Source organism: Zosterops lateralis (assembly GCF_965231275.1).
Source record: "Zosterops lateralis genome assembly, chromosome: 19".
NCBI classification, from domain to species: domain Eukaryota; kingdom Metazoa; phylum Chordata; class Aves; order Passeriformes; family Zosteropidae; genus Zosterops; species Zosterops lateralis.
This window is the reverse complement of record NC_139779.1, coordinates 11,278,264-11,349,943: the sequence shown is the minus strand read 5'-3', so window position 1 is coordinate 11,349,943 and position 71,680 is coordinate 11,278,264. Positions and strand designations below refer to the sequence as shown.

General features: G+C 43.6%; 2 protein-coding genes across 3 annotated transcripts in view; both read right to left on the bottom strand.

The window, feature by feature from the left end:
• Positions 1–31,210, bottom strand: part of ANKFY1 (ankyrin repeat and FYVE domain containing 1) — a 35,241-nt gene extending 4,031 nt beyond the window's left edge. The window contains exons 1-19 of one of the 2 annotated variants that reach the window (XM_083875011.1): positions 31,166–31,210; positions 26,256–26,448; positions 24,552–24,670; positions 22,108–22,243; positions 20,545–20,668; positions 19,210–19,359; positions 18,562–18,727; positions 16,332–16,536; positions 15,545–15,613; positions 14,549–14,748; positions 14,043–14,140; positions 13,447–13,672; positions 12,429–12,527; positions 11,905–12,058; positions 10,825–10,993; positions 9,542–9,660; positions 9,028–9,184; positions 1,629–1,829; positions 1–60 (exon numbers count right to left, since the gene is read on the bottom strand). The exon at positions 1–60 is cut by the window's left edge and continues 117 nt beyond it. In XM_083875011.1, coding sequence (XP_083731137.1) covers positions 1–60; positions 1,629–1,829; positions 9,028–9,184; positions 9,542–9,660; positions 10,825–10,993; positions 11,905–12,058; positions 12,429–12,527; positions 13,447–13,672; positions 14,043–14,140; positions 14,549–14,748; positions 15,545–15,613; positions 16,332–16,536; positions 18,562–18,727; positions 19,210–19,359; positions 20,545–20,668; positions 22,108–22,243; positions 24,552–24,670; positions 26,256–26,448; positions 31,166–31,175 — 2,655 coding nt within the window. In that variant the 5' untranslated portion in view covers positions 31,176–31,210. Of the gene's footprint in view, positions 61–1,628; positions 1,830–9,027; positions 9,185–9,541; positions 9,661–10,824; positions 10,994–11,904; positions 12,059–12,428; positions 12,528–13,446; positions 13,673–14,042; positions 14,141–14,548; positions 14,749–15,544; positions 15,614–16,331; positions 16,537–18,561; positions 18,728–19,209; positions 19,360–20,544; positions 20,669–22,107; positions 22,244–24,551; positions 24,671–26,255; positions 26,449–31,148 lie in introns of both variants that reach the window. The other variant, XM_083875012.1, reaches the window with a different exon arrangement.
• Positions 31,211–34,563: 3,353 nt separating this feature from the next.
• UBE2G1 (ubiquitin conjugating enzyme E2 G1) lies at positions 34,564–59,811 on the bottom strand. The gene is made up of 6 exons (XM_083875409.1): positions 59,531–59,811; positions 45,286–45,388; positions 42,465–42,562; positions 41,216–41,394; positions 37,917–38,040; positions 34,564–35,824 (listed from the first exon to the last, which is right to left on the bottom strand). Exons 1-5 carry the CDS (start codon positions 59,574–59,576, stop codon positions 37,954–37,956), a joined length of 513 nt encoding a protein of 170 aa, XP_083731535.1. The 5' UTR covers positions 59,577–59,811; the 3' UTR covers positions 34,564–35,824; positions 37,917–37,953.
• Positions 59,812–71,680: the final 11,869 nt, after the last annotated feature.

Sequence of the window (71,680 nt, the reverse complement as noted above, 5' to 3'; positions counted from 1 at the left end):
GCTCTCGATGTCCGAGTTCTGGACCGCCACATGCAGGAAATTCCTGCCTTTGTTATCAACCTGCGGCAGAAAGGGCACCTGGGATTAATTTATTATTCCTCTAGAACAAATTTTCTTTCTAGAATATTCCTCTAGGACAAGTTTTCACCAAGAGACTGTGGGCCTGATGTTTCTGGGTCTGAGAGATTTTAGCCTGCTAGCAGCTGCTAACTTTCTCCCAAGGAAAAATTTCTCAAGAAACCTTTTCAAAACAATCCTGGCAAACAACTCTCTCAGAACAATCTTTCTGCAGGTTTTGCTGTTTCTCTAGTTTAACCAATGGTATTAGATAGGTGTTATTCCTATTCACCCATCATGTTAAGTCTGTATCACAACACCTTATAAAAGGCGGCAAGAATTAGACAACAAAGCCTTTTTTCTATGCTCTTTGCCTTCTGAAATATTTGGAGTCTCTTATCTTTCTTTCATGTCCTACAATGACAGACACTTGCTCCCTCTGCTTGAACTGTAGAATCTTTTTCCTTTCACTGCTTGACATTAGAGACTTACCTGATAGAAGTGACTATCAAATAACCAAACTGAGAAATTAACTGCTCAGTCCAGTCTGCCTCACACTACTTCATTTGAGTTTTATAATTTTTTCATTTCTTGACCACACACTGGAGAGTATTGTTAGACAGACAAAAGGTTAACAGCTGTTGTGGTTAAGTACTGAGCAGCAGTTAATGAAAAACTCAGTTAAATGAAACAAGCTTGAGTCTATCCAGCAATTAATCCAGGAGAAGGAAGCACCATGGAATCTTTCCACACTGATGTGAAGTGTATCCACAGAACCATAAAATGGTTTGGGCTGGAAAGGACCTTCTAAGGTGGTCCAGTCTCACCTCCTGCCATGGACAGGGACACCTTCCACTGTCCCAGATTGCTCCAATCCACCATCCAACGTGGCCTTTGCCACTTCCAGGGATGGGGCAGCCACGGCTGCTCTGGGCAACCTGAGAATTCATGGTTTTGGTTTAATACCAAGTACATGTTGTTCAACTTTCCCTTCCAACTGATGTTAAAGCATATTTAAACTGGCTGTATTTGTAACCATGTTTTACAAGAGCTCGCTAAGGACTCAAATATTTTACTAGTAATTAAATTTACAAAGGATAGGAAGAATCTCCTCAACAGCTGCCTGAAGTGTCATACCAGAAGCCTGAAGATACAGTTGGAGGTTTTACAATTCAGCAGAGCAGCATAGCATTTATTATTCAGTTATTTTCGGTCAGGTTTTCTGTTTTGGATAGATTTAGGATAGCTGGGTAATAGACTATTTCTGTACTAGTCCAGCACAAGTCAAGACTAGAGTGAGAAATTTCTCCTTGTACACAGATATGCCTGTTTCTCAGTTTAGTATTGACAATAAAAGATTTGACAAGACACTAACCCTTAATGTTCTCACTCACATATATCACATACACACTTACAGTTTCCTAATAAATCCTGTTTAAGAGAATTGGCATCTGGCAAATGGATTGCATGTAAAGCCACAAAAGGATAAAACAAAACTGGCTTGTGGCACAGCTGTTACCAGAAACTAGTACAGTAACAAAACCAGCATGGTTTGAACACTCCCACCTTACCTGTTCTGCAGCTCCTGGTTCCCTCTTCAAAATTGCTTCAGCTGCTTTATTATTTTTATACGTCATAGCACAAGCAAAGGGAGTCATTCCTTGCCTGTCACGGACATTCAGCTTAATATCTGGATGTGAAATCATCAGCTGAATGATAACATTATGTTGGTTGCTAATGGCAACATGGATTGGAGTTCTTCCTTCTGCATCCTAGAAGAAAACCAGGAAGTTCGTTATATACAGACTCAGTAGCACACCAATCCTTCCCTAATTCTGAATGGTCAGGGAAACTTAGTTTAGTCCTGTCACCAACCCAGCTCCCTTCAGCACGGACACCAAACAGCTGCAGGGCAAGATCAAACCCACAGTGTAAGAAAAGCAAATTGAGATTTGTTTCTCCCCAGACGTTGACCTCAATCCTGTGCTATACAGCCTTTTAAATAGCTCATCATAACAGCTCCCATTTAGTCATGCATTTTGGGGGCAGAGATGAGCATTCAAATTTAATAGCAAAGTCAGCTGAGGTGTTTAAATATTTGATTTGTTTCAAGCAGCAGATTACAGCAAAGGCTGCTTTGTGACTGTGTTTTGTGATTTGTTTAATGTCACTTTCAACAGCATCAGGACCTAAAAAGGTTATCCATTCATTTATTTTGTTGTCATTTATAAAGCTTCTGTTTAAGGATTACTGCATAATCAAAGATGAACTGTAACTCATACTTCCATGACCTCAGTTTAGTCAGTAACAGAAGACATTTCCCAAACATACTAACAAAGAGTATTCTGGAGTTTTACACTGTAGTTGATTTAATGATTAATTGCAGCCCTGCTCCTGCCTTTAATTCACACTAGGGGCAGAAGACACTGAATCCCACCGTTACATGAGAAAGTAACTAGCTTTTCTGGGTTGCAGTGTAAGATGTACACAAAGTATTTATTCTATCACCATCTTCATGAACTGTTGAAACCAGGTGGGCTAGTGTTTTCCCAAGCCCCTGCCTTTGGGGTGTCTTCTGCTAATGGCCCATTAACGCCTGGCCCATGACTCACAGGTAACTCCCTCCAGGAGTTATCTGTGTTTAATGGGCCATCAAGGACCCACTTCACACTCCTCATCCCACTGTGAGATGCTCTGCCCAGGGGAAGGAGCCAAGCATTCTCACCTGGATATAAGCTGGTATGTGGGACAGTGCAAGGGGCACTTACCCACTGGATTCCCAGAGGACCAGAGCTCCCAGACTTTTCTACAGGATCACTGCTTCAGGAAGAGCACCTCACCTGGACTGCTTCCACCATCCTGCTCAGGTTGTATTCTGACTCTGTCAGTGATCCTTTGTGTTATTGCATTTATTTTATTTTACTTTTACCTTTTTACCTTTCTTCTTATTAAATTATATCTCTGACTTGGAGCCTCTCATTCGTTTTGCTTTCAAACCACAACATTTCTTGGTGCCCAACGTGGGGCAGAGGCACTGAGAAAAGTCAGAACTACAGTTTTGTATTGAAGAAGACACCTATTTGCTATGATGCTCAACATGCTTACATGTGTCTTATACCTATCTCTCTATATTTTTCCACACATGGGGCACTATCTGCCGGTCTTAATGCTCCTGCATAGACCAGGGTATGGTACTAAAATTGCCTTATTGGTCTATTATGTCCATTGCTTGATAAACTCCGAGGCAATGAACAGCATTCAGAATATATACCCAGTTTTGGATTCGTTTTCTGGTCTAGGATGCTACATCTGGGGCCTCAACAAACTTACCCAGCCCCTGTGGGGAGGAGTAAAGAATGATTTTTTTCCAGCTTTTCAGGCATAACACAGCAGTTTTTGAAAATACTGAGTACCCTCTTGATACCAAGGACAGTATGATGATGCTGTTAGTCCTGCTTTGTCTTCTCTGCACAGCCCGTACCATGCTTAGGATCAAAAGACTGCCTGGTGTGACACAGCGTGCTCTTAAGGAAGAGGAAGAGGGAAAGAGAAGCAAAACAACAGCATCAGCATCTACACAGACCGTCACAAAGAAGAAGAGAACCAAAGGCAAGACAACAGTGTCCTCATCTACACAGACCATCGGAGAGGAGAAAGAAGCCAAGAGTGAATCAACAGTGTCCACATCTACAAAGACTGTCACAGAGGAAAAAGGAACCAAAGGTGGCGTCAGCATCTCCACACAAACCGTCACTGAACTGGAATCACCTAAACCAGTAGCAGTTGTCACCACTCAGAAGAAGACGTCAAAGAGCAAATCAGTCTGCGTAGTGACTGACGAGAATGCAGCAGGACCTTTGCAGCCAGCAGAAGAGACAGAGATAGAGATCATCACTTGCTCTCTATCCCTGGGTGAGCTGCATGACCTGTGAAGAGAATTCATCCGCCAGACCGAGTCCATCCTGACCTGGCTACTCCGCATCTGGGACGCTGCAGCCAATGACACCATTCTGGATGGAATTGAGGCCAGGCAACTGGGATTGCTGTCCCGGGATGTGGTCATTGACCAGGGAATTGGGAAAACCCAAGAACCTCTCAGCCTCTGGCAGCGACTGCTAACAAGTGTGAAAGACAGATACCTTTGTAAAGAAGACCTCCAAGTGCACCAAGGAAAATGGAGCACAATAGAACAAGGTATCCAACGCCTGAGGGAATTGGCTGTGCTAGAGATCATTTTTTTCAGAAGACGAGAGATTTCCTAAAAGCCCAGACGATGTCCAGTGCACATCACGGATGTGGTTGAGATTTGCACGGCTTGGACCAGAGATGCACTCACGTTACCTGGCAACACTGCAATGGAGGGAAGGTGAGGACAAGGTGGGAGTCTTGGCTAATAAATTAAGAATTTACAAGGACACTGTCACCGCCCCAGTTTGTACCTATGTCTCGTCTGTGGAAACAAGACTGGCTGAACAAGTCCGGAGCTTGATTGAAGAAGGCCATCAGAAATTGAAAGAACTTAAGGAAGAAATTTACCATATCTCACCAGAGCCGACGAGAGTCTCTGCCATTAGGAGCAGGTGTCCCCCAGCCAGGGAGAGAGGATACACACCATGGGGTAACCTCTGGTCTTTTCTTCGAGAGCATGGAGAAGACAGGAAGAAGTGGGATGGAAAACCCACTTCCGCCTTAGCAGCCCGGGTACATGAACTGAAAAGAGGAACACCTACCACAAGAAGCCCATCTAGAATCAAGGTTGCCCCAGTCTCTCAGAACTCCAGACGGTACAGGAATGATGATATGACTGATCCTCTGGAAGGGACCTCAGAAACATACGTACAGGAGGAGAACAATGTATGCCATGACCAGGAATAGGGGTGCCCTGCCTCTAGCCAGGAAGAGGAAAGGGACAATCGGATCTACTGAACTGTGTGGATCCGATGGCCTGGCACATCTGACCCACAAGAATATACGGCGTTGGTTGACACTGGGGCCCAATGTACCATGATGCCATCAAGGTATGTAGGAACAGAATCCATCTCTATTTCTGGGGTGACAGGAGGGTCCCAGGAACGGACTGTATTAGAGGCTGAAGTGAGTTTAACCGGGAACGAGTGTCAGAAACACCCCATTGCGACTGGTCCAGAGGCCCCATGCATTCTCGGCATAGACTATCTCAGGAATGGATATTTCAAAGACCTGAAAGGATATCGTTGGGCTTTTGGGATAGCCGCAGTTGAGAAAGAAAACATCAGACAGTTGAATACTTTGCCTGGTCTCTCAGATGACCCCTCTGCTGTGGGACTGCTGAGAGTCGAAGAACAACAGGTACCAACTGCCACAACAACAGTACACCGCCGCCAATACCGCACTGACAGAGAGTCTGTGATTCCCATACATGAGATGATCCGTAAACTGGAGAGCCAAGGGACGGTCAGTAAGACTCATTCACCTTTCAACAGCCCAATATAGCCTGTGCGTAAGTCCAGTGGAGAATGGAGACTGACGGTGGATTACCGTGCTTTGAATGAAGTCACGCCACCACTGAGTGCTGCTGTGCCAGACATGTTAGAGCTTCAGTACGAGCTGGAGTCCAAGGCAGCAAAGTGGTATGCGACCATTGATATTGCCAATGCCTTCTTCTCCATTCCTTTGGCAGCACAGTGCAGGCCCCAGTTTGCTTTCACCTGGAGGGGTGTGCAGTACACCTGGGACCGACTGCCCCAGGGGTGGAAACACAGCCCCACCATCTGCCATGGGCTGATCCAGGCTGCACTGGAGAATGGTGAGGCTCCGGAACATCTGCAGTACATTGACGATATCATCATATGTGGAAACACCCCAGGTGAGGTCTTTGAGAAAGGAGAGAAGATTATCCAAATGCTGTTGAAAGCTGGTTTTGCCATTAAACAAAGAAGGGTTAAGGGATCGGCTCAAGAAATCCAGTTCCTGGGAGTCAAGTGGCAAGATGAAAGTCGCCAAATTCCCACAGAGATAATAAACAAGATCACTGCCATGTCCCCACCTACCAACAAGAAGGAAACACAAGCTTTTCTAGGTGCCATAGGCTTCTGGAGGAGGCACATTCCTGAGTACAGTCAGATCGTGAGCCCTCTCTATCTGGTTGCCTGCAAGAAGAACGATTTCAACTGGGGCCCTGAACAGCAACAAGCCTTTGTTCAGATCAAACAAGAGATTGCTCACGCAGTAGCCCTTGGCCTGGTCAGGACAGGACCAGATGTGAAGAATGTGCTTTACTCTGTAGCCGGGAACAACAGTCTGTCCTGGAGCCTGTGGCAGAAGGTGCCTGGGGAGACTCGAGGCCGACCATTAGGATTCTGGAGCCGAAGTTACAGAGGCTCCGAAGCCAACTACACTCCCACAGAGAAGGAGAATATTGGCCGCCTATGAAGGAGTTCAAGCTGCCTCAGAAGTGATTGGTACTGAAACACAGCTGCTTCTGGCACCTCGATTACCAGTGCTGGGGTGGATGTTTAAGGGAAAGGTTCCCTCCACACATCACGCCACTGACATCACATGGAGCAAATGGATTGCTCTCAGCACACAGCGCGCCCGTATTGGAAACCCAAATCGCCCTGGGATTCTGGAAGTTATAACAAACTGGCCAGAAGGTGAGAATTTTGGATTATCATCTGAAGAAGAAGAAAAGCAAGTAACATGTGCCAAGGAAGCCCCACCATATAATGAGCTACCGGAGACTAAAAGACAATACGCTCTCTTCACTAATGGCTCCTGCCGAATTGTAGGCACTAACCGGAAATGGAAGGCTGCAGTTTGGAGCCCCACACGACAAGTTGCACAGGCTACCGAGGGACAAGGTGGGTCGAGTCAGGTTGCACAGCTTAAAGCTGTCCAGCTGGCTTTGGATATTGCTGAACGAGAGAAATGGCCGAGGCTCTATCTCTACACTGACTCCTGGATGGTAGCTAATGCTCTGTGGGGATGGCTGAATCGCTGGAAAAAGGCCAACTGGCAGCGCAGAGGAAAACCCATCTGGGCCGCTGACATTTGGCAGGACATCGCTGCCCAAGTAGAGAGACTGACCATGAAGGTTCGACACGTGGACGCACACGTACCCAAGAGCCGGGCTAATGAGGAGCATTGCAACAATGAGCAGGTGGACAAAGCTGCCAAGGTGAAAGTATCACAGGTGGATGAAGACTGGCAGCACAAGGGAGAACTGTTCTTAGCTCGTTGGGCCCATGATGCCTCTGGTCATCAAGGAAGAGATGTGACATACCGATGGGCCCGTGACCGAGGGGTGGACCTTACTATGGACAGCATCTCCCAGGTCATCCACAACTGTGAGACCTGCGCTGCAATCAAACAGGCCAAGCGAGTGAAGTCTCTGTGGTATGGTGGACGATGGCTGAAGTACAGGTATGGGGGAAGCCTGGCAAATTGACTACATCACCCTTCCCCAAACCCACCAAGGAAAGCGCTACGTGCTGACCATGGTGGAAGCCACCACTGGATGGCTGGAAACCTACCCTGTGCCTCATGCCACTGCCCGGAACACCATCCTGGGCCTGGAAAAAAAAGTCCTGTGGAGACACGGCACCCCTGAGAGAATTGAGTTGGACAATGGGACCCATTTCAAAAACAGCCTTATAAACACCTGGGCTAGAGAACATGGTATTGAATGGATATATCACATTCCTTATCACGCACCAGCTGCCGGAAAAGTTGAACGGTGCAATGGACTACTAAAAACTGCCCTGAAGGCACTTGGCGGGGGGACCTTCAAGAACTGGGAAATGAACTTAGCCAAAGCTACCTGGATGGTCAACACCCGAGGGTCTATCAATCGAGGTGGTCCTGCCCAGTCTGAACCCTTGCACACAGTGGATGGAGATAAAGTCCCTGCAGTACATATGAAAGGCATTTTAGGGAAGACTGTTTGGATTAATCCCGCCTCAGGAAAAGGCAGACCCATCCGTGGGATTGTCTTTGCTCAAGGACCTGGTCACACTTGGTGGATAATGCAGAAAGATGGGGGAACCCATTGTGTACCACAGGGAGACTTAGTTTTAAGTGAGAACAGTGTGTAACATTTTATTCTCTATGTGTATGCATATCTTTGTAAGAATGTATTGATTTGGATATGATGTAGATGGTAATAGAATAAGGGGTGGATTATGTCCTGGGTTGCAGTGTAGGATGTACACAAAGTATTTATTCTATCACTATCTTCATGAACTGTTGAAACCAGGTGGGCTAGTGTTTTCCCAAGCCCCTGCCTTTGGGGTGTCTTCTGCTAATGGCCCATTAACGCCTGGCCCATGACTCACAGGTAACTCCCTCTAGGGGTTATCTCTGTTAATGGGCCATCAAGGACCCACTTCACACTCCTCATCCCATTGTGAGATGCTCTGCCCAGGGGGAGGAGCCAAGCATTCTCACCTGGATATAATCTGGTATGTGGGACAGTGCAAGCAGCACTTAACCCACTGGATTCCCAGAGGACCAGAGCTACCAGACCTTTCTACAGGATCACTGCTTCAGGAAGAGCACCTCACCTGGACTGCTTCCACCATCCTGCTCAGGTTGTATTCTGACTCTGTCAGTGATCCTTTGTGTTACTGCATTTATTTTATTTTACTTTTACCTTTTTACCTTTCTTCTTATTAAATTATATCTCTGAGTTGGAGCTTCTCATTCGTTTTGCTTTCAAACCACAACACTAGCATTGCAGGAAGTTTTCTGTATCATTTTCTTTCAGCATAGCTTCCTGAATTAACCACCATATGGGCAGATAAGCACCAGGTCTGGTAAAAAGGGACAGGAGAGAAAGCAGAGCTGCATCCAGTCATTGCACTGGCTCAGCTCTAAGAGCAAGATTTTCTTTTCTCTATCAGGCAAAATACACAGCTGAGAGGAAAGTCTGTTTTCAGTATATTGGAGGCAAACAATCTACTTAAAAAAATTGTGCATGATTTGTCCACATACCTGAGCATTGACATTGGCACCAAACTCCAGAAGGCACTGGATCACCTCCTCTAGTCCCCAGCAGGCTGCCAAGTGTAGGGGGGTCTGTCCATCATGGGCTTCCTCCTCTCCTTCTCCATTCAGGCCTGGCTTTCTGGGACTATTCACATCACACCCACTAAAACAAACACAGTGCAGGCATTTGATTATGTTTAATCCAGATTTAAACCTAAAAAAAGGTCAGAGAAAAGATTACAAGAGCTGATCTAGGAACTGCTGACACACTCTACAAAAGCAAAGTTCCTGGTTTTGGTCTGACTGTCGTCATCAAGAATATTTAGATAGAGATATCTAATGACATTATAGATAACAGAATGTGTCTTTAGGATTGATCAGAATTCCCTAAGTGTCACCCACCCAGCAAAAGCCTAAGGAAGCATATAGTTGTTACTGATTTAAGATAGCATTCATTTAATTGTGCCAGGGAGATGCATGTTAGAAGGTTTGTATTTTGAAAGGAAGGGGTCTCTCTGACCTGCGGATGAGGAAGCAGGCAATCTGTTCACTGTTCTCATCAATAGCTCTGTGGAGAAGGGTTTGTGAGCAGCCACTTGGTCCTGGCCCCCAACATGTTGCATCACAGCCATGCCTAACCTGGAAGGAGAAGCCCAAGGACACAGTGAAGGGGTTTTTCAACAGGCTCCTACTACAGTCCCCGACTAATGCTTCTGGAACATTCTCCCCTAGAGGTAATGCCTTGTCTATTCCTGTGACAGTCCTGAATTTCAGGAAGCTACTTTAAAGTCTTTCAGACCAATACTTTATTGGTTTACTGTGTAATCCTTAATTAGGTGGTATTTATTAACAATATCAAATACTTTGATAGACAGAGCTAAAGCAGGTTGGACTAGTTACTTCACTTTCAGCAATGACAAGCACCAACAGTAAATCAAGCAGCATCAGCAGAAGTTGTCTTTGAAGGTCTGGCCCATTTACCTCCTTTCTTAGACATTCAGCTAAACAGAAAGAGCTTTTTTCCAGGAATTGTATTGCTAATATTTATATTCTTCATCTAGAGAACTACATACTTGAGCAATGTGGCACTTAAAACTTGTTCTACTCCACTTTACAAACTGTTGACAAGGTTTAAACATAAGTAGTTAAGAGTGTTGACTCATAAATGTTCTTATCCAATACCAGCACTGTCAAGAACAGTTACAAGTATTTCTCAGGTCACGAGCAGAGTTTTTAAATAGTTGTCTCTAGCAGACAACTGGAAAAAGCTTTCAAATAACTTCCTTATGAAAAAGACACAAGGAAGTCTACCTGTGTCTCCTAGGAAATCTCCTGCCATATCAGCCATGACTGAAAGTAAACAGTCTTTAAAGTAAATACAAGCCTTTAAAGGCCTTCTTGGTTCAATTTATAATGCAATACAAAGCAGCACATACACTAAAGCATAAAATGAGTTTTATTCAGAAAGCTGATTATTACACAAGTTGTGTATGCTACAGACTGATCTAAGCAGATCCTTACTCCTTCCAGATCAAGAATCCAGACAGCAGAATATATATATATATATATATATAGAATATATACTTTTATTAAAGTGCCTGCAAGGTATTTGCTTACATAGACTACAGTATTTATAAGATTCCTGCAGCAGAGAGGAATTTCTGGTGAAGAAAAGACCTCCAGAAATTAGTAATATAGGACAAGACTGTTCTCTTCATGCATTTGAGTTTGCTTTTGCTGATGAAGCCTTTTGTTGCTAGCAAGATGAACAAAAGAGAGACTAAAGCTAGCTGACAGTCTTACCAGGGTTGATGCAATATCTTCCAGGTTGTTTTCCAAGGCAAGCCATAAGGGAGGGTTTCCTTTCTCATCTGGCACAGACATGTCTGCTCCCCTGGTACAAATGGCATCCACCACCAGTGGGAGCTGGTTTTGGATGGCCAGCTGTAGGGCTGTCTCTCCATCCTGGGTCCTGCAGCAGGGACACTTCCAAGTGTTACAGATGCATTACAAAGCTCAGTGACAGCACTTCACTGGCAAAGCCAAGAATTAACTCCTCTCATATGTATTTTTGCTGTAGTAAGACCATCACAAACACCCCATGTATTTCATCACAGCTCTGTAATCTACCTTTCTTCCCCCCTTCACTTGGTAAAAAAGTGATTGATTTCTCAAGTTGGAAAAACAAGTTAGTGTTCTCAGCTCAGAGACATTCAATTCCTTCAGTGCAGCCATTATTTGAACAGAGTTCCTTCTGAGCCAGCCTGCTGCCACAGAAGCAACAGCTCTGTCTCCAACGTGGCAACACTTCAAGCAACAGTCAAATACCAACTGTTAACAAGTTGAAGTTAGAACAGCAGCACTAGGCAGTTCGTACCCGTGACATTCATTACAGTACAGCTTGCCAAATTTAACAGACAGCCTGTCAGTCATGTACGCAGACAAATGTTCTGTTAAGTCTAATGTAAGTTGTCTAGGAGATACTGAGGAGGCAAGTTTATCAGACTCCTGTTGCTGGATTCATATCTAATTATTTTAGATGGTAGCAAACATGCAGTTCTAACAAGCTGGCAAATGGATGAGACAATAGAAGTTCAGTGCCTCTAGGCTTGTCTCTAGGACTTCAGTCTGCTACAGAGGATGCTGTTTTACCTAGAATTAAGTGGCACCTCCTTCTGCAGCCTCGAGGTACTGACCAATGGGGCAATACATATGTCCAAGTTAACATATGTAATCCCTCAGCCGTAACTACCACCACAAAACAGTGCCAAACAAATAACTGTAAATCACCATCTGAAACAGATCTCGAGCCATTATACAAAGGCAGTCACATCTGCTCCCAGATACACAGCCAGATGAGAGCTGTATCAGTTAGGACCTTACCTGACATTTATATCTGCCTGGTGTTCCAGCAGGAAGAGGGCACTCTTGCTGTCCTGTCTCTGGATTGCCATGTGCAGGAGTGTCTGTCCATCTGACATGGTGTCATTGATGGAGGCCCCAGATCCCAGCAGCTGAGCTGCTATGGTGTGCATGCCTGAACAGTTCAAGCTCATTAGTATTTTACCTTCAGCTCTATACAATAGACACACTGATAGAACAGAGTTTATGTGCACAGACAACACAGTGATCTGATATGAAAACTACCAGGGAGTTCACAGAGGAAGAATTCCACTGAACTGCAAGTACAGTTCAGGACAGAAGCTGTAGGATTAGAAATCTTTCACTAAGTCATATGTGAAGACTAATTTTAAAATATGAAGAAGCATCTAAAGCTCTCCTTGACAACTCCTCCCCAGCAGCACAAGCCAGAACACGAACACACACCAGCTGTTTTATCTTTAAGAAAATCTTGTTCACATCATAGCTTCCCTATCATTGTCAATTCTCATCCTGAAGGCACATACCTGTCCAAAGAGCCAATCCCAGGACAGTCTGGTCTCTCGAGTCCTTTAGACTAAAGTCAGGAATAATTTGCAAGTTGTTGGTAGCATGAAGAGCATTAGCTGCAAGAAAGCAAAAGGAATTAGGCATTCTTGTACCTAATCTACAGTCAGACACTGAAAGCTGTGGCAGCAATGTCACATTTTGCAGTAGGCTGTTCCTTCAGCAGTTTGTAAGATCTGAGCCAAGTACCCTCAGCTTCCCTGATGTGACACTGTCTAGGATCCAGACCATATTGCCACTACTGCCCATTCTTAATACATACACTAAGAAAAAAAATCAATTTTCTAGCTAAGAGGCTTAACCTGTCCCTTTCCAGCTGCAATTCCAAATAGAGTGGCACATACAAAACTCTGAGAATGAAGAGTGGAGGCTCAACAATATGGTGGCAGCATCCCTCCTTCTCCATTCCCTGGGATCGACAATATTTACCCCAGTTCACCTACTTCCTTCTAAATCCCACTTACGGTAGGAGACAAAAAACTGGCCCTGCTTTGGCTGCCAAATTCCCTTCCTGCTGCTAGAAAGAAGCTGACTAGTGGTATTTAATGAACTCATCTGCTGGTATTTGAGCACTCAAGTCTCATATTATAACACCAGCATTGCCCTGTATAAAGTCCTCTTACTAAGGAGTTGAGGGAGGCAGAAGTCTCACCACAGAAAGATGCCTTTATCCAAAATTGATTCCAGCATTCACCTGAAGCAAATGCTTTGAAGCAATCTCAGTTGTACAGGTGGAATAGAACCCAAGACTAACTGTTCAAGTCCATTATCTACAGTGGAGAATTTACAAACAGAGATAAAATAATTTTATTGTTTTAACAAGCAGATGATTTGAGTTTAAGACTAGTTAGCCAGTCTTATTAATTGCTATACTTAAACACTGTTGACAGGAAGAAATGCTTTCTTAGTCTGCTGAAACAGCTTGGATGCCATCCTGACACACCAATTCACTGCAGCATCAACAGTCTGCACACCCACCTTTTTGTTCTAGGATGACTGACACCACATCTGGGTGGTTGTAAGCAATAGCCATGTGAAGAGGGGTTTGCAGATGAACATTCTCTGCTGATGGAGGAGCAGATCCATCCTTCTGCCCAGGCACTGCTTCTGCTGTCTGGATGTTGGGATTGGCTCCTTGCTGCAGGAGTTCTGCTGTCAGGTTTGCTAGGCCATGCCTGCAGGCTGTGTGCAGTGGGGTTTCTCCCTTTAATAAACAGAGTGTTGGGTTAACAGCTTTGACATGAAGAGAAGCAGCTTTTAAACTATTAAAACTGCAAGAGCTGGTATGAAGAGTTTCACTCCTAGTAGCTGAAGCTTGTTAGGAGTTCCAAACTACATGAGTTAGCTTTTACTAAGGATTTTATTACACCAGGCACTAAAAGCAAGTTAACAACTGGTGATTCTGCAAGGACAGTGCCACAAGAATGCAAGTGGTCACTAGTAAATACCTGAAAATATGCAAAGGTTCACAGAGTGCTCCAACTTGCTTTAAGATATGGTTTAGCTATAAGAGACCTCTGCTATCTCATTTCTGAGAGAAGTAGGAAACTTTCAGACTAAGTTTTTGCTTTTACCCATTTGTTTTGGTGGTTGACTTTTGCTCCATGAGTTGCTAGGAAGAGAGAAGCTGCCTCATTTCCTGTACCAGCTGCTCTCTGAAGCAAGCAGTTTCCTAAAGAAAAACCATGAACACTGTTATTCCAACCACACTTTGATATTAACAAGTGTGCTAACACCTTCCCCACTACCTTACAGCATTACACTTTGAAGTCAACAAGGAAAACCCTTGGTACTTGGGTTACCCAGTTACCTTTCCAACACTGGACTCTCACATGCACTTCCATTTAGTGATTACACATCTTGAAATTATAAAGAGGATATTAGAACCTGGCAATGAGTCCAGATTTTCTGTCACTTCCTGCAAATCCACCTCAGCCTGTTAGTGCCTCAGCTCTGGGTAAAGCAACTACCACAATAGCATTTATTATGGACCCTCATGCAGCTCCTGCAAGTGCAGTCAGCATGAAGCAATTAACACACAAGCCTTCTGCCTACAATGAAATACAAACCTCTGGTTTACCTGTTACTGTGTCTGGAGCATCTGTATTGCTGCCTCGCTGGATCAACCTTGCTGCAAAACTGTTCTCATCAAATGAGGTTCCATTCACAACAGGGGCATCCTCAAAAGGGTTCACAGACTGATCAGATGACACAGTGATATACTGGACTGCAAGCCACAGAGCTGTGCTTCCTTCATGATCCTTCAGCTCCAAGTCTAGTCTAAAAATAAGAGTTAGTGTCCCCCAATTTATACCTTAAAAAGTGGTTCCAGCTCCAAGTCTAGTCTAAAAATAAGAGTTAGTGTCCCCCAATTTATACCTTAAAAAGTGGTTCCCAAACAGAGCTACCGAGTATCCAAACAGCTGCACTAGTTCATCAATATCTCTCTGACATTTGCTTGCAAAGAAACCTGCTGTAGCTCCAGTTAATTCAGATAATTTGTGAATAGTCTGAAACAAGCACAGCACCTTCTAGTGACTACTAGATTCAAGCTCATTGCTCCTAGGGAAGTGTAGAATCCCTGGTAGATTTGGGCTCCCACTAAGTGTAACAAAGAGGCAAACCCCCTTGAGTAAGCCATGTACAAGAACTGCAAATTCAGCTGCAATGAAACTGAGTCAAATGAAGTGTTCTGCTTCACCACCCTAAGAAGTGACCTCTAAGGAGAATCCAAGTTGAACTCAAGACTATACTGAGATATTTCAAGAGTGTTATTACTCCTTTTAGTTCCACTACAAATCAAGCTTCCTACATTGCTTCACCTCTAGAATCATTTCAGCCTCTTTGAAAAACATAGAGATGCAGTTCACTGTTTCTTTACAGTAGGGCAAAAACTTACACAGCTTCTCATATGGTTTTAGCATCTTCACTTACGCAAAGCCTTTACACTTTTGTATCCCAAGTTATTAGTAGTCTTATTAGAAGGCAGAAAGGCACAGAAGAGTTGTTAAACTAGTTTTCCTGTCTTCACTGTACAAGGTAATCCCAGTGTGTTTTAAATTCAGGTGAGACTTACTGCTTGCACTGCAGGAGCTGACTGAACACAGGCTCATTCCTGACCACAATGGACACATGTAACGGGGTCCTGTAATTGGAGCAAAGAACAGTTACAGCAGAATGAGTGAGACACTTCAGACTTTGACCCCAGGCACCAACGTGCCCCTAGAGAACTGAGGGCTTAACTTTCATCTCTGCTTAAAGGAGAAGGGTACAAGCACTTCTTAAAAGAAAGAGAAATCTAGTGAACATGACTCCAATTAATTTCGTAGTAAGGAACTCATTAATATAAGAAGTAACTTTAAAGGAAGAAGCACAATAGCTTCACCCATCAGTACTGTGCAGCTAATATACTCCAAGTCTTCTGTATTATTTTATGAACTTGCCTGCCAGCCCAACCTAACCTGTGAAAAAGCTCACAGGCCCTACACTTCAGATAAACACACTGCAGAAACTGGAGTTTTTTAAGAACATTTTAGTTTCCCTGACAGCTTCAGGTATACTATTTGTCATCTTAGTTAGCTTTTACCATTCAGTGATTCAATAAAGGCAATTTAACTGTGTGCCATGTGTTCTAACACTATCAACTCACCCCAGCTTTCTGTAGCTGGGCTACATTTAATTGGCCATGACAAGGCACCATTCAGCCTGCACAACTTTCTACTTTGAGTGCTACCAACCAGTCTCAAATTGGGTAAATGAACTCCTGCTTCCAGTATCAGACCTGAACATGCTCTTAGGAGATTGCCTCTGATCACCACAGCATTGTTACACTGGTAGCAGACTTTCCTTCTCCCAGTATTTACCTGCCTTTGTTGTCTTGCATGTTTGGGTTGGCTCCTGCCTGCAGGAGGGACTGTGCAATCTGTGCCATCTCTGCCATGACATCTGGTGAGTGTTTCTTGGGGCTGTAGGATGCCACCAGGTGCAAAGGAGTCTCCTGGTCTCCCAGTGTAGCAGCATTCACACGGGCACCATTTTTAATGAGGAAGTTTGCAGCAAATTTATCTCCTTTTGTGAAACAAAACAATGTTATTAATGGATAAATGTAGCTTGTATGTTTTGTACTCCAGGAGATGGATACACATGACTTCACTCCATACCATGCATTCATTCCAACACAAGTATCTGCTCCTAGAATGCCTCAGCAACAGGCAACCTCAACAATGCTTCACTGCAAAGTCAGCATTAAAATATTTCACAAGTCCTGGGAAAAAGTGTTTTGCCCACAGGTTACCTGTGACTCAGGTTCTCACACCAGCTTATTGTTATAGAGATATTGACTTTGCTCATTCCTCTATCAAGACAAATCCATTGTTGCTTTATAAAACATTGGACAAACTGTGATACAAGCATACAAGTATTTTTTGAACAAAAGGTACTATTCCAAGGCATTAGTCAAAAGTTCCAAGTTCAAGTCAGTCTGTTGAGTCTTACTACATAAACAAGTAATAACAGCACCTTTGCTCTTGGAAATTCAGGCTCTCATCTATATACAGGGTAATGGCTTTAGCAGTGCAGACCCACCATGCATAGCACTCCCAAAATCTCCTTTTTGAGAGTTCAAACTTAGACCCACTTCAAACACATGAAACCTTGAACTTGGAACACCAATGCAAGGAATACTTCAGGAAAATACTAGCTGCCCCTGCTTCAAAGGCTACTTTGCACAGACATATTCACATTTTGCTTGGCCTGAATGCAAGACCAGAGAACAAAGAACAGTGTTTCAATCTATATTGCTGGCCTATCTCTGCCAACAAAAACAAAAATCCCATTTTCTGATTTCCATATCAACATTCCCCCACTTTTCAGTGATCACAAATAGTAAGAATCATGTGGCAAGTGCAGACAATTTGCTTTAGCTCCATTTCCAGAACATGTGATTATTAACTGTGATTAATTCACTGAAGCTGTGGTTACTGAGAAGCAAGTGTTCATTCTCAGAGCTCTAGCTCAGACTGAAAGCAGACATTAGAACTAGGGACAAATGCCAGTATTAAGAATGAAGAGCAGCCTGCTGCAATTTTTCCAGTGTTTTATAGGGTTGCAGCCATCACAACACTGACCTATGCCTACAGTATCTCCTACTGCTGTGGCTGAAGTCTCACTCACAGGATCAGATGCCAGTATTACCCTGTTTAGACATGCAGGAGATTAATTTAAATTTTGTGAGCTTAAAATACAGCTCCCAACTTCTTCCTTTACTTCTAGGGATCCGAGACATTTTGGTGCTAGAAATAAACTTTCTGGAACAGAGCTTCCAAAGACACTGCAGAAATAACGAGCAGCACAAGGTGTTTGCTGAAGATTTTCACCACACTTTGACCACAGGCCAAGATGCTGCTGATCCAAACCTTCAGAGTACTGTGGCCATGGCAACCAGAACCTGCTGTGCTCCAGTTCTCCTAAGATTCATTTTCCACTCTAAGGTGGAGAACAGATCAATATAATCATACAGTTGTACTCAGATTCCACTCTGGTAACTGCACTGGAGCTTTGAAAATATTCAGGCTGGACAGAGGTAGCTCCACTTGCTCCTCATCTCCTTTCAGTCAGATTTTCCTCTTCTGAAACTGTGCAGTAGCAAGGACCCTTACTGTTAACCATATCTCAAAGAAGCATGCAGCATTCAACTCAAGTCTAGAAAAAGACTTAATCTTTGTGACCCTTATGTTGTAATGCTCAAATCAACTATATGTCAGAAAGAATACTGTCGAATTAGAATATTATCAGTGTCTCCCAATGTTTCTTCTTTTAGCAGGCAAAGTTCTACTAGATTGCACCTGGATGTCACATAGGATAAGTTTGCCCAGCCAGGAGACTGGCTTTCAGATCTCAAATAACAGCCTGTTTGCTTTTATGTCTAAACAAAACAAAACAAAACAAAAAAAGAAATGGGACAAAGTTCATCCTTCAGTACAATTTTGTAACTGCAGTGTCAACTACAGCATGACACAGGAACAGACTTTGAAATATGTATTCCACAGTGGGAACAACTGGAAGTTACCAAAGCTTCATATCCCATCTCCTTACCTCTCTGGATGGCTTTATGGAGCAGACTCCAGCCTCTCTTGTCTGCCCTGTCCACGTCAGCCTTGTGGTTGACCAGAGTAGTTGCAATACTCTCCAACCTTTGGGCCAGGGCTAGATCCAGAGCAAGATCTCCATTGTGATCCAATTCATTGAGCTTCCCAGGAAGCTACAACACAAACACAGCCAACTGACATTGGAAGTACTTGAATAATTCTTCCTTGCCCTTTGTTGGGGGACAATTTATTTACTAGTTGTTTGGAGTTTTCATCCAAGCAGAACAAACACCTGTTACTTCAGCTTTCAACAGAAAGGTTGTTCAAGGAAATGACTCTTACTGAACTGCATGAAGCAGCAAAGTTGTCTCTTACAACCATTCAGCTTTAAATGTGCAGAACAATATCAGGTAATGGATTTTATTAGATATTTCCTGTTGCATGCAAGATGTTTTAAGTGTTATGAATCACTTCTAAATTATGTCCTCATGGAGCTACTGCTAGACATTACAGATACAGAAGTAGCTGTGGCAATGCTAAACATGCAAATAAAAATTAGTGACAAAAATCACTAACAAGGTTCAGACTGGTACTTAGGAACTAGTTATTTGAAACACCAAATTCTAGAAGGTAGATCAAGTCAGTCTCACTATACCTGTGAATCCATTTCAATGAGATACAAAAAGACTACATCTTCTCTCTCAACTTTAATGGCCTTGTGCAAAGGGTATTCTGTCTTTGACTTGAACATTTTATACAGTAGCTGAGCACTCATGCTGCTGAAGTCTTCTTTACGCAAGTCATCCTAGGAGCAATAAAACAAGAGAAGGGTAAGCAACACTCCCACTTTATTTATAGACAAGGCATTGCACAATGTAATTCTGAAGTTCACAAACCAAGTGCAGTCAAAAGTTCCATTTTGATAACGTTTTGGCAAGAACAATCACAGATAGGCTTTTAGGACTAGGAAGAAACAATCAGGAAGCTTTAAATCTTACATTTTAGTTTCAAGATCAGTTAGTGAAATTTTAATGCCTTTTTGTTTTCAGACATGGAAAACTAGCATTTTACTGACACTACAGTGGATTCACATCTAGTCTTTAAAATAATTCTCTACTAACTTATTCTTAACTCTGACCAGAAATCCTACAACTATTGAAGACTGATTCATAAAATTATGAATAAAAGTAAACAGAAGGTTAGGAATAAAAAGATCTTAGGTGTGAGCTACTGCTAATTTGAATAAATAGAAGCAACTTCATTTCCAGGTAGAAATAAGCATCAAAAGATAGGAATCAAGAAGAAAGTCAAAAGTTAAAACTGCTGACCCACAGGTTCATATATAATAATTCTTTTTATGTATTAACATAACAAAACACTTCCCTCTGCCTTAGAATTAGCCAAGGAAAGAAACCTCCATACTAGAGTATGCATTTTAGATTTAAAATAACCTGAAGCCCCCCCCCAAGAAGTCTACTGTTGACAAGTTTTATTTTAAAAGCTAATTTATTACTCAGTTAATCAAACTTTCTTCAAAGTAAGAGATCAGAGCAAGTGAAACTTCCAAGTTGGTTGCAAGACTGGCTGCCTCTCCCTCCACTACAGAAGACAAATTACTCTGGCTTCCATGAATTATTTTTAGAAGTAAAAGCAGGCCTGGGATTTGTGATTTGTATAGACAGAGACCAACTATGGATGAACTTCTAAACACTTTGGAACCCAGATTTGATAAACAATCCACTTGCTTATTGGAAGACAGTCCCTTCTATCTTGCTCATGTTTAGGAAACTGAGACACTCTGTACAGTGAAGTATTTCCAAGGAACAGAACAAGTCTTTGGGTAGAAGTTCCTCCCCCCCACCAAGACATTCACAAGACAATTGACCAACTAACTGAGGTCAGACAGTGTGGTAAGGTAAGCAAAATTCTGCTGTTAAGTTTCTATGATGTGCAAACATTTTTCATCTTGCTTCCTTGTGGCAGGACTCACCCAGTGGCTGGCAATGATCTCAGCACAGTAGTTGAGGAGTGTGCTGGCACTGAGCTCCTCGGCAGTCTGATAGAAACGGATGCAGTTCCTGACATTAACCAGTGACATAACCCCCTTTTCACATCTGTCAGAACAGGAAAGCCAGTGGTCAGTAATCAAAAAGCTTTAATTAATCACTCTCCCATGCTGTGATAGAGTCCTAATACTCTTTTTCATACATGCTGGTGGAATATGGCATAAATTTGCTTTACTGGAAGGCTGAACTGCATAAACATACTTCCCTCAGCAGCCCTAGAAGACACCTGCCCTAAGGACAGACTCCTATCAGAATCCCCCTAGCCAAGGCCCCATGGTAACACCACACTGCAGGAGCCTGCAAGGAGAGTTCCACCCCAGTTCTCCCAAGGGCACAACCTGCAGCTCATTCACTGCTCTGAAGTAGGGAAGCTGCACTACAGTGATCACAGGCAGGGGCTGTTGACGTTGGGTACCAGGGAAAATGTCTTCACTGAAAGGGTCAGACACTGGCACAGCTGCCCAGAGTAGGGTGGAGTCCCCATCCCTGCAGGGATTTAACAGGTAGATCCCACCTGGGGAAATCCTTAACGATGGACCCGGCAGTGCTGGGCTGTTGACCACTCTACCTTAGTGGTCTTCTGCAGCCTAAACAATTCAATTATTCAATGATTCTATACCTACAAAAACATCTCATAATTATCAATGGCATCCTACACAGGGACTACTATGATCAGACACCTGCTAAGTTCACAGTACAACATTAGGGCAGCTTTTAGGCTGGTACAAGGCTTGAAGCAGTTTTAGCACTAGCCTTACAGATTTTAACTTCTCTGGTCAGAACACTTGACAGTAATTTAGTTGCTTTATGTTGAAGGCATACAAATAATAGATTATGAATGTCATGTACTGCTACAAACATCACTTGGGCAAAGGATTATTCTATCAAAGGGTACTTTGACTAAAATGAAGGCTTTGAAGTTGTACAAAACTTGACAAGGTTTCAGTGTGTACATTCAGGCTTCTCACTAACTCTGAACAGTTTAGAACACTCTGTAATTCAAGATAACAACTTACCCCCTAGTGCCACAGTGCAATCGTAGTCTCAGAATGGGAAAATATACTGTTACACTAACCTTATTTCTGAAGAAAAGTTGCACAAGATGCACAGAAGTTACAAAAATTTCACCTGTGCCACTTCAATACTGCAAACTAATTGCCACTGATTCTTCCTACATTCTCTAACAATTCCTTTCTTGCAGCTCTCCTGAACCTGATGCTATTCCACTGATCTCCTCTGAACATCAGATTGGGGTTATTAGTTTTAACTGGGAGAAGAACTGAAAAGTAAACATAAAACCTGTGAGAAGTCTGCTACAGCATAACTCCAGCACAATGCTTCATTTCCCCTGATAAACTGAATGACATGCTGGATTATTAAAAGCTCAAAACTTTGAAAAAACATCGTTTTATCCTATTGCCAGCAACTATCACCTTATTTCTGTTCAAACAACGTTCAAGAGTTCAAGTATATTTACTAAGACTCACCTTTCCCTAAGCAGTTGGAGCTGAAATTTATTAGCTAATTTCATGAGCTCTGTCAAGAAGATATCATCTTCTCTTAGCTCAAGTTCATCTGTGTAGATCCACCGCAGCATTGCCATGGTTACCTCTGGGTCAGCATCTGGTACAGGGAGCAACAGGATTAATAAAATATCTAAAAACAATTACTTATCCTAGTAGCTGCTTTCCTTTGACTTCTAAAAGTCACAGCTACCAAAAAAAAAGGAAAAAGATAGACTTGTTTTGGAATGGTACTTAGTTCAAAATGTCAAAACTGGTGAAATTTGTCAGAAGTTGAAATGAGTAACAAGTGCTGGCACTAAGCAGGAAAACCTCCTTACACTGTGACACTGTGCAGAATGCAGGGAGCCCTAGAACATCTATACACCAATGTTGCATTTTTAGGGGCCCTTATAAAGTCCTTGGTCCCTCACATTTGGCCTAATGCACATCCACGCCTGACAAGAACAAAGCCCCTTTTTAATTTAACAGACCTATGTTATGAACTGCTGGATTCCAACAAAGCTACTTACACCTTGTTACACTTTGGTAATGACTACAAAGCATTTCAAACTGCTGGTAGCATTTCTAGGAAAAGTGCAAAAGAGCCAGTTTAAGGAGCGGGTTAGATTTCAGGTCTTTACAAGACTGATCTCAAACTGATGTTTTAACACAGTGAGAAAACCAGAAAATCACACACACGGGACACTACACAAGCCAAGGACCTTTGTCACTCACTCCCAATTAAAATGACAATCCATCTTACAAGGATGGAGATAAGAATAACTTCAGAAGATCAGATCAACTACAACAGAAATGCCATTCATTAAAAAAAATAGCCTAAGTCCTTTGAGATGTTTTGTTCTTAAAAAAAAAACAATGGAATTAAAAACCCTAAAGACACTGAAATACCCATCCTAAAACATCTCCTTTAGATGGAGGATTGGCCCAGATTATCTGCAGAGTAGTGGCAGAACTTGGCATGCACACTGCCTCCCAGGCATCACAAGGTTTTAGTAAGACAAGTATTTTTTGCCAAACTCAAAGCAATCAGAAAACCTACTTGAGATGTACTATCAGCTCTGCCTTGGGAGAGGTAAGAGTGCATTTTCTCCCTCTCAATAAGAGAACATGTGTTCATCTCTTTCTACTCTTTTAAAGATTAGAAAATTCTACAGATTACACGAACTCTGAAAGCACTCAATCTCAAATGCTGCCTGCATTCTGAAGATAAGATTCAGGTAATCTTACCTTGCAAATTCTTAAGAGAACCCCTTAAGAAAACCATTTCCAGGAAACAGCTTGTTTTTTGCTCCAACTACTTCATAAGCTAATCCTCGTGCCATTTACCAAATTTTTTAAAAAATCAATAATGCATTATTACAGTGGATAGTATTATTTACTACCATGTACTTAAGCAGTGTTTGCATTTTTAAACATGTAAGACTGCAGTTATATTTGAGATTCTCAGAGTAGCTTAGATGTGGAGCTAGAACTGCTTTGGACTGCCATTTGTAACAACACTACAGTTAACAAGAGCTTTTCAGTAATAATTTTTGTTAGCACAGCATTCAGTTTCAAAACTCCTTGGCATCTGTTTTCTTGTGGCTGCAGAAAGATCCACAAATCATGTTGCAAGGAAGCCCATGCTGTCCCATAAAACCAGCTTGCTGTGACTTGCTACTTTCCACTTTGTCTGCACTTAGAATTCACGATAAGATTAAGTGTAAAACATGAAGCCAATGCTTAATATTCAAGATGCCAGTCAGCAAGCTTGCTTAATTTCATATCTGGTTTTACTGCTCACAAATTAATTGTATAAGGCTCTCCTACACAGTTAAGTACAGAAAAGCCAGTTGAGAGGTTCAGTCTGCAGAAGCACTGCCCAGTGTAAGTACATGCAAGAAACAGCTACAATAGAACAAAACACTCATGTAGAAGCTGGTCTTCTAGAAAACTTCTCTTCCTCACCTGTTTTACAAAGGTATCAAAGTGCCAAAGCAAACAACTTCAATAACACATCAGTACTTGCATTCACTTCCCACACACACTCTGTTAACAAGCAGCAAGGTATTTCCATGACACGCTTCAGAGAAATGATGCACACTACCTCAAAAAGCCCTGTCCTTCCTCAAAAAGGAAGAAGTCAAGCTCCTCCATATAGATTTGTTTTTCATTATGTTTAGTTGACCCTAGAAAAGACAAACAGGCCACCAATCTCAAGCCCTGTTTGTTAAAGAGAAAGAAGGCAGGTTATTGATTTAACTACCACTAGCACCCAGTTCACAAGCTCGGTCATCAACAGATTAAGCACCACTTTTAGTGGACAGCACTAGACTGAAAGGCACTGAAGAAACCTTCTCCCAGTAGGCCCTTTCACAAGTCACCTACAGACAATGGAGGCATCACATTACTCAGCAGTGACTGACCTGACAGATCCAGCTCCTCTGTTGAGGCAAGGTTGGCCAGACTCCACGTGTCGCTGCGTGCCGCCAAGACAAATTTGTGAGCATTGATGTGCTTGTCCCCAACCTTTATCTTCAGGTCACTGACACAAGAAAAAAGCACAAACATGTATTATGCAGGCTTCTCCTGCTCTTAGGTATGTATAGATTCAGCATCTTCATTTTATCTATGTCTGGGTATCCACATTTAGGTTCAGGTTGTTTGAGATGTTAAAACACAATTGGTTAAGTAGAACATCTTGTCAAATGACAATTTGTATTTTTCTAGGGAGAAATGCAAGGAGTCATTAATATTTCAAGTGCTTGGTTGGGTTTGGTTTTCAAACCATTCCAGAATAAACAGCAAGAGAATTATTGCAGAAGCTAGGAATAGCCAACAGTCTTGAAGTTAAATATTTCTGTCACAGTGTCCATACTAATACTGTCAGCGAGGCACCAATGCTTTCAGGCAAGACCAGCAAGAGAACAATTCTGTTTGGCAGCAGTCTGAGTGCAAGGCAGAATCCCCAGTGCCCAGGAGACCAGCTGTCAAAAACACCCCTTTCATCCTGACCCTCTGCACCAGGTTATCCACTGCAGTCAGACAATACTTGCCCTGCTCATTTTGAAATCCCATGGCTTGTAAATGTTCTGACTGTCCAGACTATTTCCCAAATCAAAGCACTGCTATAACCTACAGCACAACACAGAGATGTTACTTAATGAAATCTGCACTGGGACCTGTTACCTTCCTCATTCTGTGATATTTAGGCCCATTTTGGCAACTGTTGAATGCCTTTAAAGCTAAGAGGCTGAACAGAAATAAAGTGCTCCAATTCTTTTGACATACACTACATATCAAACCTTTTACCCAGCAGGCTACAGTAAGTTCTTACAGAGCCTTTTCTCAGGGAGGCTCATGAAGAGATGCTGGTGCAAGGAAATTTTAACTAAAACAGATTTTCCTTATATCACTAAACTCCTTTACTATATTGGCATTGATTTCAGTAACAGAAAGTGAAAAATATCACAGTAAAATAAATATCACAGTAAGATAAATATCACAGATAAATATTCAAAGAAATTGATAAATATCATAGTAGTCACAGAACTTAATCAGCTCAGGAATCTAGGACATAGAAGGGATTCTTAGTGTGCCTATGGAAAAGAAACTTAACCATAATTTTGTGTTGAGATTCAAAAATACAGTGTATCACTAAGTCATATACATCACTAATACAACCAGACAAGCCAAATTATTTCAAGCTTCTTCACACACAACAGGAATACAGGACTGAAAATGTTTTAGGACAAAGCTTTAAAGAAAGGAACAGTTTTTGCAGAGACATTGTGTAATTAATCCATCAACTAAGTATGGTTCAGTTCAAAACTCCTTCTTTTCAAAGGGAGCTTTGCTGCTGACAGTGATCATGGTTAGTTTTCTTAAATTTGTCTGAGAGATGAACTTCTGCTTAGAGCTCTAAATTCAAGAACTGGATTCATTATGCCACAACCTTAGCAACCTTAAAAAAGCAACCTTAGATGCTCTTCCATCTACAACTGCAACTCAGGACCCTATTCACACTCAGCAACAAAGAATTTTCCTTGTCTATAACCAGGACCTGGTGCAGTCAATAAAATCAAAGGTTTTATTGTAAATTCCCCTTTCCCCAGAGGGGGATCCCTTACCTGTACTGCTCCTGCTGGTAGAGCTCAGCTACAATGGCCAGGAGGCGACTGATGAAGGTGTCACTGGCGTTGTCCTGGTTGGTCTCCACAGCCAGCAGGTTGCACCTCCTCTCTGTATCAACGAGTTTCTTCTGCAGCTTCACATACTCCTGGCGCAGCAGCATCAGATGCTTTTCCAGCTTGGCCACCTCCTCTGCAAGGCACACAGTGTTACTGCAAGGCTTAAACATGCACACCTTTGGTTGGCACCTCAGGGGAACTCAGCCCTCAGATGACACTTGTTGTTTAATTACGATGTTCCAAGGAGAGTCTCTCCTCTTCCAAGTACCCAAGCATCTCACCCCAGTATTAAACCTGGTATTTTGTAGTATTTTTATAATAGCACTGAAAAATCATAACATGGTGATAAAAGCCATTAACAAAGAAAGCTCTGAATTCTGTTTGGTCAGGAATGCCATCAATTTCCTGTGAGAGTCCATTTCTGTGGGAATTATGGTGGGGCAGAGGACTAAGCCTTTGGTTCTTACCCATTTTTTCAGCCTAGTTAAGATGCTGTTTGACTTTACAGCTGATACTCAAACCACAAGTGAGCATTAGAACAGCTGCTGATGCACCATATCTGCCTCAGAGTATTTAACTGACCTGTTTAGAACTCCTCAACCTGTAAGCTAAGAAACTCCCCCAAACATAGCCAGAGTGGAAAGCAGATTGTCCCCACAATGTGTGTGCCAAAGGCCAGTCAAGAATATATAAAACTATTTCCTGCTGGCACCCACACTCCCTCCACTGGAAAGGCACCTCAAATGGAGTCAGGTCCATGATGGCTATTTCAGTTCAGGCTCAGCAAAGAGACACCACCTGGGAATCTGATCCTTAAACAGGTATTTCCATCCCACTGCAGAGCCCACTCCTCCACCACACTTAACTGGTCACTGCACAACATGCTGGGATAAGCTGCTCACTGAACTCAACCCAGGCCACCTCTGTGAAAAACCTCTACACTTCCCTGCTGGAAGGAAACATCTGTACAGGTATTTAAAACCAAACCAACTTATAAGTCTTATTTATGGATTAGTTGCAAAAACTAAATGTTTGCTATTAATTATAGTGCTTCCTTATTTCCCCCCATCATTAAGTTGATTTTTCAAGTAAGGCCAAATCCCAAACCAGTCCTAAAACATGAGAAGGCAGGGAGGATAAATTTGGAAGCTAACCAGTGATTTTAGCTGGGAAAGTTACTACAAGATTACTCCCTCCTAGCCAGGAATTCATATTTCAATGACTTTTCTAAAATATTTGCTAAACATCACTAGTACAAACAATGAGAAACTGAGCTCTGTTGATCAGTGTTTTCTTCTTGCTTCTGTAGGAAAGTTGAACAGCACAGCTGACCTTGGCCTTGCTCTGACACAGGTCCCCAGGGCAGAGCACCAGTCTCTGGCTTTGCTGCAGACAGAACACCTTGTTTAGCCTGTCCCCTACAGACCCTGCAGCAAATGCTTCCTCATAAGTCTTTTAACTTAACAACTCTTGGAATGAATACACAAAAGTAACATGTCGCATTTTATTTTTCAGTTAATGCTACGTAAGCAGGTTTGGCAGGTACTTCCTTCAACAGCCTTTTCATCAGATTCATCCTTCAGTATTTCACAGATTCCATCTCCTTTGGGATACCTTTCTTTTTGTACTGAAATATACTCTAATTCCAGAATTGTGCCATCAGCACCACACCAAGCCTCAAGGAGGGTTTGAAATCCTGCTGCGGTCAGTCTTTCTATGTGAAGATGGATGCAGTTTTGGTGTTCCGAGAACCAGAAGAACACATCCCTTGAGCAACTGCTCCTTCCTCATTTCCCCATAAGGATGGTGCTGGAAGGGGCACAAAGCAAGTCCCACTGTTACAGCAGGGAGAGCAGGAGTTTGACAGGAGCCCAGAGTAAAAGACACTGAGAGCTGCACCAAAAATTAGTGTATGAACAGCACCTCTTGTTCATCCAGTGAGACTTTTAGATGACATACAAATTCAAATGCTAGGAGCAAGAAGCATTTGAAAGTCAAACAGCATCTTAACTAGGCTGAAAAAGTGGGTAAGAACCAAAACTTAGTCCTCTGCCTAATGAAGCTAGTTCACTGCATGCACCTTACAGCAATACTGCATCTTCCACTCAAACCATGGGAATGATCCTAGGAATAAAGAATCCGGCCTAGAGGGAACATTGTAAATCCTGTCATTTTACCAAAGCCAGCTCACTAGCTCCAAATTAGCCTGAAATCATTAGGATACAATGCAGAACTACCTTAAACCCCTAAACAGGAGTAGCTGAAGCTTGGTGTATGACCAACAATCCAGCCTGTTACTACTGCTTCCAGGGCAATCCCAGACAATCCCCACGAGCAGTGAAAGTACCTCAAAGAGCCAAAGCTCTGAGAACTCTTGTTTTCAGACTGACACCATAAGCTTCCTGCAAACTCAGTGAGAAGGACTGACAGGGATTTATTTACTCTACCAATTTACAAGAACTGTAAAATAAAGAGTTTCTCTTAGTCTACATGACTACCTGCACACATGTTGTGCAGTAGTTACACCTGAGGACAGCATTTGATCTTACAGCACATTTCAAATGCACATTCAAGAGAGTTCTCACTGTCCAGTTAATCAACATTTACAGCACAAGAGCAAAGCCTCAGTTTTGCCTATAAATTGCTCACTTAAAGAGTGAGCAAATAAAATGCACTATTACTGCAGGCACACACACACTTAATGATGGTCCTTGCCTCAAGGCATGACAGGACAGGCTTAGTAAGATGCCAGTAAGCCTCTGGCTAAACAGCAATCCAAATGCCTCAGTGAAGAGGATTCCTGGCAGAGCAAACACAAAATGCCTCTTCTGAGCCACAGTCCAGGTAAACAGGAGCAGCTTTTGTTAACAGCTTTCTGGCAGATTGATCAGCATCTCATGAACTGGCAGAAGTTTATATTCCATATCAAAGACACTGAAGAGGATTTCAGGAAAGGCTACTGTCATTGTCTTACAGGAGAAGGCACAGAAGTGCTCAGGAGGAAATAGATACTGAATGCAAGTAGGGAGGCAAAAAGGCAATGAGGAGACAGTACTTATCAAAAATTATAGGGAGGGTCTAGCGGAGCCCATCACACAGCCCATTCCACCTATCACAAGCAGTCCCAGGAGCCATACAGACAAATCTGTTTACTTATGAAGTGGACCTAAGCAAAGTATTTCAGAAAACTGAATTATTTCCTTACCCCCTCCACTGCTCCACGCTGTGACCCTTATCTCCCCAAGGATGTACAAGTCACTGCTTTCTTGTTCCTCCTCACTTTTGCATACTTCTGATCTTCACCCTGCCACCACCCCAAAGCTACAGCTACTGCTTCTTGACACTCAAGCACTAAACCAACAATCCTGACCCATGGAAACCTCTGGCATTAGTACAGAACCCAGAAATTACAAACACCAACTTGGCTCTTGTCTTACTAAGATGTTCAGTCAACCTGCAGGGAGAAATTGCAATAAATCTGATGCAGGATTTTTCTAGACAGTGGCAGCATCTCCTCATGAGAGAAAAAGCACTTGGCTTCTGAGCTAATAACCACAATTTGACAAACTCCCTTCCTTAATAGCCTTCATTTTTCAGCTGACTCAAATGTACTCTAAACCAGAGAAGTGTGGCTGCAGGTAGGCATTTCATCCACAGGGACAAAATAAGCCCCTCTCCCAACACATCCTGAGGATCTGAGAAAGGTAACAACTCCAGCTTGTTCTTTCTGTTCACACAGGATCATTCATTGGTCATGTGCTTTCTTCAGCCAAAAGATCAGAGAATTACTTAAGGCAGGGAAGAATCTCTGAGAAGTACTGATTGTCTGCAACAGGGCTTGCTTCTATCAGCTGTGGGTTAATTCTGCAAAGGAGGACCCTGAGCCAGAGCCTCACATCCTTGAGGGGCTCGCTGGGGAAAGTTTCACTACCCAAAGCCAACTTGGACATCTAAAGCCCTCCAGAACTGGGTCACCAAGGCTTAAAAACAAGCATAAGAGGTTGATCAGCTCAATACGAAGTAGTGAGATTCCAGCACACGGGAAGTGAGGCACTCCTCTAAGGACTTATCAAACCATCTTGACTGCAGCATCCCCTCAGCTGATCTGTGCCAGACCAGCGGTATCTGCTCCATCTTAGCCAATATTCTACAACTGCTCACCACTGTCCAAGAGCTGCACTTCAAGAGCTGAAGGCTCTGCTTTCCCGACTCTAACTTCATTTCCTTTGCAACTTGGAGCATTTTAGCGCCCTTTGCCCACTCATTTTCCTCCAAGAAAAAAGAGGAAGCTTGTCTTGCAGAAACGAACAGAACTGTAAAAATCCAATTGAGTTAAACTATTAACCATTAAGTTAAATTAATTTGAATGGTGTAATTGACAGCCTTCAAACCAACCAGCAGCACTCCAGGAGCCCTGCAGATCTCACCTGAGCCTGACAAAAGGGCTCCGGCACAGGTGACCGGGAGGCTGCAGCACGAGCAGGGAGAGCCCCGGGCAGGGCACAGCGGGATGAGACCCCGGGATCAGCCCCACCAGACAGGCAGGAGGAACCCCCGCGGTCCCGCCTGCCCCACCGCCGGCGGGTCCTGCCCGGCTCCCACCGCCCACGGCCGCCCACGGCCACCCCCAGCCCCGTCCTGAGAGGCAAAGCCGCCCGCGCCAGGCCGGCCCCGCCCGTGGGTGTCCCCCGCCATCTCCCGCTCCCCTCGGGGGCGGCCCGTCCCACCCGCCGCGGGCAGGGCCGAGCCCGTCCCGCACGGGAGAGCGGCAGGAGCCGCACCCCGCGGTGCCCCGGGAGCGACGGAGACCCTCGGCCCCGCCCGGCCCCTCACCCGGGCTCCCCCCTCACCTTCCGCCATGTTGGCTCCGGTGCCGCAGCTCTCGCGAGAGCCGCCGCCCGCCCCGGCGCCAAGGCACGGCGGTCTCGCGAGAGCAGCGCTACAGCGCCGCTACCGGCCGCACTGATGAGACGGAGGCGCTCGCGCCGCGTTATCCCGCCTTCTCCTGCGTTATCACGCCTTCTCCCCCTTTGTCCCGCCTTTCCCCGCCTTCTCCCGCTTTGTCCCGGGGCCCGCTCCCCCCGCCTCGGGGCACATCCCGGTGCCTGCGGGGCAGTGCTGCCGGCCGTGGCCGCCCTGGGGAGGCGATTCCCGGGTTGAGGAGGCGTCCGGTGATCGCGGCCGGAGCGTGGGGCTGGCACGGCTGGGGAACGCTGGAAAACACCGCCCAGCACCGGGGGAAACGACCCGGGCATCACCTCCGCTCACCTGGGCCAGCCCTGAGCCCTGAAAGCACCTTCAGCTCCCGCACGGCTGCGGGAACCACAGCGAGGGTGTTTGGGGCTCGCTGCAGATCCTCACTGCAATTCCGGCTTTTGTTTCACAGCCAACAATCCTGGACACTGAATCTATGCCCCCTGGACACTGGATTGGTGCCCGGTGGGTGAGAAGTGGTAGGAAGTCAACAGGCAGTGACCAAATACCAGTACCAGGATGATTTTCCCAGCCACGTGTACAGCACAGCTGCCCCCTCGGCTGTTGTTGCTCATCATTGCTCCTGCTAAGATGCAACAGAAATGCCAAATCAATGCTGCTCCAACAGCCAATTTGTTGCTTGCTTTGAGGAGCAACTTTGGATTAAACGTTTGAAGAATTTATGTACAGTATTGTTTTACAGACGTGATTTTTTCTGGACTCCACCATGAAGTGAACTTTGAAAAGTTGCTCTGCATCATATTTTGGTGTTGGATAAAACAGCAAATCCAGAGCTGGGTCTAGGAGGGCCAGACTGTCATTTTCTAGACATACCATGAAACAACCTGTTCATTTTGCACAGCTTGATGACAGCTGTGTATGAATTCACTGTATAGCACATTACCTCACTGCTCATAGTGCTATTGATCCTCTTGAGGAACTGTGAGGAAGCAAGTTACTGTTCCCTGATCAGATTTAGTTTAATTTCTCAGTAACAACAGGGATCAGATTTCAGACCACTGCTATGTTTTGCATCAAGGGAATTGTAATCTCTGAGGATCTGCCTGAGCAGGAAGCTGTTGTATGACAGTCTCTAAACCCCAACTAGCGTCTGATTTGGTTTAGAATCACTCGTGCCGCTTCTGAAGAGACCCGTGCTGCTGCTCTGTGTGCAGCGATGGCTCTGCACCAAGAGCAGTGCACCAGATGGTACAGACACAGTGGAGTCCACCCCACAGCCTACCAAAGCCCAAAATACACTTCTAATCACTTCAGAATTCATGTGCTCTGCTTATTGATCATCCAGTTCCAGTAAGTGTTTTCAGGCATTGCATTGCAGCAGAAGGAATTTTAGAGTGACAGTCGAGTCCTTCTGGAATTAGGGATCTTCTCTGGTGCAGCATGGAGAAATAGAAAAAAGGAATTAAGAAGGCCACACCAGTTAGACATTCCTTAGTATTTGATGCTTTTCCTTTTCCCCCAGTGATGCAGTGATAGCTGGAATGCAGGGTGTTGTGGTTTGAAAGCAAAACAAATGAGAGGCTTCAAGTCAGAGATATAATTTAATAAGAAGAAAGGTAAAAAGGTAAAAATAAAATAAAATAAATGCAGTAACACAAAGGATCACTGACAGAGTCAGAATACAACCTGAGCAGGATGGTGGAAGCAGTCCAGGTGAGGTGCTCTTCCTAAAGCAGTGATCCTGTAGAAAAGTCTGGGAGCTCTGGTCCTCTGGGAATCCAGTGGGTAAGTGCCCCTTGCACTGTCCCACATACCAGCTTATATCCAGGTGAGAATGCTTGACTCCTCCCCCTGGGCAGAGCATCTCACAATAGGATGAGGAGTGTGAAGTGGGTCCTTGATGGCCCATTAAACAGAGATAACCCCTGGAGGGAGTTACCTGTGAGTCATGGGCCAGGCGTTAATGGGCCATTAGCAGAAGACACCTCAAAGGCCATTAGCAGAAGAGGCAGGGGGCTTGGGAAAACACTAGCCCACCTGGTTTCAACAGTTCATGAAGATGATGATAGAATAAATACTTTGTGTACATCCTACACTGCAACCCAGGACACAGGGCAAACTGTGTTTGGGCAAAAATCAGCTCAAACCCTCAGCCAGGATGACAAACCCCTGGAGAACCTACAGTGTTACTGAGCAGCCAGGATGGCAACAGCCTGCATGAACCAAACCAGAGACAAAGTCTTGCTACAAGGAAAACTGAGGAATGCTGGTTTACTTCCTTGTTCACCAAGAATCCTCTTGTCAATACTGAAGCTTTTCAGGGGCATTCCAATCTGGTTTTATCACTAACAGCTTTCCACCAGTGCCCCTTTCAGTCTGGGGCAGGAACAAACAACAAGCCAACTGTGATCACAGGAAAAGTAAAGCAGGCCCTTTTCTTGTCTGCCAGAGGCTTCCTACAACCTGGACACTTGGCAGCAGACCCTGAGCTGCCTCTTTCATTCAGTCACTGGGCATTAGCCATACCTGCAGCTTGTAGATCTCAACAGTATCGCACAGTAATGCTGCTCCCTGGGGAGTATCTGGGTCAGGTGGGATCACAAGCCATCTGGGTAAGCCAAATATATAAATCTGAATATACAAAGAGGGGGAAGAGCAGTGGTGTGGAATTCCCAGTTCTCCCATGCCACTGAAGCAAGACAAACATTTACAGGCTACCCCTTGAAGAACAAATGAGCAGCAATTCTGGAGGGCACAGACATAACGCTTTTAACCATTTTGTGAAGTTACAGGTGAGGCCACGGAGAACTGTGTGTGGTACTTTGGAAGACAAAGACCATTGTTGAACTTCTGAAAGCAGCAGATACCTTGAATTGCCCCAGTTCTAGACACTCTGTGGAAATTTAAAGGGAAGGGCAGCCTGTGAATAAGTCCATAGCTAGGTTTAAGATCAGCTTTTTTCCAGTTTTTCTTTAATGGAAAGAATAACACCATGCCACTGAAATTCTGCAGTCCCAACTTTAAGTGGAAAAGGATAGTCAGGGAGGAGTTTCTATTCTTCTATAAAGTTTCTTTGGTCTAAGGCTTGAAAACTCTTGCAAGCAGATACTCTGAGATTAGTATTTGCTCACTAGAGGGCCAAAGATAGTTACAATAGGGATAAAGTCATGTGTTTTGTTTGCTCTTTCATTATTCAAGATGAAGCACAGCATGTCCAACTCCTCAAGTGTTTGTTAGTGTTGTGTTGTTGATGATGCTCCACTAGAGGTACCCTTCCTACTGCAATACTCAAGACAGCCAGTTTGACACATGATTATTGGAAAAAATTATATTTTGGAAGAACTCACTACAGAAGGTGACAGAATTCCAAAAATCAAATTACATGAAAATATACATCGCCATTTTCTTTGTACATTAGGTGAGAAAAACTCTGAAGTAGAAGGCAAAGCAGATGAAGGGCCACAGAAGAGAGTAAAGGAGGGAAACTTTTTGATACCAAACCCAGAAGTTAGTAATTTGAAAGCCTACAGATGTGCATGCTTGAACTCAACCTCGAGAAAAAACAAGCCTCCCCCACACACACCCCACCCCACAAACAGGCAATGAAAAAGGCAAACCAAAAATTTCACCCATAAAAAGCAGCTCATTCATATCTTGGACTAACTTAGTCAACCAAACTTCCAAGTGAAAGCACTCAAGTCCTTGGAAGTTAAAAATTCATCAGGCTGCTCAAGGGTGCTCCATGGCCAGTTTTATTGCTATACCAAAGAAGGATGAATAATTGGGTTTAAAAAGGGGGTGAGGAGAAGAAGAAAGAAAAAAAAAAAAAAAAAAAAAAAAAAAAAAAAAAAAAAAAAAAAAAAAAAAAAAAAAAAAAAGCACCTTTGAGACTACAAAGGTCATCGTAAAAGAAGACACAAGTAATTGATAGCAAATCCTTTCAGGGTTTAATTAGGAAAATTTTAAGTTCTGATGGGGGAAATAAAAGGGACCACATTTCCAAAAAAAAAAAAAAAAAGAAAAAAAGGAAAAAAAGATACTAAACTTTATTAAGCAAGAAATTTTAATTAAGCCTCAGTGGGTCAAAGGAAAATTAAAGTGGGAGAAAAAAAAACCAAAACCAATAAAACCAACTTTGTATCCTAATTGGTTTTGACATGCTTCACAAGTTGCTGTTTCTCGTTTTTTAAACTTGGGAAACAATGAATAGGGAGAGAAAAAAAACCTGCTAAAATCTTTAGAATTTACACAATTCTATCCCTAACTACAGACAGCATTATTTGGTACAATGTGTATTTGTGGATGTACATGAACAGTATATATATTATCCGGATCATGTTGTGCTATGTACACATCTTTACAATTTTTCCTGAAGGTTAAAGCAGTTCATTAGATTTCAAAATGCGTAATCATCTTGTGTTGGCACTTGTTAGGCTCTTGTCAGCATTGATAACTGGCATGTTTTATTGCAGCCCAGTTCCAGCCAGTGTTTGCCAACTTGTAACAACAGAAGTCCAGCAATAGGTGGGTAGAGTGCAGGAAAAAAAACAGTGCCATGTTTCTCAATTGGAGACCTGTAACGAAATCACAGGCATTAAAATAAAACCCCTCCTCACCCTCAATTATTTTCAAGATGTTAATTAGTTTTTCAAGAAGGTAACTATTACTTGTTCAAGAGCTTCACATACCTCTGAACAGAAGATGGATAAATCCAAACTCATCACCTGAGAAAGACTGGAGTTAGTTCTGCATACTGTGTATCCAAGCTCAATTATCAGAGTTTCTGGCTCCTGTAACTCATGTTGCTTGTCGAGTGCACAGTGTGTAAAGCTTTGATTATTCACACATAGGGCTGAACACTGCAGATTTATCACTGGAAAGTCTGTGCATTACTTACTGTGAACAGTGGGTACAAATGGCACAGCAGTGCTCAGCAAGCACTGACACCACAGCCCCCAGTCACACTGGGCTACTCTGAAACCAGCTGTGGCCCCTTCTCATCCAATTCCCTGCCCATCACTCCCCTGAGAGGAGTCACCAGACTCAGAAAAGCTTTCCCCTTCCAAAAAAGCAACACAGCCAATTACTTAAAATATTTGTCAAGAGCATTGTTTCACTATAGCTAAGTTCAACATGGCAACAGAGCTGAGGTTAGTTAAGGATACTCTGGAGTGTTACTCACAGTTACTCCCTTTCTCCAAGACAGGGAAAAAAAGTCAGCTGCATTAACAATTCTTGCACTCCAGCTATAGGCAGTTGTACAAGACTTTCTGTTCCTTTGCTTAGCCTTTTGATCAATATTAAGCATTTTTTGTGCTTAATCTGTACTGGAGAAAGTTCCTTTCAATCAAAGCATTTTCTGCAAAGAGAGACTGCAGAATGAATTTGTCACCGATGGAGCCTTCCCCCAACCCCTCCAGTGTTTACAAAAGGGTAAGAAAGGAACTCTCTCCTGTACAATTGTGATTTAAAAAAAACATCCAGCAGAAGAATGCAGTAAGCTGCTCTGGTTCAGTCAGTACAACCCCTCTGAACTACATGCAGTGCCATATTTCTGTCCCTGTGAATTATGTATGCTGTAGATAACCAGTAAGTATGAATTTGAGGTTTGCCAGCCAAATGGGTCAGAGCAGTTTATTTGCCAAACCAACCATTAAGAAAAGGCAGCTTCAACATGAAGTTCTGTTTTGCTTTGAAAAGCAAGAGTGGGAAATTATTAGCTCATGGAGGAAGTTTTTCCTTGGCATACCTAAGATAAAGTGACCAAAGGCCAGGGATATAAGGGCCATGATTTAATACAGAGCTTTCTACAAGAGGTAATTAAAAAAAAAGTCCCATTAAAATTGAGATGGGAATGTGTAAATTAGAGTAAGTGTCCTGAGTCAGAAGCTCTTTAACAGGGTGGCAAAACATGCAAATATCACGTCAGCTATTCTCAGGTCAAAACTTGTCCAAGCTCTCAGATATGCTACAGTTCAGTTTCCAAGCAGAACACAGGTGTTTTTATGAAGCTGTTCCTAAGCCCTCCCCACTAAAGATGTTTTTGGGGCTGCTGAAGAGAACACCACCTTTCTTGGTATTATTGGGGGTAATATCTCAATTTGATGCTTTCTGCTGTGCCAGGAGACTCTGTCAAAACTCCCACTGATACCTGAAGCAAACCCTTCTCTCAATGGTTCCTGACAACCTCACTGAAGTCTCCTTTAACTCCTATGTGCAACATGCCACCAACATCTGCAAGATAATCCACATAAACTCCTGAGATAACACGACTTTTAAGATGCTTTTAAGATTCTAGTAAGTGTTCTTCACAATAATGAATATCAAGGAATTATCACCCCCTTCTGTTACAGCTCCAGAAACCTCTAAATGCCATTAATAAAGCAGGATGAATTCTGATAAAGAGAAGTTCAACTTCTGAACAGCATAAAACACAAGAGTACAAGAGAAGTTCCCCAATTTTGGCAGAATGGGCTGTCAAATGCACTTAAATTCTTTTAGTCTTTAGTACTGCATACAGCCAAAGAGCTCCACTGAGATCATGCAGCTGAGAAGAAAGGTTTGGGGGTTTCTTTTTGCTTTTGAAGGGGAGAAAAATAGTTCAGCAACACTTAAGCAGGAAATCCTCAACTCAGGTAACTGACTTGTCTTGAGAAGGATACTTACCCTGAAAAAAGTGAAGCTACTAGCTGCTGAATAAGTGTCACTCAAAAGCAGTTTCTTGGCTTTTTCTTACACAGCGGGCAACTTTTCTTTTAAATTCTCCATTTCTGTCTTCTCTCCATTCTTTCTGTAATTGAATAGACAGCTTTCAGATGTCAGTCCTACAACAGGGAGTTGTACAAGCTCTAGGAAGACTCTTGGTGTTTATGTTTTCAGACATTAGCCATCTAGTCAACACCTAAATTTGCTTACAATCATTGAGCTACTCACTGAAAACCTGTGATATTCAGGACTTTTGAAAGTTTGCTCTGGATTTCTGTGTCAGCTGCTCACAGGACAGCGAGGATGTAATTTTCCCCTTGGATTTTAGGCACACTCCAAGACTAACCTGGTGGCTTACCAGTATTTTACACCGCCTGTGCTAAAATCTCTTTGCTTCAGCCAGCAAAGTAGCAGCAAACTCAAGCTGTAGACCACAAGCTGTTGTTATGTGTGTAGAGACAGTCCTTAACAGCAGTAGTGGAAAAGGTACACAGGTACTGTGGAGCCAGCAGTTACTCTGAGATTTTTTTTTTTTTTAAAGACAGTTTCAGCTCCCTTCAATCCAGCCAGGACACTCCAGGACAGAAATACAGAAGTCACAGTACCTAGAAGAGGCACAGCAGTGTCCTTTGAAAGCAAACACTTCCTATGGCTGTAAGACATTGGCTCTGTGAGGAAGACCTTAGCAGAACACTCAACTGGTCTCTATGACAGGGATCTGATCTCAAAACTGCACAGATGAAGAGCCAAGATAAAGATGAGCAGGAAGACAGGTAAGAGGGAAGTCTGAACCCAGAGATGCACACATCAAGGTATCACAAAAACCTACACAAGAAAGTGCAGCCAGGTTTGTTTTGTGCCAGGCTCACAACAAGCTCAGATGAAAGCACAGGAGCATCAGGTGTGGTTTGACGTGCTGGGTACCGCCTTCCAGTCAGAAGTGGTGGGGAAAATATAAAGAACCCCTTATTTCATGAAGCTGTACATTTCTGAATTTCTGATACAAGCAATATGTTCTTACTGCAGGGGTGAGGGAAGGGGTTAAACTCCCCCACCTTGTTTCACCTGATGCAATCCAGCACACAACACCTTCTCACCCCCCACCTGGAGTGAAGGTTGTGGTAGATTTGAGTGATAAATGGCAAACCCTAACATTCATCACCTCCAAGCTCTCTTCAACAATCAGCACACTGGGGAACCCAGCACGCCTTGACTTCCCTATGAAAGCACAAATAAGGCTACTAATCAGTTTGTTCTTTTTCAGCAATTCATGCAGCAAACATTTGGTTCCTTGGACTGGGACACAGGACAGCTTAGACAAGATGGCTTAAGGCCAAGAAAAGCATTGAATTTGTGCTCTCTGAGCTTCAGAGCCTTAGTTTTTGTTTCTACTTTTTATATTTGTAGTTCTATGAATTGTTCAGATTTGAATAACAAGCAAAGTTTCCAATTTGACAGCTGAATATCCAAAAATGTAATTTTAGGTCATGAACTGTTCTATTTGCTTTTCAAAATATCTATTCAGGCTCCTGATCCTCATTTTTCTCCCACTCCAAGAGATAGTACATGCATAGTTCATTTTTCCTTAAGGCAGGTATATGCCCTGCTCCTAAAATCATCAATCTAGTGAATGCCTGTAACACCTTATTCACTAGACTCACTTAAAAGCAGAAACTAAGGACAGCAGACAAAGTATCTGATAGTAACTACCACATTTTATTGCTGTAGTAAACACAGGAACTGGTACTTCATTACCCTGATGAGCATGTTTTTTACTAATATGAAGACAGCTACAATCCAGCAGGAGAAGCCAACTGCTAAAGCAGCACTTTAAAAGTTCCTTGAAACAAATAATGCCACAGTCAGAAAAATAGTTTCTAGCATCCAAAGTGATGCCTCACTACTATCTTCACAGTCAAATTTGGATTTTTTTGTTCTTCCAAGCTGGGCTAGAAAAAGCTGTTTTCATTTTTGTCCTTTACCCTAAGGCAAATTCATTTTGTGTCTAACTTTTTTTAAGGCAAAAACACCAAAAAATAAAAACCCCACTCCTGAAGTAGTTGTCCAGAAGGGGCACAATACAAAAAGTCTGATGTCAGGAAGGCAACAAGCACAGCTAAGAGCATGTGCTTTCTGCAGGGTTAGGCCAGCTACATTCAACACACATGAGTTTGTGAACTGAGAATTTCTAACTCCACTTTTAGCATTTCATTAATAACTTGCTCCTCCCAGTGCTCTCAGCAGGAAATGTCCATATTTCCTGGGTGTCTGTTTCCACAGTAACATGACACAAAAAGGGGAGGTCCAACTTAAAAAGATTAAATAAGGAAATTGCTCACTACAACTTTTTATTTTCTGTTTTCTTCCCATTAAATTTGTTCCACCTAAGTCTGTTCCCATGATGATTTTTCAGCAGAGCTCAACCACCTTCAAAAATACTCAAAACACAGCAGATCAAAGGCTCCAGGAAACTACTAAACTCCCACCCACTTTGGGATGGTATAGCTTGGCTGACAGAGCAGGTTAACTAACATTCCTTTACAGAACTCTGCATCTCACAATTCCCATCACCTTCTTCCTCACTCCCACAGTTAAAAGAGCTAGAACTTCTCTTTTGTGAGAGGACAACACTCACTCACTGCTGAACTGCAATTCAGGAGCATGTCAGTCTTATGTCAAATTAGTGGGGTCTGAAGTCCCTTCCAGAAGTGAGACTTTTCTCTCCCCACCACAGACATTTTTCAGCCTCACTGTTATATTCTGCCCTAAGCACAGCTCTTCTGGAGAGCTGCTAGCTGTGTTTATACACACAGTACACAGGCCATGCTCCAGAACACTGTGCTGCATAAAACATTTGCATTTCATTCACCTGGCAGATTCACCCTGGTCTTTGACTGTAAATCTGATCATTTTTCCTCACTCCTGAGCCAGTCTAGCCTGGGACAGCCCTCCCTGCTGAACTGAAGGTGAGATGGCCAGTAAAGCCTTTGGGTACCTTCTCAGAGCACACAGATCTGCACAGTCAAACCTGCTGCTCTAATCCATGGGATAGGAAGACTGTTCTAGAGAAGCGAAAGAAACTTCCCAAAGCTAATTAGTAGTTCTGTCTGACAACATCACTGCTTTTCCCAACACAATGGCAGCCTTAGCCTGTGACAGAAAAGGTTCATCCCAAAGTTACTGTTTTACCAAATTAGAAACAGAATTCCATTGCAAGGTTTGTACATTGGAGACAACTGGCAGACCAAGGAAAGCCTTACCGCTGCATCCACATTAGCAGGAGAATCACCATTGGGATCTGCCAGCATAGAAATAACACTAATCATTATAGTTTCCACTGTGTGAATGGGAAGCCAGCGTTCCTCAGGTTTTTCATAGCCATATTTGTCTTCCCCAGGCTCATGAAGAATTGAAATGCAGACATCACCGTTCTTGTCAACTACAAAATAGAACAAGGCATATTTCAGTCATGAACAACATGCTGGCATTTCTTCAGGACACTCAGGGAACTCTTCATCTTCACTCCAGCTAGTCTGAAACACGTTAGGGGAGACACTTTTTATAAAGAAGGCAAGTAATTAACTATTGCAGAACTTAAGCTGTAATAAACAGGGCTTGGTGGAAGTCTACACGTGCCTGGACTCCTGACAGAGAGGGCACATGGGGAGGAAGGACTCAGTCTAACATCATTGCTCCAACTCTCAGGACTATTTATTTAGACAGGCTTCCACTACAGCTTTTTCTGTTAAGTTCAGCAAACTCAAGAGTGACTTTTTTCCACAGCAACAGCATCAGCTGGATATTACTGGAACATACTGAAATATGATTTAAACTGCTGGAATTAGAAAGTGCCTGACAAGTACTCTGATATTTCCAGAGCTGAAACTGGCACAGCGTTAAAATATTCCCTGTCCTTTTGATGGGAGCATTGTCTCCTCCCACCTTTCAAGATCTACAGTTTTTGAAGTTGAAGAATATTTCTCTTTCCCAGTAAAACCATCTTCCCTTTTATTTTACCTTCCCATCCAACCTCTATCAGCCCATAGGTAAATGAGACATTAGGAGAAGTCTCCTTCAGAGGGACTAAAAGATTTCTTTTCATGCTTCACTAGATGAGGACAACCTTGGGCCTTCTATACTGAACTGCCAAGTCAGTAACAGCAAGATGAAATATTTGAAGGTATAACAAAAGGCAGCTATAGAAGTCAAGTTTCTCCTCAGACTAGTATTTTGCACTTAGGAAAAAATTAAGGAAAAAAATCCCTGAACAATTACCAAGAATGCAAGAATCTACTCTGAATAGCTTCTGAAAATACTTAAAGAGTATTTTATGCTCACAGAGCAGCAATTTTAAAACTTCTGCCATTGTTATGACTTCTCTATTAAGTGAGGATGGCAAAGTAAAAGCAGAGTTTCATATTTCCAGCACAATTAGAAAAGTATCTATTTGTCTCCACTGCATTTTAGTCCTGAACTGCAAAAATAAATTGAAACTTGGACATTTCTTACCATTCGGATGCCAGATTTCTGTGATGAATTTCATTTTTGGCGGCCTCAGTGGGTAGTCTTTTGGAAAGGTAAGATGAGCCTTGAAAACACCACCTTCACTGGGGAATCAAAAATATCTTAGTAGAGTTTCTTTTAAGCTTAAGCTGAAGATCGGAACTTACTGATGTTCTAAGTTTACACCTCACACAACTTCACATTATGTTAGTAATTAACAGTATCAACACTTCCATATGCAAAGTAAAGAGTTTCTACATTGAGAAGATCCTTTCACAAGATACTGCCAGTTCCCCAACATGATCGCTTTTAGAACTAGAATGATGTTCCAGAGGGGAAAAACCATGGGGGTGGAGGAAAAAAAAAAATGAAAAAAACAACCTGCCAAGGAATTTACCATCTGGAATCATAACTTACTTTTTTTTTTTTTTTTTTTTTTTTTTTTTTCTTTTTTTTTTTTTTTTTTTTTTTTTTCCTCCCTATCAGTACATTTATTAACAGGGAAAAAAAAGTATTGCCAATAACTGCCTTTCTCAAGTCCAGCCCAGCAGACACCCATTTTCCTCTGTTAGAGACCTCAGTCCTAATTTTGTGGTCTCAGTCTGCAGCAGTGAGCCCCAGGGAAAAACTGCAGAAAGCTCTGGCTGTGTCTAGAGCAGTAAATGTAAAAAGACTTCCAATGCCACCTTTTCAACACTAAGCTAAAGCAACTCAGGCATGACAGTGAGGTGTTCTGCATTAGTTACCCACTCAACTGGAAAACAATAATAAATAAGAGACATCCAGGTTTTATGTGGAGTTACAGGCCAGGAATAGTCCCTTTTGAAAAATGGGAAGGCCTGTATTAGATGGAAAGGTTCACAGATGGAATACTTTGCTAATGTCAACAATATAACATTTGTCCTGCTACTGTCATTTCTTCTAACTGAAGGTTGCAACAAAATTTGGAATTGCAAAGGCAGAACAAAAAGTGGAACATAAATAAACCTCCAAAGAAGATGGCATGGGATTGATGGTGTGAGAAGCTGCTCCTCAGCAGCCACACAGACAAAAGTACTGGTGAACAGAAAACTGTTCAGTGCAATTTTTTCCTGTATTTGTAAAGGAGCAGGAGCCTCTAAAGTACACTGACTACTGAGAAAAATAACATGTTTTACCACCACTAACCAAAGGGGTGCAGTTTGAGCAAGTTTCTCAAAAAAAAAAAAAAAAAAAAAAAAAAACACAAAAACAAAAAAAAACACCAACCCCAAAAAGCCTTTAAGTAACTTGGCTCTCTGAAGCAGCTGAGGGAATCTGAACCCACAGCATTTATTTTTCACAGATTTTAGAAAAGGCAAGCAGTTTCCAAAGAATCCTTCATCCCAGGAGAGGTAAGAATTCCAGAAGCACTATTTGCACTATTTTAGCATCCATAATGTTAAGACAAAGGAGAGCTAGATTACATTTGCTGATAGCCTCAAACCAGTCAAACCCTTTCTTTCAAACTGAAAAAGTCCTTCTTTCCCTTTTTAAAGGAGATCCTAAAGCTACTAGGCTGTAGGGCATTCCTGGCTGTCCCCTATCAAATGTATATAAATACAGGTTTTAAAGTGGATATACATTAGGTATCAGTTAATGAAATACAGCTGTCAATTAAGGGACATCAAATGCCATTTTTAGCAACATTCCTGATAAAAGAACTTCTGTCAGTAGAGTAATGCACTAAGTCTAAAGTCTTTTCCAGTAAACTCAGAATAAATGAAGTGGGACTAGGAATGAGACTGATGTTTGAAAATTGTTTAAGCTAAGCTATTATATATGACTGTCCTCATCAAACAGCCCAGGGAAGAAGGATTTAGTGTAATACTACCCTGAAAAAATAGCAACCAGGGACTGAAACAGAAGAGAGTTTCTTACCCAAAAGCCTCAGAAAAAGCTCAGGACCCTATAAAAGTGGAGTTAAAAACCAGTATTGCAACTTTTAACACCTAAGATGACAATCAATTAGAAGCAGCATTTCTTTATGGACAGTATTTATGAAATAGCCATGAGAATAGAACAGAACCACAAGACTGTTCAGAAAAGGTCAACAGAAGTTGGAGAAACCATCTCATGCAAGACATGGGAACCCACAGTGCAGTGAGCCTGAGGAAAAGCCAAACAATTTGATTACTGGGTTTAAAGGCTTATTCAAAGTCTGCCGACAGACATACAGAGCTTCATGCTGCAACCAAAAGTGACCTCAGGTAAATGTCATCAGGCTTTTTGTATCAGGAGTTTACCACTGCAACAACTTAATGAAGAGAACAGAGTTCATCTTCAGGAGTACACTTTAAACTGACCTCTCCTGGGCACAGAACCTTATCCCAGAAACTGGAGTAGATGATCACCCCGAAGTACCGCAGGTCACAACTGGGAGTTCTCCCACCTCAAACCGACAGGATTTGAAACTAATTCCAACTACATCCCGATTCAATTGCATATTTTCCTGCCATCACAAGCATGAAGCTGTAATGGTTTAACACAGCACTATCAGCTGAACTACAGCCTCCCAGCAGCAACAGCAAACAGTGGATTTTATCTGCCTTACTTACATGTGAAAGAAAACAGAAGCTGCCTCTAAGTGTACCTATTCTCTTTCTTTTCCATACAAGTACAAAGAGATCAGTGTTGCCTTTTCTCCCGGGAGCAAAGCAGTTTAGAACTTCTACTCAGCAAATCCAGCTATTTACATGTATTCTGCCAGCAACAGAGGAGTTAATTTAGCACAAAGGTTTTGGATAGTTTCTACTCACTAGGAGCACACTAGAACTAGTAAAGTTTCTGGATAAGTATCAGTACTTACTATAGTGTATCTGGAGGACCAATAATAAGGACTTCCCATCGATAAAGATCATTGTCATCTATTAAGCCCGCAGAAAAGCCTTCCACTGGATTTTTGTTGAGCTCTGTGTAGGAAAAAGAATTTAAGAGTAACTTTAGGTGTCTATAATACACATTTGCTGTTTTTGCTCCTGTCAATACATGACCAAAACCCCCGGTGACATTTAGCACTTTCTGATGGACTCAGGGCCTGAGTGAGCCCCCTCAGCTCCCCCACCACAAACCCTTCAGCCACAGCTGGGAGCACGTCTGACCCTAAAACTCCCCGAGTGCAATGTCAGCAGAAGGGCCACAACAACACAACTGTGGGACATGGTCTCCTAAACGAGTGATTAAGTCAGGAAACAGGCTTTCTAATAATAAAAAAGCTTTACAAGAACCTCAAGGAGCCAGCTTAAATTAAAGTCTGTCTTGAACGCCAAAAAATGTTAACAGAAGACCAAAGTCAGTATGTTTTTATTTAAAATTAACATTCTACTTTGTTCAAATCATTTTTTTCAGGATCTGAAAGCATTTGAGACCTGTGCCAGTGAATTCTGGAGATAATGATCTACTAAATTTTGAACTAGTATAAGAGAACATAGGAGATAAGCTGCTATCCTGTTTAGGTATGGGGTTGTGTGTTTTTATTTCTTCCTTTGCTTACAGTTCTTTTCCATCAGTGATAAGCAATAGAGCATTCTCAGTGTATAGGCTACTTCATACAGTTACTGCCAGGTAGAGGCTTGTCTGGAAATAGCTACACACGAGTCACAGCTGGGTCTAGACTCCACTGAACTTCTGTTTTCAGCCTGCTCCAGGGAAAAAGCCTCTAAGTTTTAGAATTAAACACTTCAAAAGAGTTTTGTCTATGATCCAGTGTTGAGGGTAGGAAGGTGAGAATATCTATTAACTGAGAGATTCAGGTCAGAAATTACATTAAATGCCATATTTATGCCAAATTCAAATTCTTCATTCAGCATTTCCAACTCCACATACACAGTCCTGATAGAGCATGGGTACATAGGATACAGGAAGGGGGAAAGAAGCCATTCATTCCTTCAGCTGGTCAATAATTTCCAGATTAAATTAAGCGTGTTAGTTATTGTGCACAAAAAATGCAAAAAACCAACCATACTTATTTTATCATCTGTCAGACACTATACAATCTGCATTATTCTGTTCCACAGCACAGTTTGTCTACAAAGTCCCATTTTGTAAACCTAAAAGTTGTAAGACTCAAGTTCAGAGGGCCTTAAAATGCCCTCAGGTACATGCAAAGGAGCTTCAAGTGAGAACCTTGTACCTTTCTAGAGAAAAAAGAAAGTCCATTAAGTCCAAACTGATTTGCCCATAAGCTCACAATCAATCACTGGTGGCCAGTTAAGTTCTGAACTATCTCAAGTGTGGCTGAAAACGTCAAGAAGAATCAATTCAAGCCCCTACAAAGGAGTCTAAATCCACACTGGGAAACCAAAGTGCCCAGTTCACGTTGAAGGACCAAGGTCCTGAAGAGGGAGACAGCAGGAACACCAACTTTGGTCATTACTAATTTAGTCAAACTTATCCACAAAGATGACTCAATTTTAAAGTCCCAAGGAACATACTGAACGGGGGTTTTCCTAGGAGCTACTCATAAGGGAATAATCAGGAGGTGAGGTCAGCCATTCAGTCCCCAAGGTGCAAGACAAAGATTTGGGTACTGAGACCAATCATGTTTTTTCTAGACAATGCCTGAAAGAAAAGGCAACATCACAGGCTCTTTAACCAAGATACAAGTTCTTTGTGAACTGCTGTAACTCAAACTGCTCACATTTAGCTTCCTTATTGTTTTCAAGTTATCACTGCTCACTGATAAGACTTTAAAGACTGCCAGAACTTACGACTGGAAAAAAATTAGAATGTTTCTCTCTATTTAAATATGCCACATTATTTCCAAAGCAAATGTACACATTTTCCTCTCTACTTCTTAGCGCATGCTGTTTCAATTTCTTTCTACATTTGTCTCAGCCTCAAATAACTTTATCCCTACGTAGTTCAAAACATTTTTTTTCCTGTATTTATTCCCAAAGAAAGACAGCTCTTACACTCTGACTCACACCTAGGACCGTGTATATTGCAAGAGGACTTGTGAGAAGGAGTAGGATTCCTGGATGCCAACTCCTTTAATGTTGAACATCTGTAAACTGTGTGAAAGGGACAATCATTAACAAAAATCTTCAGTTAAAGCAGTTTGCTTAGTGGATGTTGCTGTAAAGCAAATGAGCACATTACTTCTTTTACAGGAGGTGGCTTGTGAAAAGGTTATTTTCCTTCCATGACAGCAGCATTGAAGCGAAGCTCAAACAGCTGCTGATTGCAGAAATACTGAGGAAAAACAATGAGTATGAGCTCATACACCTTCTCCAGGAGAGGTATGCAACGGCAACTTGAAAATGAGCTTTTCCATCCAGATTATTTATGCTAAACTAAACAACATGGCTGGCAAGTAGACAAAAAAGGAATTCTCAGGAAAGTTCTGCACTGAGACATGAAAAGCATCATCCTTGGCTGCTTTACCATGGACAGCCAATAGCCGCTGCTCATTAAAACCTGCCAAGGCCCAAGGTTTGTTTGCCTTTGTTTTTTTTCCCTGGATATAGTCAGTGCTGTGTATCAGCAAAGTTAACCAGTAGCACCATCTATGTCTTGCCTCTCTCTTCACTAGATGAGCCTCATATAGTGAAATCCATGCACCAAAATCCCAAAGGAATAGCAGTGCAGGCAGGGCACGAAAGGAACACACACACACACACAGAGGGCTCAGTGACACAGGGCTGCTGCCAGGCGGGTGTCACTGCCACCGACAGAGTGACACTGAGGCTGCACCAGGGCAGGGGACACCTGCTCCCTGTGCCTGCCAGTCCCAACCACTGCACTTAACTCCTTGCAGCCTCAACAGGAGCTTCCCCAGGCAAGTATGTGGATAAAGCAGAGGATTCAGGTCTCTTCTCCAGGCAGGGGGAGGGGAACAAGCTCTTAGGGCAGGTTCTCTACAAACCCTAGCTGAAGAACTGCCCGAGAAGTCCTGGAAATGCAGAGAAGCAAGACACACCTATGAAGGATTGGATCCTTCCACATTATTTTTCCAACAGCTTTACCTCAAGATTTCTTGTTCAGCTAAAGATATGCTGTACTTTTTAAACATAAATGAGTCTCCATTAACATATTTCCATCATGTGCATGCCTAACTAAATGCCGTTTACTTGTAATTACTATATATTACAGTCTGTGGTTTAGCATTTCTGACAATATTTTTTGCATTTCTGATTATTTAATGTAATAGGCATTTTTCTACCTAGCAAAAGAAAAAAAATCCCAAACATTCTTACACTCAGTGTAGAAGCAGTTTCAGGTAGAGCCCTTTGCAGACCAAGCAGCAGCTGACAGCCAAAGCAGCACACAGCTGGACAGCTGCCAAGCAGCAACATACTTGGAACAGAATCCAGTGTCTGCTTATAAATTAGACATTCAGTTCCTTTAATCCCAGTCCTGAACCTGGGATTAAATCCAATACCTGATTTGGGAGGTGAGGAAGACTAAAGGCCCATAATCCAACAGAGCTGTTTAAATTCAGAACGGATTTTAAAGCCCCTTTCCACAAGATCTGCCACACAACACACTGTCTGTCCCTTCAGCTCTTACTAAAGCAGAACTAAGTTGCCATTGCCTTAAACTTGAGCCAGCACAGCACCATGGGCTGCACTTCCAGTTTCAGTGTTAAGTTTACATGAAGCTACTGATGTTCCCACACTCACTGAAGCTGCCTTTATATAAGCCAAGAGACTTCACCAATCCCAGAGCAAAACAGCATCAACAAAAATGACTAAGCAGAACAAGCCCCACAGCTCCATGGAGCAGCTATGTATGACATCCAAACTTTTCAGCCTGGCGTCTCACCCAGCCAGCCACTGCAAATGAACTCTTGGAGTATTTTAAGCTACCTTACAGTAGAAAGCTTTCAAAAATAAGAGCTCCTATTTTTTTTTTAATAACAGCCTCTTTAGTAAGTTACACAGTGTTTGAGTTTTTTGTGCAGCCAGTGGATAGAAATACAACACAAAAACATACTAGGAAGCCCAAGTCCTGGCTAAGGCTTCTGGATAAACCACCTTACCTGGCTTACACAGCTCTCAGAGCAAGCAGGCCACATCAGAGCACTTTGTATCTGCTGCACCTTAGACTTGTGTTGTCTTTGTGGCTTCTTGTGAGGCCCAGCACTAGTCCAGGAGCTTCTAACAACTGTTCATACTGAAAATCCTCATTCTAGACTCTTCCCCTCTGTATCCCACACTGCAGCTTCCATACAGCCCTATTACTTCACTGAGGTCAGTTATGATTTCCAAAGCTCTGTTGCCTGCAGGACTCAGTTGTACATTTCAGATTCTAGAGAACTAGAGCTGAGATTACGACATAGTAACATGATCTCTCTGTGGAGATGTATTCCCCAAGCTCTCCATTTTATCTGCTTTCATCATGTTCTGTCTTGCTCCGCAAGCTCATCCAAGAAGTTCAGACAACGTAGCACAAAACATGAGCACACTCCTGATAGCCACTGTGGGAGTGACAAATAGACAACACTTAAGACAGAACAGATTAAGTCTCTGAAAGACCTTGAAATTATTTTGAGGGGAGGCTAAAGTAGTGAAGACAAACCTGTCTTAAGCAGAGGTTCTACCAACCATTTCAGTAGAAGCTTTAGGTTTGACTTTAGCCTGGCAATGAACTAATTTCCAGTGCTCCACACATCACTCCTTCTTAATAAGGGCAACATTTCAGACTTCCACAAATCAAATTCTCTGAGCTCAGAAGATTTGTAAGAAGGGTTGCACAATTAGCATTATCAGGCAGGCTGCATGTCAGTGAAGTGCTACACCTCTGTGTACTGCTCCACTTGCCATCACCTCAGCTATACCTGCGAAGTCTTCCTTAGATTTGCACAATGAAGGAGGTTTTGAAAGGACAGAGGACAAGGTTGGAGGTTTCTTGTTTGATTTTTGGTTTTATTCCCAGTCAAATTCCTAGCCATGGCCACAGTTCAGCTTTGCAAACAAGTGGAGAAGCAGCACTAGCCCAAAGTTCCTAAAACTGCTGCTACAGGTACGAGGATTAAGGTACCAGAGGAACTTGAGTAAATAGAGATTGGAATTATTTCATGAGTAAGGTATCTTATTATTTTGGAATTAAGCTAAAAATTGAGTTTCTTGATTCTGTATATGCTGTAGCTCCACAGTCACAAGGAGTCATAGCATACCTGGAGACAGACAATTTGAAGTTCAAGTTAGCTGTTTAGTGGAAAACTCAGTTTGAACACATTGCAACCAGGAGCTTGCAGGTCTTTGGTACTGCCTTGGTTCTTAAGGAGCTCCCCATAATCCCTTAAGCCCATGGAGGTGGATATCAGTAGACACTGTCAATGCTCCTTTAGATTTCTCTCTCATGGCTCTCAAAACCAGCTCTCAGACAGTCTCAGCTAGAAGACAGATACCCAGCAACTGATCTAACCTGGCAACCAAGTTTACCCAGCTGTTTCCATGCACCATTTCACCTGAGAGTCCTAAAGACTCTCAGGGCAAGAACAGTCACAACTTATTCTGAGGCATTTCCTTTCTGCAGCACTCCTCATACATGGCCCTTCTGTGTACACACACTCAAACCAGTCCTTTTCCAACATCCCACACTACAGAAGGAAGGTCTGCTTCCCCCTCCCTCAATGCATTTGCCATTAAGCAAATATCTAAACTCAGTAACTTAAGTTACTGGGGACTACATTGTGCCTACTAAGCCCACAAATTTTTTCTTTCAAAACAAATGTGGTGCTCAAATTACTTTCCTGTCTGAATCCCTGGAAATGGAAAACACACTCATCTGATGAAAACCTTTGAATGCCATAGTATTGTTTGAATTTTTGAATGTTATACATCCAGAATTAGGGTTCTCAGCAGTAAGTTCAGAATATATGTTCAAATTATCATCAGCCATGTAATATTGGTAGAAATCAAGAAAAAGTGTTTCCTGAACAGTCTTCTTTGACTAGACTGCTAGAAGCATGCTGTGTATCCCACCAGACTTGAATCCAGCACAGTAAAACTACCCAGGTGAAAATGGAGGTTGAATAAGGTCTGTTAAAAGACCACAACAAAACCATTCCCAGTCAGTCTGAACTTTGAGAGGAAGTGTTATGAGGAAGGGGAAAAAAACAAGGATAGTAAAAAGAATTGGAAGAACTCTGATTCAGAAACCCACATGTAAAAGGAAGCAATTATGTCACCAGGGAATATTCATGCTTTGCCCACAGAGTCAACTGCAGCACAGAGCCACATTCATCTCTCACACTCCGTGTAACAGAAATGCCATCTCCACTTTGTCCTCCTTGTTTGATGCCTCTTCCCAGTCCTAAGAGTTAGACAAGTATTCAATGGGTATCTGCATCTGTCTACATCGGAGATGGTCACCCTCAGCAGCATTCAAGAGATCTTATCAGGGTAAGTAGTTTCTGAGACACCATAATTATCTCAACCCGAAGCAGGTGTCAAAAACAGGTCAGATGAATCACACTCTACACACTTATTTCTCTCATCTACAAAGGACTACAAGTTACAGGTGCCTACTGGACACAGCTGCTGGAATTTGGCAAGACAGGTGTCCTCCTAGGTGCCATTAACAGAGCTGAGTTTACCATGGACAGGAGAAGTGTATGAACTTTTTAAAAGCTAATTACCAACAGACTAAAGCTAAGAAAAACCTTCCATTCAAGTATCTTCTGAGCAGTCACATACAATCATGAAATAGCACTACTGCCCAGAGTCAAGGGTTCTAGGAGGTTTATGGTTCATGGACAAAAACAGAACACCAGTAAAAATCCACTGAATAGTCTCTACGGCATGCCTGTGCCACAGGGAGATGTTAACATCTGAGAGAGATGTTAACATTCAAGTTGTTGCACAAGTCAAGAACAACTTTCCAGCTTGTTTTCTCTCCCTGCTTATAATATGAATAACGGGTTTGCATATCCTAACTTGAGACACATTGTTATTTGGAATTGTTTTAAGACATTCCTTTAAATGATTCCTGACAGCACCATCTTCTAGATCAGCACCAAATGCCAGCCAGCTAAAAAAACTGCCAGCTTGACCTATGAGGTGTATGGTGACAGCACAGAAATACCTTTCCCTTAACAATACACACACACAGAGACTGTATGTGAAAACCTTTACAGAGGGTTTCTATCAAAAAGTCTTTATTATTACTTTAAACCTGTGCAAAAACTGCTAACATTTCTGTCCAGGAGAGCAGTTATTTTTATGGAACTCCATTTCAATTAGATTGCTATACTTAGTGTTCTTACAAGGCCTGGATATCTGATCTCTGCTCCAGCTGATACACCTTGGACTTGAGCGTAGGAAAGAAAAGCAAGTATGAACATTTACTCTTGCAGGGTGGCCTGAAGCTCAAGCCTACTAGAGGCTGTAAGAGAAAGATCTCATCAAAACCAGCCACTGACAGATGTGCACACAGCACTCAGAACTGAAGCACAGAGCAGGTGCAGCTTGGTGAGAGCAAAGGCCTGCACATGAAGCGCTGCCCTGATTCCGTTCCCATACACTGAAACAAAAAGTGGACAGGAGAGTTTCAGGACTCACACGCTCTCCTCCTCACACCAGCCATCTGCTCTCCTTTCTCCAGGCACACAAGTCTGCACACTCATTTCAGTATTTGGTTAGTTCTTGCTTTCAGAGCAGCAGCCACGTTTCAGATCAGTTCCACTTCCTTAGAACCCCGTCTCTGTGCTGGGAACAAACTATTGTGTTTTACAACAAAACAGAGGTTGATTAAACACATCACAGGAAGAAAATTTAGCAGAATGCCTACTTGAGGCAAACTAAGTTTCATCTACAAAGGTCACTTATTTTCAAACTGTTTAACACAGGGCTTTGGGGGAACTACAAACCAACCTGTACCAACCACAGAAGGGACCAAGTAATCCTATATTAGCTGAATATGCATGTATTGTTCCAACTCTGTCTTGCATTAAAAAGAAATGTTGATATACAGAAACATCAAGACAGAATCAGCTATAATTACATGTGGTTTAATCTGAAGACCATTCACTCTACTTGATTTATCCCTATCAGTTTCTCTTAAAGAAATATATATATAGCAAATCAATAAATCCTTAGTTTCCAGCAAATAGCTACAATATTGAAGGTAGAATCAGTATCAATGACACAAGTCAAGACATTTTAGTTGGTTTTGCATGATTTAACATCTCCAAATGAAGCTCCCACCAACAAAGCAGAAATTCTGATGAAAGTATTTCCTCAAATGGTATTAATTTTGCTCCTTACTTCAGAGGATCTCCGGCAGTGTTCTCCCATTCCACTATTCTCAAACAAAACAGGAATAAATCACTCTACTGCCAGATCCAGATACTGCCCTCACTTTGGTGTAACTTACAATGCCTTGTTTGGGGGGAGCTGAGAAGGAAAGAACTCAGAGTTCACAGTAAGTTTGGTTCTTTCCCTGAAAGATTAATAAACTGACCTAGGCAGAGCCAAGGCGGTGAGTCCTTGATGAGGCAGGTTATTGCTTCATCCTGTTTAAGCAAGTGCTTGAGTCATCAAGCCCTTCATTCTGTAGTTTAGCTAAACATCACTTTCCAAAACTGCCAGCACCCCTGAAATTTTGCTAGTGGCTGCTGTTATAAATATTCTTTTCTTTGAAGATGCAAAGTTCAGATTATTTCTGCAAGAAAAGCATTTGGAAAACTAACACATAGGAGGCAAAGTTTGCCATTGGTCACATTTATCATGTTATTTACAGTGCAACAGAAATTCAGGCTGCTTGTGCTGTTGTAGTGACTGGAGTCTGAGCAAGGCCTGTGTTTTAGCAACGATATTGTCTATAAAGTCAGCTTTGAAAATTCTGTCAGCACAACCTCACAAGAAACAGAATTATTTCATCTGCTGTAACAGGCTCTGTGCTGCCAGGGGGTGAAGGTGACTGCTACACACATGCTGTACCTAAGTACCTCAAAAAGCATCAGACCAAAAACATTGATGGTTAACTAAAAACATGAAATAGTCTTCTAAAAAAAAAAAAAATAATGCAGGGGTGTTTATAATTTCAGGACCACTTAAAATGCTCAGTTTTACATGTGCAGGACCTTGGAGTCCTAATTATTTGGGATAATACAGAACATTACTGTCCATATGTACAGGCCTTCACAAAGGAGGTAACAAGCAATCCAGTACCAAATTAATACTTCATATCAGTGCCACTCAAATGACTATCTTATAGACAAACTTACTTTAAGACAGTGCTCAACTGTAACCAAAGGTTTCTTATACAGCAGCCACCCCAGAAATATGCATCTCAGCTTTGATGTATAAAGTGATTTTTACTCTGCAATTCCCCTCTCGATTCACCACTCAAATAGATTTTTTTAAAAAGTAAGTCCTACCAGACTGGCAAAAATTCAACCAGCTCAACATTACACAAGATTCTTCCACAGAAGAAAGTAAAAATCGTTCAACTGTCACATTAAGTATTTAATACCATTTTCCAACTTGTTAGTTTTTAATTAAACATTTCTGCCTTGAAATAGAAGCTGAATACACTTTAAACTGAAATAATGCCATGATTCTCATGCTTAAGAAAAGCATTAGTGTGGCTTTTTCTGTACCCTAAGTTGGAGATTATTAACAACCCAGCTCAACTTCAGCCAACAAAGGCATGGTTATTCCCATTTCCAATGCTCCATGTTTATGTTAAAGAGAACTCGCACTTCTCGTTCCACTGTGCGCTCCTGATTTAACGGCGTCCTCCCGTGTGATTCTGCTGGTTCAACTAGACAAGTCTGCCTACTCTGAAGTCTCTGTGTCAGCAAGAATTTGGCAGAAGGATGAAATAAAAGTATTCAGAGACATACCTCAGTCTGTAAAATCTTTGGGCCTGACAGCTCTGCAGACTGGAAGAGAAGCTTTACACCCTGTTGTCTGCATCTCTTCTTAAAGAACAAAGTTTTTGGGCTGTGAAAAGAACGGTTTATCCTCCACCAGCTCCCCTGAGGGGTGAACTCTGCTAATCCAGTGCTACACCAATCTACATACTTGCTGTGGACTTTTTTTGTTGGAAGTTCAGGGGCACTTTTGTTTTCTTTTAGTTTTTCCTGCACCCTGCCTGGAAGAAGTGGACAGGTCAGGGCTCCTATTTCACATTATTATCAACCTACAAAGTGCCCCTCTCATTAAAAAAAAAAAAAAAAAGTTTGTATTTTAAGGTATTTCCAGAAGCTGCTACAGCTTACAATTAAGTTGATTTGAGGTTAATTTGAGAGGGAACAGCATTTAATTTCACAGATATCCACAGATATCTGATCCTCCAGCTCTAGTTAGACTACTCTTTTTAAATGGCTTTGCTATTAAGAGATCCCAATTCATCACTTCTTTAAGACTTAAAAAAATCCCAGAACCATAAAAACTACCCAATATTCTTACTACCTTGAATTGTTCTTGTGCCTAAATGGGAGCAAGCACATGTCAATATAAAAACAGCTACGACACTTAGTCCCTGGGGATGCAGCTGAGTATTTCATTAGCAAAGGCACTGTGAAGCCACACAGAATTCGAGAGATTAAAAGAATAACCCATATGTAACTTGAATTTATATTTTGTGACTTTCATTGAATGTCCCTTCTCTCTGAGCATTATCAGCATCCAGAACATGCCACCAAAGTGCACAAGCATGTTGTACATGGTGCTGTGGTACCAGCTCCCTACTCAAGTTACAAGCCAGCTTGCTTTCAAAAAAAAAAAAAAAAAATTGAGTCTGTCTTCATACACTCATTGGAGCAACTTCACGTTCTATTGCCAAGTTTTTTTCTGTTTGTTAAGAGCTGTTGTTTTACATCTCACTGACAACCAGCAGCCTCATCAGTTGACCTATACTTTGACAAAGTACTCAGGAATTAAAACAGCTCATTAAAGTGCTCCATGCCAGACAGCTTCTTTCCCCATAATTAAGAACCAAAGCATATGGGAGACCAAACAGGTAGCCACTCTGAGAACTACTGTTTAACATTCCTCCCTCCTCGTGCCATTTTTTTTTCTTCTGGGCATTGCAGAGAGACATCCAGGGTCTCACCATTAAAGAATTTATACTCCTCAACTGCTCCACCACTGTACAGGTTTCAGATTCTCACTTCAACCTCCCTTCATTTCTGTATGTCTTGCTCCAACTTCAGCTCTCTTGGCATTACTGAAGCACAAGTGAATGATCTAAAGCAATTTAAATTAGCTTAGATCACATAACTCATATCAACTGTCTGTTTAGTGTCCTCCAAAACCCAACCACCAGGTACAACCCCATGACTCACCACAACTGATACAGGCAAAAACTGCACGGAGCAGACAGACTGAGTATCAGTCCCATCAGGGCAAATACCACCAGAGTAGTGACTTCTGGTTTGAGATAGAAGAAACAGTGTGGGTATTAACAAAAAGACATGTTGGAGCAGGTGAGACTTGGAAGACAGTCAGCAGCAGGAAAAGAAGATCATGAAGCTCACTCAGCCTCTACATTACGAGTTCAAACAGCCTGACACCAGAAAAACCAGTGTTAGTCCACTGCCAGCTCATTTCAGACATCCCATAGAAAATGGTTTCCTCCATAACTGACCTGAGATAACTTCCTCAGGTCAGTTATTCCACATAGGAGTTTTGAAGAGTTCAATACTCTTCTTCAGTGTTCACCATACTTCATGCACACTCAAAGTCACTTCTAACATGGTTTCAATTTTAGTACATATAAAGGGACACCAAAGGTATTGATATTACTTAAAGCACAAAACTCCCACAGGAGCTGCATGGTGCAGGAAAATGGCTGCAGTCAGTACAGCTGGATCAGTAACAGGGGCAACTAGAAAAGCTCGCCATTTTTTACCAGCACACATAAAACCTTCAGATAAGAGTGAGCAGAAAGTTAAACAGAAATTAACCCCTAGACCTAATAGCCTACAAATGTGCTTACATATCCAACCAGTCTGTGCCTACAAAAGGTCTTAAGATCTCACAAAACAAAAAAAAACAAAAAAAAACAAAAAAAAAAAAACAAAAAAAAAAAAAACAAAAAAAAAAAAAAACAACAACAACAACAAAACACCACAGAAGCTGAATACTTACTATCAAGAGACTTCAACTAGATGTCCAATTTTCTTTTGTGGAGCACACTTAGTAGATTAAAAGGGAAATTCCAGACATCTGAACAACTATTCTAGGTTACCACATGCTTTTTTTAAATCAAGTTAGAAAGCAACTATTCTACACTGTTGTTTCCCTTAAGGAATCATACGTAGGAGAGAGAAGCTTCACCTCACATCCAGTCTGGAGCTCCTGCAGTAAGCCCATACGAGGTGTTATTAGCTTATCTGAACGTGCAGACACCTCACTGAGTGCCACTAATAACCTCAACAGTTACCAGGGCATTAACAGGTGCATGCTTATGCTCAGGACTAAGGCCACACTATGCGATTTTTAGCCACAGTACAAGATTATTTTTTTTTTAAGAGCCTCATCTTAAAGAGGTACAACATTCTGTGCTAGTACTTCAGGGTATTGAAGTTTCTCAAACTGATCATCAACCAAACCCAGAAAACAGTGCTGGAGATGCACAAACACACCATCCAGCTCGCTATACCCGGTTATGCAACCTCATCTCCTTAATGCTAACAATGCTGCTTTCCACCCTTAGGCTTCCAACGACATTAACTGAAGTTTCGGGCCAAAATCCTCCTCCGGGAATTCCTGTGCCACCCAGCGACCCTGTCCCTTTGTACGGCTACTCTGCCAACTCCGGCCAGCGCTGTAATTGTCCGAGTTCAGGTACACCTGGCACACATTCCCTTAACTGAGCACGAAGCAATTTTTTACGTAAGGGACGAAAAAGGCGAGCCGATTCTCCCAAGGTACGGTGTAGACCCGTGCGGTCCCTCGAGTGGATCGCCGTACCCCAGTCCAGCGAGCCGGAGGATGCGGCGAACATGTGCAAGTGGGGGAGGGAGGGAGGAAGGGAGCGCTGCCGGCTCGTTTCCCTTTAAGTGTGGCAGCGCACACATGGAGCCGCATTGTGCGGCCCGCGCATGCGGGGCCCCTCGGCGGGGCCGGGCCGGGCCAGCTCGGCCGCCCGCCCGGGGACAAAGGGAGGGGGCGCGGCGACACCGAGCCCAGCTGACACCCCGCTGACACCCCGCTCCCCTCCGCCGCCGGCCCGGCCGCAGCACCCAGGCCCTGCCCGTCCCCCGGCCCGGTCCCCAACTCCTCCTCCCCCGCGCCCGTCCCGCCCTCTCGCCCCCGGCGGACCCCCCCGGCCCTCCCCGCCGGTCCCCCCGCAGCGGGTCCCGCCCGCTCCCCCGCCCGCAGCCGCCGCTGCCCGGTCCTCTCCCCCCCGCCGGTGCCTGTGCAGCCCCCGCCGCTGCTCCTGACAACAAAGGGGCCAGCGGCCTCCCCTCCCGGGCACGGGAGGTGAGGGGGAGCCGGCCGGGGGAGGCGGGACGAGGGCACCGCGGGTCCCCGCGGGAAGGGGTGCGAGTGCGGGGAAGCAACCTGGGCCCGGAGCGCCTCGTTCCGGGGGTGGGGGAACAATCCTCCTTCCTCCCCCTTCTTTCCGGCGCCTCAGAAACACCCCCAAACATCAGCCAGCACGCATCCCCCGCGCTGCGGGACGAGCTCCGGCTCGGCTCTCCCCCCGCCCCAGGGAGACCGGACCGCAAGGGGAGGGGACAAAGAGTGCTCCAGGCTCGGTACCGGGCCTCTGGAGGGGCCGACGAGCGCGGCCGGTGCCACCCGGCGCTCCCCCAGCGGGACGGGGGCACCCGAGGGGACGCTCCCCCGCCGTGCCGGCCCCGCTCCCCTCCCCCGGCTCCCCTGGCAGCGATCGCCGGCCGGGCTCCCCCTCCCCCGCTCGGCCTAGTTCCCTCGGCTCCCGGCTGGGCACAGCACGGCGAGGGGGGGCCGTAATCTCCCCTTCCCCCTCACACACACACACGCACTCCCGCCCGCCCCCTCCCCGAGCCGGCGCCCCTTCCTTCCCCCGCCGCGGGCCGCGGCCCCTCCGAGCTCGCCCGGCCGCTGCTCCCCGCGGCGGATCACCCGCCGCCCTCCCTTCCTTCCCCCGCCGCCGGCCCCAGGTACCTGCTAGTTGTCTCCGCAGTAGCAAGGCGGACTGGAGCTCCGTCATTCTCCCCCGCTCTGCCCGGGTAGGGAGTCCCAGCGGCGGCGGGGACGGCGCGGCTCCTGGCGCTGCGAGAGGTGGCGGCGAGCGTCCCTCAGCCCGTCCGGTCCGCGCCCGCCGGGGGTCTGGCTCGGCGCCGGCCGCCACAGCACGCAGGGTCCCGGGCAGGGCAGCGCGGCCGTGGCTCCGAGCCGCCCTCCGCCTCCTGCTCCGAGCCCTCAGCGCCGCCACCTCCCGCTCCCCCCGCCAGGAATTTCACCGCACTCGGGCCCGCGCAGGCGCAGCCGGGGCCGGCCACCGGCCCTTCCGCGCCGCCATCTTGAGAGCGGCCGAGGGGCGGGGAGCCGTGCTCGGCCGCCATGTTGAGAAGGTCCCTGCCTGCCCTTCCCGAGTCCAGCTCGAGCGAGCGGGGAAGGAGGGGGAGCGCTTCGTGAGGAGAATCTCCTCACGAAGGACATTTAGGGGCATAAACTAAAGCACAGCAAGTTCCACCTCAACTTGAGGCAGAACTTCTTTACCTGAGCGTGTAAGAGCTCTGGGACAGACTTGTCCAGGGAGGGCGTGGAGTCTCCGTCTCTGGAGAAATGCCAAACTCATCTGGACCTGCCTGTGTCACCTGCTCCAGGTGACCCTGCCTTGGTCAGGGGTGATCTCCAGAGAGCCCTTCCAGCCCTAACGATCCTGGCATCTATAAAGGCCCTCATGAAGGACATTATTAGGAAGGAATTCTTCACTGAGAACGTGGTTATGCCCTGGCACAAGTTGCCCGGAGAAGCTGTGGCTGCCCCAGGATCCCTGAAGTGTCCGAGACCAAGCTGGGCAGGGTTTGGAGCAAACCTGGATAGTGGAAGGTGTCCCTGGCCATGGCAGGAGGTGGAACAAGGTTCTGCTGAGGTTCAGCAGCCCCTGAGACACAATCCCCCATCACCAGGACTGTCACATACAGGGAATAGCTAACAACAGTGTCTGTGCTCAGAGCCCTGCTGGCCTCCAGGCTGCTGCCGTCTCCCAGCCCAATAAATACAGGGGGTTTTGAGGAGTAGATAAAAAGAGCAGCTAAACAGGACAGGTTAAAAGAGTTACCAGCTGCCAGGTAAAAGTTGGTCACACAGGATTGCTGCAAAATGCACGTTTTTGTCTGTGTGTGTGATGGGGATGTTTTGGAGCACTGCGCCACTGCACTGAGGATGTGCCTAGGAAAGAAAAAGAGAGATAAAAGGCCTAAATCAACCCTTACACTTATGGGGCAAAGGGGCTTTTCCGAATTAGTGTATCCTTGAAGGGCAACCTAGGCTTGGGTTTGGATCTCCAGCAAAAACCTTCAGAAAAAGGGCTTTTGAAGGATGACTACAAGTCTGAGGACAGGCACTGCAGAGGGAAAGAACTAGAAATTAAGATACTTTATCCCAAAGAACTAAGGAGAAGTTTACCTCAAATCACAAGGAGAACCCTGATAAAAGTACAAACTATCTCACATAGTAGTAGGCTCACATGTTGATTGTGAAAAATATAGTGTGATAAATAGGTATGTGCAATTCTAAAATAAAACATATTGGTTGCTCTGCTCTTCTGGCTTTAAGTATTTCATTGGATTCACTAATTTTACATTTCAGTCCTCAAGTATATGTAGTTTCTGGGTAATTGATTGAAGCATTATTACCAGTGATAGAAAGCAGGAAACTCCCTGCTCTATTGCAGAAAGAAATTGCTACAAAGGGATTTATCCTGTATCAGTTTGCCAAAACGTTCAAATCCTTTATAAAAAGGCCTTTTTAAATTTTATTTTTTCTACTACAAGGGCTTTATTCTGTGAACAACAAAATTGGCTTGCAAAAAAAGGAAAGAGAATGAGCAATGGTCATCGTTTCCTGTGCTCCAATTGGGAAGGCCCAGTATAGTCTGAGAGTTTCATTACTGTGCTAGTACAATTAATCAGAATCCTATTCCCATATATTCTTGCAGTTCTGATTAAATCTGTGTCCTTTTCAATGATTAAACTGGGATAACAGAAGACATTCCATAGTGCATGATACCATTACTGAAATTCATCTCATAAGGGTCCTTAGGCAAAAAGGAAGTCTTTGTGGGAACCTTTCTCCTTTGTAGGTTGACTATAATTCCTAAATATATTTTGTATTTGTATTTTGTAGTGCTTCAGTCAGGTCCATTCAATCTTAAAAAATAATCTGTCCATGGGAGGCTATCATGTGCAAGTGCATTTTGTAAATTTATTATGCTAAGAGACAGTTACCCAGATTGGAATTCAGGCATGTTGATGGGAAGTGACACTACTGTGGATGGTATTTCTCTTTCAGGAATAAAAAGTAGGCTTTGTTCACAATGTCAGTTAAGCCAGCACTAAATTCACTCACTCAACTTTCTGTACCTGATGTCAGTTCAGGCATGAGCACACTTTCTGACAGTTCTATTAATAGAGGACCTAACTACAGCACTGAAGACTGAAAGGTTATATGAAACAACTCTGTTTCTATTACATTCTGTTAATCAAAATCATTCTGTATTGTTCACCACTAGGCCACTTGGTGGCAATTACCTGACTCCAGAAAGGAAGTTTTCTGTGGTCTCCTATACTTTGTGTATGATTTTCCTTGAAGGAATATAGAAGACTGTAGGTTGTAAAAGAAAGGATTTGGTTTATGCTGGCACAAATGACCTGGATTCCTTTATTCTGGCAACAAATTCAACCCTGGTGTATAAAAGTAGTATATTCCCCATTATTATGGGGAATACTGGCAGTTCGAAGTGCTCCAACACTGCTCTGTAAAATCACCTTGTGTGCAGCTGCAGAATGTCCAGCGTGGCCACAGTGGTGAGGGCAGGTGTGTGAGCCAGGCATAAACCAGTTTAGTGTTTCCTTGCAGCAGTAAAGACTCTGTGGAATCCCATCATGAAAATGGAGCTGTCATGCCACAGCAGAGGGGAGCTCTGTTGGCTTGCATCTCATGTTGCCTGTCCTTAAACACACCAGGCTGTCTGAAAAGAGGGAGAAGCCTTTCCCTGCTAGATGAACTTTTATTCTGTTTATACCTACTTTCTGTACTGCCTATGCACAAGCACCTTGTCCTAATGCTTGTTGAAGCAACATGCACCACATTTGAGGAAAAGATCTCAAGATAGATGTTTGAATTTGTTTTACTGTCCCTGGCATGCAGCCTCTCTGCAGCCATCTCTGCTTTGAGGGGAAGGGTAATAAGAATTTAGATTACTTTCTCTTTTCTGAGACCATTTCTGGTATAATGACTGTTCAGCTCTGACAGCTGTTTGCTGTGGTCCTTACTGCATTAATCTTTCCCTTGGCAAGGGTATATTATCATAATAATTCATCTCCTGATTAGCATAGGAAATCCTGGCACTTTTTCTGTCACCTTAAAAAGGATCAAAGCTTCACATTGAACATCTTACTTTTCTTGAATATGATGTCTTTTGTTTGACTTTCTTCCCAGTTCCTCCTTCACAACACAAATCACAGATTACACAAGTAGATGGTTTCTGTTCTGTAGTCTTCCAGGTGGATTCACACTGTTAACATCATCTGCTCCCCCACTTCAGCTTCTTGGCAAACTCAAAAAGCTGATGGTAAGACAGACGCAGCTCCCTGAAACACGTTCTGCAAGGCTTCTCTAATTTTACAGGCTAGAGCGGGTGAAGAGACATTTTAAATTGTAGCATTGTGAAGTATCAGTTTTTAGGCTTAAAAACAGCTCCTGTTAGGCAAAAAGGGGCCATTTATATGTCATTTATAACATTTGCAGGCTTGGATTTCTTGCAGTTTATATCTAGCAAACAGTAAAGGCTAAGTGTTTTAAAGGCTTGTGTTCCAGATCCAAGTCATCACCAGGAAATAATGTCAGTTTGCTGAGCAGTTCTGTGTTCCTGTCTACCCCCAGCACTTGGCTTTGCTGTGCTTTTATTGATACATAAGCAGTTTGCTCTAAGGAATCTCTTTTCTGAATAAGCCTTGACTGAGTTTGCTTGTGAGTAGTAAAATCTAAGTTATTTCTTCATATATTGAGTGTAGAGGTAACAGTTGGCCATTACCATGGATATGCAGCAAAAGGAAAAATCCTCTGAAAACTCCTTGTGAGGAGAGAAATTGGGAAAAAGGAGATAGCAATTCATTGTATTTTGTGTTTGATTCATAGCTCCTTGCTGGCTTGATTAAGAGTTTAACAAGGACTACAAGCTGTTTTATTCCCAACCCAGCATGACGTATAAATAAAGTGGAGACTAAACTTGGGCTGAACACATCAGTCTGGCCTCAAGTATTTGTGCTGAGTTCAAGGCTACTCCTACAGAACAGGTTCAAAAGTTTAACTGTCACTGAAATGTTGTTGGGCTCACGTTTCAATGGAAGTGGGTGTGCATGTGAAGAAGTGTGATTTCCAGGAAAAATCTGGACCAGTGAGTCAGGAGCATGGCAAGCAGAGGGAAGCCTGGTGCAGGAATTGCTGCAGCTGCTACAATGCATCTCTTCAAAAATTGCCTTCATGCAGGGCATGGTGAAAATATTTTTACATTGACTTTGTATTGTAGCAGTGCTCAGCTTCTCCAGCTCAGATCAGGGTCCTGCTGGGTTAACACTAATCCTTGATGATCTCCTATAGATGTAAGGATCTCCATTCTTCCCTACCAGTCCAAATAGTCAGGATGGACAAGCGTGGCAGTCCCTGGTGCTAAATTTTCTTGCCCAAGACACCAGAGCAAGCCCTGGAGCCAGAAATAGGAGCTAGACCTGACTTACATTCCCTGATAAATGAAACCACAATGACCCTAATGTTCAAACCTCACCATGTGTCTGTCTGTCATTCCTTAATAAATCCAGCAGTATTCCCTCTAGGTCACTGACCACAGATAAAGGCTTTAGTTGTGGCATGAAGCGTGGACAGTGATTGCTTGAGCCAAGGAGAGCAGATGTAGGTACAGACTAAGTTGTTCCCTAAGGGGTGACACCTAAACAAAGTGTTTTGACCTGACTTTTGGGTAGGATTTCTGGTATGAATCTGGCTTGACAGGAATGGTTGTGCTAAAACAGTCTCTGGAACTGCAGGAAACCCTTATGGATTCTGATGGTGGTATTGATTTAGGCTTTTGGCAGAAAGGTGCTGTTTAAGATCTGGGTAAACCAGAATGACCTTGTTCCAATCTTTATTTGTATAAGCTTAAACTATTACTTAAACTGATAGCGTTCTCAGCTGGGAAACAGAGACATGCCTAGTCATGAGTGGTAGGAGAGGGTAAAATGACCCCTGGGAGGTGTTCACTTTATACAATATGGACATAATTGCTTTAGAATTAGATTTCTTTCCTTATTATTAATAAAAAAACAGCATCAAAATAAATCTGCAAACAAAGGCAGCAGAAATGAATGATGGAAGACTGTCTTAAATCCAACACAGCTATGTGGAGGGTTAAACTAAAATGAAAGTTGCAGTTTTCTAATTAATATTTCTAAAGAATTGAGTGTAAGAAATCTTTGCTCTGTAACCTGAAAGCCTGACCTAATTGACAATCAGTTTAATACACCTGATGGAAAGCAGTCATGAGATCCACTGCTGTGTCAGTGTTCAGTCCTTGGAACAAACACAAGGATGTGCAATATGGGGCAGGTCATAATTGATTTGCCTTTTCTGAAATGCTAGCATGTTACTGGAGGAAAATAAACATCAGAATTTTTTCTTGAAGAAACATGGACAGATACCCGAGAATGGTTATTTGTATGTAAATTTGGTGCCAGAAGTTAAAATACTGTTTTCACTACTTCCTTTTTATATTGTTGGCTTCAACAAGAGAGTTAAATACTTGATTCATGATTTAAAATGGCAAGCTGGAAATACTAATTTACATAATCTATTTTATATTTATAATTTTTAATTGCATTTTCAAATAGCAGATTCTATGTGCTTGGCATGATGTTACTTTTTGCCAGTCAGTAGGACTGGAATCATTGATTTAAGATATGTGAACATATATCTTTTCAAACTTCTGATTTTGTTCTTTAATTATCAAGTTCTATTTTGTTTATTAGATGCTGTGAGCTTTTAGCTGATTCTTTCTGTTAAGTTACATTTGATGGGATTCAGTTAAAAATGCACAAAGAAATCATTAAAAATGAGAAGTGAAAATCTGGTTTTAGCTCCCTCCACTTCCAAGATATTCATATTACCAGATCTCATCCTCCCACAAGTTAGAGCTAAGCATCCCACGCCTTGATTTTGCACAAAGTTTGGAAAAGGAAAAAATCAAACTGCCTTCCTTTTCCAAACCCATGTTTGATTTCCATCTCTTAATGAACCAGGCATCAAAACAAACTTGTTGAATAAACTCAGATGAAGACATTTCTTTCTGCACCTGCAGATGCAGCTCTGCTGTAAGGAGCTGGTTCAGCACTCCACATGCTATTTCCAGCCACTTGCTCGGTAACACCCACCAGTTCAGTGTTTTGACTTTCTCTGAAATTTCTGCAGCAAGCCTGAACTACTGGTATATTCTGCACTTTGTGATGCTGGATTTCATGGCGTGTGGGCTGCCCTTATTTCACATTTTATTTTAGAGAGGGCTGTTTTTAAAAGAACAGGCATACTTGGTTTAAAATAAAGGATTACACTTTAAAAGTTGTTTTTCCTTTTAATCTACTAAATTCTTTACTTCTGCTGACATTTTATAAAATAGATCCCAAAAATTCGTTTTGTTAAATGTATCCCAGCTGATGCCTCTCACCTCAAACTGTGGCCAGAAATTGTTGATTATGAGGTATATAAAGGGCTTGGCAAGAAAGTTAATTTTTTTCCTGGAACAGTAAACTTGCAGTTCTTTGAGATATGCTCAGATTTGTACCTGACACATTCTGGTGCCTTTGCGAGTACAAAATCAGTGCAATGCACAAAAGGGAAGGAAATTTGTCTGCACCTAGGGAGGGGTTGGATAGAAATTGCCCAGAGATGAAGGGGGCAGTGAATACAAATGTAACCTGCACAACACCACTTGTCCTGCTGTTGTGGTTTGAAAGCAAAATGAATGAGAGGCTCAAAGTCAGAGATATAATTTAATAAGAAGAAAGGTAAAAGTAAAATAAAATAAATACAATAACACAAAGGATCACTGACAGAGTCAGAATACAACCTGAGCAGGATGGTGGAAGCAGTCCAGGTGAGGTGCTCTTCCTGAAGGAGTGATCCTGTAGAAAGGTCTGGTAGCTCTGCTCCTCTGGGAATCCAGTGGGTTAAGTGCTGCTTGCACTGTCCCACATACCAGATTATATCCAGGTGAGAATGCTTGGCTCCTCCCCCTGGGCAGAGCATCTCACAATAGCATGAGAAGTGTGAAATGGGTCCTTGATGGCCCATTAACAGAGATAACCCCTAGAGGGAGTTACCTGTGACTCATGGGTCATTAGCAGAAGACACCCCAAAAGTCATTAGCAGAAAACACCCCAAAGGCGTTAATGGGCCATTAGCAAAAGAGGCAGGGGGCTTGGGAAAACACTAGCCCACCTGGTTTCAACAGTTCATGAAGATGGTGATAGAATAAATACTTTGTGTACATCCTACACTGCAACCCAGGACATAATCCACCCCTTATTCTATTACCATCTACATCATATCCAAATCAATACATTCTTACAAAGATATGCATACACATAGAGAATAAAATGTTACACACTGTTCTCACTTAAAATTAAGTCTCCCTGTGGTACACAATGGGTTTCCCCATCTTTCTGCATTACCCACCAAGTGTGACCAGGTCCTTGAGCAAAGACAATCCCATGGATGGGTCTGCCTTTTCCTGAGGCGGGATTAATCCAAACAGTCTTCCCTAAAATGCCTTTCATATGTACTGCAGGGACTTTATCTCCATCCACTGTGTGCAAGGGTTCAGACTGGGCAGGACCACCTCGATTGATAGACCCTCGGGTGTTGACCATCCAGGTAGCTTTGGCTAAGTTCATTTCCCAATTCTTGAAGGTCCCCCCGCCAAGTGCCTTCAGGGCAGTTTTTAGTAGTCCATTGCACCGTTCAACTTTTCCGGCAGCTGGTGCGTGATAAGGAATGTGATATATCCATTCAATACCATGTTCTCTAGCCCAGGTGTTTATAAGGCTGTTTTTGAAATGGGTCCCATTGTCCAACTCAGTTCTCTCAGGGGTGCCGTGTCTCCACAGGACTTTTTTTTCCAGGCCCAGGATGGTTTTCCGGGCAGTGGCATGAGGCACAGGGTAGGTTTCCAGCCATCCAGTGGTGGCTTCCACCATGGTCAGCACGTAGCGCTTTTCTTGGCGGGTTTGGGGAAGGGTGATGTAGTCAATTTGCCAGGCTTCCCCCATACCTGTACTTCAGCCATTGTCCACCATACCACAGAGACTTCACTCGCTTGGCCTGTTTGATTGCAGCGCAGGTCTCACAGTTGTGGATGACCTGGGAGATGCTGTCCATAGTAAGGTCCACCCCTCGGTCACGGGCCCATCGGTATGTCGCATCTCTTCCTTGATGACCAGAGGCATCATGGGCCCAACGAGCTAAGAACAGTTCTCCCTTGTGCTGCCAGTCTTCATCCACCTGTGATACTTTCACCTTGGCAGCTTTGTCCACCTGCTCGTTGTTGTGATGCTCCTCATTAGCCCGGCTCTTGGGTACGTGTGCGTCCACATGTCGAACCTTCACGGTCAGTCTCTCTACTCGGGCAGCGATGTCCTGCCAAATGTCAGCGGCCCAGATGGGTTTTCCTCTGCGCTGCCAGTTGGCCTTTTTCCAGCGATTCAGCCATCCCCACAGAGCATTAGCTACCATCCAGGAGTCAGTGTAGAGATAGAGCCTCGGCCATTTCTCTCATTCAGCAATATCCAAAGCCAGCTGGACAGCTTTAAGCTGTGCAACCTGACTCGACCCACCTCGTCCCTCGGTAGCCTGTGCAACTCGTCATGTGGGGCTCCAAACTGCAGCTTTCCATTTCCGGTTAGCACCTACAATTTGACAGGAGACATCAGTGAAGAGAGCATATCGTCTTTTAGTCTCCGGTAGCTCATTGTATGGTGGGGCTTCCTCGGCACGTGTTACTTGCTTTTCTTCTTCTTCAGACGATAATCCAAAATTCTCACCTTCTGGCCTGTTTGTTATAACTTCCAGAATCCCAATGGTCAGCCTCGAGTCTCCCCAGGCACCTTCTGCCACAGGCTCCAGGACAGACCGTTGTTCCCGGCTACAGAGTAAAGCACATTCTTCACATCTGGTCCTGTCCTGACTGGGCCAAGGGCTACTGCGTGAGCAATCTCTTGTTTGATCTGAACAAAGGCTTGTTGCTGTTCAGGGCCCCAGTGGAAATCGTTCTTCTTGCAGGCAACCAGATAGAGAGGGCTCACGATCTGACTGTACTCAGGAATGTGCATCCTCCAGAAGCCTATGGCACCTAGAAAAGCTTGTGTTTCCTTCTTGTTGGTAGGTGGGGACATGGCAGTGATCTTATTATCTCTGTGGGGATTTGGCGACGTCCATCTTGCCACTTGACTCCCAGGAACTGGATTTCTTGAGCCGGTCCCTTAACCTTACTTCGTTTAATGGCAAAACCAGCTTTCAACAGAATTTGGATAATCTTCTCTCCTTTCTCAAAGACCTCCCCTGGGGCGTTTCCCCATACGATGATGTTGTCGATGTACTGCAGATGTTCCGGAGCCTCACCCTTCTCCAGTGCAGCCTGGATCAGCCCATGGCAGATGGTGGGGCTGTGTTTCCACCCCTGGGGCAGTCGGTTCCAGGTGTACTGCATGCCCCTCCAGGTGAAAGCAAACTGGGGCCTGCACTGTGCTGCCAAAGGAATGGAGAAGAAGGCATTGGCGATATCAGTGGTCGCATACCACTTTGCTGCCTTGGACTCCAGCTCGTACTGAAGCTCTAACATGTCTGGCACAGCAGCACTCAGTGGTGGCGTGACTTCATTCAAAGCACGGTAATCCACCGTCAGTCTCCATTCTCCACTGGACTTACGCACAGGCCATATTGGGCTGTTGAAAGGTGAATGAGTCTTACTGACCGTCCCTTGGCTCTCCAGTTTACGAATCATCTCATGTATGGGAATCACAAAGTCTCTGTCAGTGCGGTATTGGCGGCGGTGTACTGTTGTTGTGGCAGTTGGTACCTGTTGTTCTTTGACTCTCAGCAGTCCCACAGCAGAGGGGTCATCTGAGAGACCAGGCAAAGTATTCAACTGTCTGATGTTTTCTTTCTCAACTGCAGCTATTCCAAAAGCCCAATGATATCCTTTCAGGTCTTTGAAATATCCATTCCTGAGATAGTCTATGCCGAGAATGCATGGGGCCTCTGGACCAGTTGCGATGGGGTGTTTTTGCCACTCATTCCCAGTTAAACTCACTTCAGCCTCTAATACAGTCCGTTCCTGGGACCCTCCTGTCACCCCAGAAATAGAGATGGATTCTGTTCCTACATACCTTGATGGCATCATGGTACATTGGGCCCCAGTGTCAACCAACGCCGTATATTCTTGTGGGTCAGATGTGCCAGGCCATCGGATCCACACAGTCCAGTAGATCCGATTGTCCCTTTCCTCTTCCTGGCTAGAGGCAGGGCACCCCTATTCCTGGTCATGGCATACATTGTTCTCCTCCTGTACGTATGTTTCTGAGGTCCCTTCCAGAGGATCAGTCATATCATCATTCCTGTACCGTCTGGAGTTCTGAGAGACTGGGGCAACCTTGATTCTAGATGGGCTTCTTGTGGTAGGTGTTCCTCTTTTCAGTTCACGTACCCGGGCTGCTAAGGAGGAGGTGGGTTTTCCATCCCACTTCTTCATATCTTCTCCATGCTCTCAAAGAAAAGACCAGAGGTTACCTCGTGGTGTGTATCCTCTCTCCCTGGCTGGGGGACGCCTGCTCCTAATGGCAGAGACTCTCGTCGGCTCTGGTGAGATATGGTAAATTTCTTCCTTAAGTTCTTTTAATTTCTGATGGCCTTCTTCAATCAAGCTTTGGACTTGCTCAGCCAGTCTTGTTTCCACAGACGAGACATGGGTGCGAACTGGGGCGATGACAGTGTCCTCGTAAATTCTTAATTTATTAGCCAAGACACCCACCTTGTCCTCACCTTCCCTCCATTGCAGTGTTGCCAGGTAACGTGAGTGCATCTCTGGTCCAAGCCTTGCAAGTCTCAGCCACATCCGTGATGTGCACTGGACATCATCTGGGCTTTTAGGAAATCTCTCGTCTTCTGAAAAAAATTATCTCCAGCACAGCCAATTCCCTCAGGCATTGGATACCTTGTTCTATTGTGCTCCATTTTCCTTGGTGCACTTGGAGGTCTTCTTTACAAAGGTATCTGTCTTTCACACTTGTCAGCAGTCACTGCCAGAGGCTGAGAGGTTCTTGGGTTTTCCCAATTCCCTGGTCAATGACCACATCCCGGGACAGCGATCCCAGTTGCCTGGCCTCAATTCCATCCAGAATGGTGTCATTGGCTGCAGCGTCCCAGATGCGGAGCAGCCAGGTCAGGATGGACTTGTTGGTCTGGTGGGTGAATTCCCTTTGTAGGTCACGCAACTCACCCAGGGGTAGAGAGCGAGTAATAATCTCTATCTCTGTCTCCTCTGCTGGCTGCGAAGATCCTGCTGCATTCTCATCAGTCACTACGCGGACTGATTTGCTCCTTGACTTCTTTTTCTGAGTGGTGGCAACTGCTACTGGTTTAGGTTGTTCCAGTTCAGTAACGGTTTGTGTGGAGATGTTGACAGCACCTTTGGTTCCTTTCTCCTCTGTGACAGTCTGTGTAGATGTGGACACTGTTGCCTCACTTTTGGCTTCTTTCTCCTCTGTGGTGGTCTGTGTAGATGAGGACACTGTTGCCTTGTCTTTGGTTCCCTTTTCCTCTGTGACAATCTGTGTAGACACGGACACTTTTGATTCATTTTTGGCTTCTTTCTCCTCTGTGATGGTCTGTGTAGATGAGGACACTGTTGCCTTGTCTTTGGTTCCCTTTTCCTCTTCCTTAGGAACACGCTGTATCACACCAGGTAGTGTTTTGTTCCTAAGTATGGTGCAGAAAAAACAAAGGGCTGTGCAGAGAAGAGAAACCAGGGATGACAATAACATA

Coding starts and splice junctions, on each gene's coding strand:
- UBE2G1 (XM_083875409.1), bottom strand. CDS start 59,576: ATGACGGAGCTCCAGTCCGCCTTGCTACTGCGGAGACAACTAGCAG. Junction 45,389..59,530: donor ACTGCGGAGACAACTAGCAG/GTACCTGGGGCC, acceptor TTTCCTACACAG/AGCTCAACAAAAATCCAGTG. Junction 38,041..41,215: donor CTGCTAATGTGGATGCAGCG/GTAAGGCTTTCC, acceptor ATTCAATTACAG/AAAGAATGGAGAGAAGACAG.